This window comes from Saccostrea echinata, unplaced genomic scaffold (assembly GCF_033153115.1).
Source record: "Saccostrea echinata isolate AGI-Se365-2 ecotype Australia unplaced genomic scaffold, CSIRO_AGI_Sech_v1 ptg000060l, whole genome shotgun sequence".
NCBI classification, from domain to species: Eukaryota; Metazoa; Mollusca; class Bivalvia; order Ostreida; family Ostreidae; genus Saccostrea; species Saccostrea echinata.
The window spans coordinates 5,404,349-5,476,437 of record NW_026889809.1 but is presented as its reverse complement, the minus strand read 5'-3'; the positions used below and the strand labels follow the sequence as shown (position 1 = coordinate 5,476,437).

Below are 72,089 nucleotides of genomic sequence, written 5' to 3'. Positions count from 1 at the left end.
TGTACGACATTTCCTGTTTACATGTTCTTTGAAATTTAGGTTTTCATCTAAAAACGCACTCAAGTTTTGTATACATTTTACGGATTTGATTTCATTTTCATTAGTTTTTATACGGTATATTATAATATATTTATTATAAATTAAATATATATCCGTATTTTCAAGGTAGTAACAAAGTACTTAGCTACTGCGAAGTAGCTTCTTGATTCAACTCCAAGGAGATAACTCTTCAAGAACAGGTTAAGGTCATTCATTAGGACACATTCTATTCTTACATTCTAATAGTAAAATATTGAATTTATTTCTAAATATATTGAGTATACAATCCATATATATCCTTACATATCTGTTGTTCATTCAATTTTATTGAATCTGAGCTCAAGGCTGTTACGGGTGGAATACATTAATTAACTATGAAACTTTACCCCAAAAGTTTATTCGAAAAAAATCCATACCAATTATGTAAATTTTGGAAACTCAATGGGAATACACATTTTATATTTCCTTTAAATATCAGACGTAAGCGTGAAAGAATATGAATGAGAAAATGAAAATTAACAATTTGAATTTCGTTGGAAAATACTTTGATTTAGTACAGTTAAAACTATATAAGGATATCATAGCTAACTATAGTAAACTTTTGTTTACTAAAGTATTTTGTTAGGGTATGTTCTTACTATTCTAGTGGTAACTGTTCATTCAAATCTTGAAGCTTTTTTTTTTTATTTCAATTTTTTTAAGCTTAAGGTCCTTATAACCACGTAAAGAAATACTTGGGCTTTCTTCCCAGTTACAGCTCCTTATGTTCAGTAGATCACAAGATAGCATTTACAATATCATTTGTTTCATTATGTTCTTATATGATAAATTTAGTATGTAATTACTAACTTAATATAATAATGAGTTTTGTTAACAAGAATTACCAATAAAGATTTGCTTAAAAGCCAGATTTATTGTACATGCTGCTATATAGTTCAACTGAGTAGTGGGAAATTGTGAGATCTTTTATATAATCAATCAAGAATATTTAAATCAAGAGTTTGAAGGATTTGTAAATTAATGACATTTTGAATGTTCATGTCATGTTTTCAATTCCAAATATGAAGAAAAACATTGAAAAGGAAGATGAGACTTGCAGAGAAATACAAGCAGTTCACTCCTTCATGTCATGTTTAGTTTTATAACATCAATCATCTTAGCATGTGTTTATCATAAACATATCATGTCGGGGAAAGTGGCTATACTAAAAACTACCAATGAAAAACACTTAACATGAACTTCTCTTTGCTTAACACTTAATCGAGGACAATCTGAGAACAAATAAGTAAAAAGTTTTCTCGCCTAAAGTGATAAAATCTATATAAACAATTTTGTATTCAATTGATAATTCACACAAAAATTCACCTATTTCATTGGAAGTAACGGAACAAGACGCTATGACATGCTGAAAACTTTTTGTAAACGGATTCGAACGTATAATGAACTGATACGTATCTTTCTTCGATACTAGAGTCCACATGTTTGCAATGTACTCTACTTGCATTTCTTTTGTTGAGAGTAATTATGTCCATAGTGAGACCTTATGTACAGTTGTATGAAGTAACTTGAAGTCATCGAAATCTGGATCAGAATGACTTAAATCTTTCCATGAAGAATTGTAGTAGGAATTTAATGGCTTGTTTTACAACTCCTAACCCTAACCCCTATCCCTGACTTTTACTTTCACCTAATCCTTTAATCCCCATTGACCTAAATGTTCACTTAAATCCATGTTCATTTTTGTTTTTATCCTGTACCCTACTCCTAACCCTAACCCAAACACTTGTTATACAATGTTCTTCAAAATATATTTGGGTGGAAACTGGCATTAGCTATGTTAGTGTGAAGGAATCTTCTTAAGGAGTATTTCCGAATAATGAATACGAATTTTGATGTTTGGTTGTAGTTAAAGTATTTGAACATCTGTATGGTAAAAACTGGTTTCGAAAGGTGATCACAATCAATGCAGCAAAACTCTCCAAAGAAATAAAGTTTTTTTTTTTGCCAATTTCAGTCTGTATTGGTTTTATTCCGAGCATACGTTCGCAAATAGCCGACCTAGTTGATATTTGGAATTTTTTTTATGTCTTTTACAATAAAATATTGAAATCTATTCAAAATATTCCAGTTAGTCTTTTGTTTTCAATTTTTTCCATAATTCACAACTGAATAATACTGAAGGCAAGACAATTTTCTTATAAAATATTTACTAACATTCTGGGGTTATTTGAGCATATTTACATTTATTCCAAAGTAGGATTTCCTTTCTTTTTCAAAGGTACGGGTAGTGTTTGGTAAAGACTAACTCGATTCTGGTATGATTTTGTCACCAACATGCAATATTTTTTTGCAATATATCTAAATATTAGAATATTTGATTTTTCTGCACTAAAAGAGAAACGCCATTTACAAGAATATTCATAGGTAACACTAAGTAACATCTGAAGACCTGCAGGTGTCAAACAAAGCTTAGCAGGTCATTTATAAAAACAGAATACAAAAAACCTGATAACTGCCCCTCCCCCTTGTTGTACTCCTTGTTCTACACAAAACCTTTGACACATATCCATTAATAATAGCACTATGTGTATCTATACGACAAACTTCTATGATGGACCATAATTTACAGTTGATCCCTAATTTATACAACTTAACCATCTAACCCTTTCTCTACAAGGAGTCGAAACTTTCAATAGACTGTCCAAAAAAAGCAGTATATACATTGTTTTTGCTTTCTATATTGTAGTATATATTTTCTTGCAATGCAAATGATGCTGTAGTGCAACTTAAACTTTTTTGGTAGCCATCCTGTTGAACATTGGGAAAATGTTAATTACAAAGAATAAATGATTGTTTTCGATCGTGGATATTTATTTTTTCAAACACCTTGAAAATTTTACATAACAGTTCACATATCGTTCTATAACTATGAGGGCTGTTTTTGTTTGTTGTCACCTTTATGCATAGTTACAGTGATATTCTCCACACTATTACGGTACGTATTTAAGCTCTAAAACAGCATTGAATATATTGCAAATAATTGTGCTGCTTGCTTCCAACGGTTTTAATATGCTCTGCTTGAATGAAGTCTACTACTGGGGTTTTCTGTGTTTTTTTTTTTAGCGATGAGACGGTTTCTCAGACTTCAGAACTCAATATAGGGCCTCCTGGTACGATGCCATTTGCGATGAATGCTTTCATTTGTTCATATTCATGTTGTGTAGTTCTGCAGAAAATTTCGTCAAATTGATTGTTGATAGATCTCCTAAAGATAGTTAGCAAAAACTTCCTACGGGGTTTCTGTGTCTAATTACAGGGTATATTTTATCTTTCTTTGGTCTTTGCTGATTAATTAAGTACCAGAATAATCATACGACACATGCTGCAGCATCGTCATTGTCTTTATTTCCACCATCAATGTTTCATACGCGCTGTTGAGGGTATTTTTGATTTCACGCTTAGCTTATTTAGGATGCGTTTTCCTTTTCTCGTAGCCTTCCATAGCGACCTTTCATAATTTCTTATCTGATGTTCTTTCTGATGGGAACCATGTCTTGGTCCAACGAGGATATTTGGAACTCACTTAGCTGTCCAGAAAAGCCTATGACTCCTCCTTTGAAGAATATTTATTTGGAAGATCCAGTGACGATTTGACGTCTGAATAAAGTGAATAAAACGTAGGGTACCAGCATTCACTAAAACGTATGATGGGAATGAAGCATTAAAAATAATGAATATGATTTAGATGCCCTAATGGACACTTTAAATAAGAAATTATTACCATCTTTTCTCGACTTGTGAACTCTGGCGATCTATATTTTTCTGCAACTATTGTAAGGAATTATTCTTATCTGGTTTCTGACTAAATGAAAAGTTTAAAGTATATTTGCTGAAATGCCTTTTATATAAAGTTGTTTGGGAATTCAAAGATTTTCTGACGTTAATGAAATTAATGATTGGAGACTTGTTTTAGAATATGTAAAATAAATATAATTTTCTAAACAAATTACAATGTTTTAGTCCTTAGCTTTTGAAAAGTAACAACATGTACTTAAAACAGATTTTGAATAGTGAGAATCAGCTTAAACTTTTTCTGTCTTATCTAATAGTCAATTTATTTGTATTTGTATCATTTTGCTTCTTTATATTACTACTTTACCATATATAAAAATGAGAAAATTTTCAATACATGTACACATAGCATATACAGTTTAATAACATTCCCAAAAATGAAGGTAAAAAGAGGAAATTCGGATTATAAAATATTTATTTTCAATTAATTATCTGCCTCAGCTTGGTAATGAAATATGGAGATAACAAACAGTATTCAAGCTCGAAGTCCATCAAAACAATACAAATCGGGAGCAGAATAAACACGGACCTAAAAAAACATTATAGGTGGGATCAGGTGCCATGAAGGAGTGAGCATCCCCTGCCGACTGGTTACACCCGCCGTGTGCTCCTTGTCATGATCGGTAAATAACAGAATAATCCATCGATAATTCAGTGTGTAAATAATGATCTAACAATTCGTATGAAAAACGCCGTCAGCAAATGACTTAATGATAGATTGTATTTGCTGACAAGGTCATTGTATCGACCATAGAACTTACAAAATGATAACATTAAACGAGGCTGTTGATATTCTTGTTGATAACATCTGATGGACTTTATGTGGTATTATCTTTTTATGCGAAAAATGAAACATTTCATCTTTTTTGAAATAGAAGTAGGCATTGGATATCTAGCAACAGTAATGTTTAGTTCTTGATAACAATGGAAAAGATAATAACCTTGACCTGACCTTGTTACTAAAATGCGACGATCAAATTAAACTAATTGACACCATGACTTAGTGATATTTCCATCTTGCATCTTTGAGACTTTCATTAATTATGCCCCCGTAATCGAGGATGAATTGAAGAAAAAGGGTATATAATTTTTGCCTTGTCCGTCCGTCTGTCTGTCTGTTTTTCTGCAAAAACTTTAACATTACCCATAACTTTTGATTTGTTGGAGCTATTTCTTTCATATTTCAAATGTGTATTTCTTTTAACTAGACCTTTTTTTGGGTACCATCATATTTGACCTTTTGACCTTGGAGTTGGACCCAGTTTTGCAAAATTTTAACTTTAACCTTGGCCATAACTTTTGACCAATTGGTGCTATGGCTTTCATTCTTCACATGTGTAATCCTTTTGACAAGACCTTACTTTGACCCTCACCTAGGAGTTTGACCTACTTTTGAAAAACTTTAACATTGACAATAACTTTTGATTAGTTGGATATATGGCTTTCATACTTCACACATGTAATTCTTGTGACAAAACCTTCCTTTGGATACCAACAACTTTGACCCTTTGACCTTGACCTTGGAGTTTGACCTACTTTTGAAAAATTTTAACCTTGGCCATTACTTTTGAACGTTGTTCTAGGGCTTTCATATTTCACGTGTATATTTCTTTTGAGAAGGCCTCTTCTGGGGCACCATTAATTTTGACCATTTGACTTGCCTTGATGTTTGACTTACTTTTGAAAAACTTTAACTTTCTCCGTATCTATTCAATGGTTGCTGCGGGGGCTTTCATATTTCACTGGCATATTTCTAGAGACAAGACCTTACTTTGGGTACCAACATATTTGATTTGCATTTGAGAAATTTTAGCCTTCGCTATAAGTTGCCATAACGGGGGTATCAGTGTTTCACAAATACATCTTGTTAATACCTGTAGATAACAGTAATCTTATTTTCCACTCCAACTACATATATCTGAATTCTAGATCTTACAGTGAGAAATATCATTGTACTTAATAATTGGACTATTTCTAATTTGAAAATAACAAAGGGATGCTTACATTTTTCATTGTATATCGATTAATGAAAGATTGTTCGCAATGAGCGAGGGAAATGTACATATACACATACAATGTGTTTGCAATGAAAGATTGAAGGTCATGGTCCTCTGGATTAATATTTACGACAATACTTTGAATCCTTGACTTTTTGATTTTGTTCGCAGAGAGATGATTCCAATTTGTCTCAGTATTCAGAAAACTACCATTGAAATCGTGGATATCTGAATGATTCTTCATTGCTTTAGACTCGCGAGATTTTTAATTATTAAAATTATATCGATTAAATGGAATAGATTAAATAAGTTTTATTTTACAATAACTATTATGCAATCTTTTTACGATATGTGTGATTCTGTGTATTTTATATTTTGCGAGAGCTAGACCTATATTTCTTATTATGAAACTGTTACAAACATTTGATCCCAAAGCCATTGAACTGGGATAAACAGAATTACTAAAAGCACAGTCTCCTTTCAGTTGAAGGCAGTCCCCCTGACTGCCATACATACAAATCCAGAAGAAAGTCTAGGCAAACTATTAGTGTTTTCGTTTTTATTTAAGTAAATGTACAAGGTTTGTTACTTAGATTTCAACAATAACATTAACAAAATACTTTTGATATCTCTCACCATTCGTGGATTTATTTATTTTCTAATATTTAAAAAAGTTGTTTGTTCGCAAATGACACAATCGTCCGCTTAAAATTTTAAATAAATGTTGATTGAGGGAAATTTTGACGGTAAATAGTAAAGAGTATTTAAAATTTAAGGTACAGTGTATTTAATTAAAGTTTCACCAGCATAGTTCTTTTTTTAATGTTGGAATACATCTTAGGTAAATTGTAAAGTAACATCGTCTCTCTAAAACCTTGTGAAAAACATTCATGTTTCATTTGTTATATTTATTTTAAATGTTATGTGCATTTTTGGCTCTGTAAGCACAGTGACGTAGCAGTCAATATATAATGTTTACACTGATTCTTTTTTTTTTCTTTTTAATTTTTCTTTCTTATCGATATACCTGTGACAGTTATTTTCTAAAAATAAAAAACTTTATTACACAGTACTTCACAATTCCCCATACTTTTTCTGAAAGCACATTCTTATTCAATCTGCATTCATTCAATGAAAAAAATATTCAAAGACAAAATATATATATATTTTTTTATGAATACTATTTAATATATATATATATATATATATATATATATATATATATATATATATATATATATATATATATATATATATATATATATATATATATATATATATATATATATATATATATATATATATAAAATGAAAAAAATGATTTATATTAAATGTAATTGCATATTTGATGCATTAAAAAGTAAAAGACTCACCATGGCGGCTATGGTCATCTGCTACAATGACCAGGCATGCGTCATTCTGAATTATATTGAATATGTTTAAAAGGATTGGTACTCTGTTTAACTGTAAACACACAGTGGACTAAATAGGAAGGTTCTGTGCTTTGACAAGAAATTTTAATTATTACTTTAAATGGTTATCAAATCTAAATGTTTAAAAATACGTATTTTCAGAATGTGTCTTTTCCAGATCATTAAGTAATAAGTACAGATATCCTTAAACAGAACAGAGAGGCTCAGCTCTGGTGACGTATGAACATATTCTGGCAAACTTTTTACATACAAATACTTTTATTCAAAACTCTCTATTCGGTTGATTTATTCACAAAAATTAAGTCTTATGACTTTAAAATCAAAAACAATTTTAATGTGTCAAAAGTTAAAGAAAGGAATGGAGCAAAGTAAATTGATACGCTTTGTAAATAATCTTGCGATTTAGACCAATAATGGTAAAAATGAATTTTTGCATTGCTTTTAACAGGAAAAAGTTATATTTGTGCTTACTGATAAAGATAATTATAAATCTAACGTTATATGTATTAATTGAGAATCTTTTACCATATATATGTTTATATTTGGATATTTACAATTTAGTTCATGTATTTGAATATAGTTTGTAAATTTACAGTAATATTATGATATTGCAACTGGCCTAATTTGTAGACGCAACGTTTGACCAGTATTTCATGTTATAAACATTTGGAGTTCCACAAAGAAATAGCAGTCAATGAACGATCAGGTAAACGCATTTAGGAGATATGCTAAATAACTATATCATTTACTTTACATGCGTCAAACATTTAAATGTACATAACATGAATCTTTCACATGAATTTCTGATTTTGTGGTTCCTATCATAAAGATATCATTTATTTTATAATATTGTATTATTCGTTCTCTGCTCGATAGTAACATAAAAGCAATCCTATTTCAAAGAGTACATGTATGTGAAAATGATCACACGGAAATGCAACATGTTTAGGGGGCTTGTTTGCTTTTATACTTAATTAAGATTAAGTAAAAAAAAAAAGATTGAAAATTTACGCACCTTCCTTTAACTACCGCCCCCCCCCCCCCCCCCTCAAAAAAATGTTTAAAAACAGGGTCAGAATTATACGGAAGCCCATTTAGGACCTATCAAAAATATTTTTGAATTCGATAATACAGATTAGCGAATTTGTTATAACGAATTTAATTCATTATAACAATTTCTTTGAATTCGTTGTAACGAATTTAATCTGTTATAACAAATTTGTAAAACAAATTCAAAAATTTGTTGTAACGAATAAAACTCGTTTTAACGAATTCTAAAACTTGTTATAATGAATTAAATTCGTTGAAACGAATTTTTTAATCTGTTATAACGAATTAAATTCGTTAAAACGAATTTGACAATTAGTTATATCGAATTTATATATATATATATATATATATATATATATATATATATATATATATATATATATATATATATATATATATATTTCTTTAAGCTTGGATTATTGAATTTGATTAATCAATTTTAATTCGTTAAAACGAATTTTAACATTTGTTTTAAACAAATTCAATTTATTATAACAAATTTAAGAGTTCGATTAAACGAATTTAATCTGTTTTATCAAATTTTAAAATTCGTTTTAAAGAATTCAATAAATCTGTTATAACAAATTTAATTCGTTATTACGAATTCAAAAAATTTTTATAACGAATATAATTCGTTAGAACAAATTCGACAATTCGTTATATCGAATTCAAAAATATTTTTGATAGGTCCTTAATGGGGTTTCGTAGAATTAACATTTAATTTCATAAACATCAATGTTAGTCCTGTTCTATGATTTTAATTTTGAAGATGATAAATTTAAACTGCAATTTACAATTTTTAGAAACTTATCGTTTTCTTATAATAGTGCCTAATAATAATATTTTTTATTAAATCACTTCACCGCTGATGCATAAAAAGTTTATCCTGCTTTCTGAATTGCACATCGTATGACCTTTTAAATCACAATGTTTGTGAAACCATTCATCGACTAATTCTAGTCGCGAAATTTCATTTAAAACTTTCATTTAATTTTAAATTCACCACACAAAGTATTACTCCTTTTAGAATAATGTGCAGAATTTAACGCTTTTAACCTCATGGAATGAGTTATTTTTTGCTGCTTTGATATATGTATTTCTAAGTTAATTAATTATCATGAATTCTTAAGTATAATTTTCTGAGTATCAACTATGATCTATTAACAACAAGTATAGACATTATCATGATTACATCAATGGAAGATATCGTGTTAAATGTTTCGATATCGATCTTTGAATACTAATAGAGGTCAGACAGACATGAATACTAATAGAGGTCAGACAGACATGAATACGTATGGTGATATCTGTGATTCTTTGAAAACTTATAGTTGTTTGAGAGACACGAAAACATATACTGATATTTGTGATTTCAGTGTCAATGTCTTTGAATACAGATAGATGTCTGGCGCCTTTTTCTTAACCTCTCTTGTGTCATATCTCACACAGTTTTCTTTTTTCATATATTCTTATCACAAAGTTTTGATTCATAAAAATCATTAAAGTTTATCATAAATGCGGCATGCATTAGTTTGATCAGTATAAAATAATGACAGTGTTGCAGGGTTTAATCCAGTGTAAAATACTGTTACCTGTTTAGTTTTCCATTCATACAAAGCTTTGCAAGTTCTAATTTCAGGTCCGTGGGAAGCAATTTCACTTGGATGTGAAACATTTTCAGTTTGAGAGCCCTGGGCACTACCAAGCAAAATTTCCTTGCAAAAAAAGGTCATTACTGAGGGGGTTCAAGCATAAAGTAGAGATGTTTTCTATAGTATACAATATATTTCCGAAAAATTGGGGGGGGGGGGCAACCACGTGCCCTACCGGTTCCTATGGCCACGAATTTTTACAGTTTTTGCCATAAGCCTAGAATAAATGATCCGTAAAAATCTCCTCACAATGCTTTATTATACTTCACATAAATCGAAGTCTTTTTTTAAAAGAAATCTTAAATCAAGTAAAAACTTAAATCATTGTAAACAGTTGATACCAGGTGGGCTTATCAACAGTTTAATCAGTAATTCTTGAGCCATGACTGATGCTTATCTGTAGGTTGACATCATTGAACTTGCTTATAGTTGCATTGAATATAATGAAATATGGAGATAACGAACATCATTTATAGTCCATTTAAACAATACAAACCGGAAGCAGAGCACACACGGACCTCCAAAAACATCAAAGGCGGGATCAGGTGCCAAGGAGGTGTAAGCATCCCCTGTCGATCAGTCACACCCTGCGTGTGTTCCTTGTCATGATCGGGTAAACGGAAAAATTTCAGTGTGTCAATTTGTATGAAAAACGTCAGTCATCATTTGACCTAATTATACTAGTAGATTATATTTGCTGACAATGTCTTTGTGTAGCCCATAGAACTTGCAAAATGATGACTTCAGACGAGACTGTTGTTTCATCATTGTTGGTTAATAATTTACCTGGTTTTAGAAATTAATCATACATAGAGCATAATCTTGCGTATCGAATCAGCTGGGAGAAATAAACCCCACATGCAGGTGATAAGGGTATATTGCTACATAAGTTAGGGAAGTTGACGATAGAAAAGTTGAAGTCAGCACATTTATCATAAAAAATTTGTTGTTAGGTTACCATTAACGTCTTTTTCTAGTAATATAACATAATATTTCATTCGATTATCTTCATTATTCTCATAATTCATACTTAAATTAAAGCATAGTCAATACATAAAATCTAAGATTTGTTCCTAATGGTGTACTTCATTTAACCTTAAAACATCATGAAAAACAATTTGGGCGTCATCTGTTTATTCCATAACCACGAGTATATTTACAAAAATAAAATCCAAGTCAGTGTCATTCCAAGTCTTCAATTCCGTGTTTTCATTTGGTCTCCAGTCTAATGGCTCACTAGTATTTACCTAAAAAATCACAGTGATCATAGGATACGATATTAGGTGAAGTTATCAAGTAATTATTTTTTTTAGTTTTTAATTTACAGTAAAAACTTACCAGATTTGTATCCACCATAGCCTCCGGAAAACCCGTCATTTAGATCATCAAAACCACTCAAACTGGAAGACAAAGTGGAGAAATCAGAAAATCCACCAAGTCCTGATCCTGGAAATCCACCTCCGGTACCTGATAATCCTCCACTTGGGAATCCAGAACTACCAGATGAGAAACTAGACCCACTCCTAGTAAGACTTAGAGACCTGCCACCAGATGGGAATCCACCGATTCCACTGCCCCCAATAGGAAATCCAGATCCTCCAAGAAGGAAGCCTCCGCCAGTTCCCCCTATAGGGAATCCACTTCCAAGACTACCACCTCCAATGGGGAAACCAGCACCACCGGTTGGAAATCCGCTACTTGGGAATCCGGAACTACCAGATGAGAAACTAGAACCACTTCTAGTTAAACTTAAAGAGCTACCACCAGATGGAAATCCACCTAAACCACTGCCACCAATAGGGAATCCAGATCCTCCCATAGGGAAGCCTCCACTTGTTCCCCCGATGGGGAATCCACTTCCGAGACTACCACCTCCAATGGGGAAACCAGCACCACCAGTTGGAAATCCTCCACTAGGAAATCCAGAACCACTAAGAGGGAATCCTCCTCCAAGACTTCCACTGCCAATTGGGAATCCTCCTAGACCTCCACTGCTTAAAGGGAAGCCAGCACCACCGCTCGGGAATCCTCCACTAGGCAATCCGGATCCTCCAAACGGGAGTCCTCCTCCAAGGCTGGAGCTTCCCAAAGGCAACCCTCCAAAGCCACCACCTAATGGAGAACCTGATCCCCCAAGCGGAAAACCACCAGTGAGACTACCTCCACCAATAGGGAACCCAGCACCACCACTTGGGAGTCCACCTGAAGGAAACCCAGAACCTCCAAGTGGGAATCCACCTCCAAGACTGCCGCCTCCTAAAGGAATACCTCCAATACCACTGCCTAGTGGGGAACCAGATCCTCCAAGCGGAAGACCTCCAAATCCAGGGCTTAATGGGAATCCACCAGTTGGACTGCCACCGATAGGGCTAATAGCACTTCCACCACCTAATGGAAGAGCTCCACTACCACCAAATCCTGGATATCCACCTCTGCTAAAGTTAAATCCATCAGGAATGATGTGCAGTCTGACCAAGTATTGGTAATACTGGAGATACTGGACAGAGGCTGGTCCGTATGTTACATACAGATAGTAGAGGTACTGGATGTAGACGATATACCTGTATCCACCAGAAGGATAGTTGCGGTAGATGGAGGACGGGCCAGTCGGAGTAGAAGGGTAACCTGTGATAGACGAAGATGTTGGTCATTTAATTGATATACATGTAGAAAAGTAAAATCAGTAGTTTTTCCAAAATAGAGAAAAGATAAAATTTTACCAGTGTTATATGTGGCAGCCACGTATGTGACTAACAGTAGTAAACACACCTCCTTAAGCATGGTTTCTGTAAATGTTAACAATTTTTTTTACAAAAAATTAAGAATATCAAATTTCTTTGATAATAATAAGAGAAATAAAATATCTTTATACCGTGCTTTTTACGAGATAATTACACTTCATTGAAGTGCATAAATGTTTTACAAAATCAAATTCGAAGAATTTAAAAATAAAATTTTACAGTTTAAAATCATTTGAAAAATACTTCTATTTTTATATCCATTATTCTGAACGCAAAAAAGAGTATTTTTGATAGATTTTTCTTCTCTTCATGTAAATAAAATACCTTTTAAGTGTTTCTAGCTTCTGGAGAGACACTGGACTGAAGATGAACTGTCTTGATGGGTCTTTTATATGTTTTCCTTTCGTTATAAAATTTTGGTGAGTGAAATTTTCAAGATGATCAGCACTAATCAAATTCCGATCAGGAAGTTAATAAAAACATTAAAATAATGCATGTTTAGCATCTGTAGTTTGTTGCATTGACAAAATAAACGGCTCGTTGTACTACCATTGTATTGTTCATCAAATGCTAGTACCGTGTTTGACTATACATAGTCTGTGTTCTAAAGTTTAGAACAGGTGCACGACATTGCAAGCCATTGTCGAGACGATGCGTCAAAAAAACTTTATTTTTGGAATGCTTCTACATGTTAAATTTCATAACTACGTGCTCATCAATGTTACTCTTACTAAATACATCTGTTTAACCTTTCAAATTGTAAAAAAGAAAGAAAGCAGCAGATTTCGAATCATTTTGTTTTCAGCAGAACCCTGGATCGAGTGTTCGCAGCAAAATAGGATTTAAAAAGACAACCAGTCGCTTCAGTGCTTTACAGATAAGTTGAAGTCAATCTTTCATATTCTTTTATGTGTGTCACTATTTTTTTAAATATTAATCCACAAAAATTTTAACTTAAGATGTACACAGCTTGAAAATTAAAAAAGGATAAAGGTCAAGATCTAGTAAATTACTTTAGACTATCTTTTGGTGCTAGACGTAATAATCAGTTCAAACTTTCTTGTTAACGTACTTTACGACTCTATTAGTATTATGTAGAAAATAAAACTATTTTATGGAATTTAATATGAAATCATGTGAAAAGTTATCCCGGTCCCTGTATTTTTAATATTTTTTTAAAGAAGAGGCTAAGAACATAAAAAATTCCGTTTTTTTTTTGTTTTGTTTTTTGTTTTGTTTGTTTGTTTTTTTTTTTTTTGAGTCACTCTAGGCAATCTGAATGTATTTTCTTTGTCTGATATGTTAGAAACTGCTATGTTCATGACTGTTTTTCTTAGTATTTTTATCATTAAAAATTACAGCTTAAAACATGATTGTTTGCTTTGTTAACCTACAAATTATACCCCGATACGCCTTCTATAACTTTAAGAACAGGAAAATCCAAATGAGGATTTTTAAGGTAAAGAATGATAATTTCAAATGTACAGAGCTCATAAGTACATTTTTTTTATTATAAAAAAGTAATGAATCCTCTTAATTCAGAACACCTTCATAAAAATACGTAAACATGAAAAAATTTTACCGAAACATGCAAATGGTTTGTTTGTTCATTTGTTTAACGTCCCATTAAGAAAATTTCACTCATGTTGAGATACTACCAGCACCTACATGTACTGCGACATAGGACTTCGGTTTATACGGTCTCATCCGAAGGACAGATCTCAGTGAATTCGAACCCGCGACGTAACTGCGCCGCGCAGGCGACTATATTAATGTTATGTTTACTGTAAAACAATAAAAAAAAAATGAGAAAAATGTGCTTGAAGAAAGAGGGAGTAAAAGGCGAGGACAATCACCCGTCAATTTTCAAACTTCAGGGAAAAGTTCTATTTTTTTAAAATAATGTTTTCAGTAATGTCATCTTCAACACATTTATTCAATTATTTTATTGAATGACTTATTGATTGATGATTTATTTTCAAAGTTGACAGTAAAGCATATTTAGTGGAAAATGGCCATATTAGAACCACAAAGAATTTTTTTTTAATATGAATGGGTCAAGTCTCCATTCTTCATTTACATTTAATTGACGGAAAAGTAAATGTAAAATCTATTTCATGTTTTAAAAAATGGAGTCTGGACCCATTCTATATGAAAATCGAAAAATTCTTTTAAAATTTATGATTCAAGAAGCTCGTTTATTTAAATCACACTGACAAACAACAAGACAAGTAGACCTTTTGGCGTAGTGGTTAACTCGTTCATATTACATGTATTTGTCAATAATTTATTCAACGAAATACAGGAGGCTTAAAGTGTAAACATTTCTGAAAAATAACTCTTCATGAATTTGACTTTTAGAATTGGAAAATGTCTTCTCTCAGAGCGGGGGATCGTCTTCGCCTTGCATGCCTTTACTCTTTATCTTTTCGGAAAGACAATAAAAGTTAAGTAGAAAGTTAATACTGATTTTTGTAATATGACATAGAATACTTAGTATTTATAAATTCCAGTTTTTGTACCTGCATTATATTTTATAGATGTGCAACAGAGATAAATGTTATTCTGACTCCAGTCCTTTAGTGTAAAAGGTGACGATAACGAACAGTGATCAATCTCATAAATCTAGGGGGGAAAAAAACAAATCGCTAACAGGGCAAAAAACACGGACCCCTGGAAACGCCAGTGCTGGAATCAGGTGCCTAGGAGGAGTAAGCATCCCCTGTCGACCGATCACACTTGTTGTTTCCCTTTCTATTGATCAGGAAAACGGAGTACTCCGTAGTCAAACTAGTGTAAAAGCAACGGTACATGAAACATAGACAAAAAAAACAGTAGGACAAGGTCATTATGAAGACGGCAGAATTCGCCAAAACTGCCAAAAAGAGTTGTTAAATTAATTGTATTCCTTGTATCATATACCTATTTTTCAATAGCCTGTCACTTTTTTAAAAATTGACTGTATCCAGAGCATCCGGTGATCTTGTTTATCGAATCAGTTGGTAGATATAAAAACAATATGTAGTAGATATTTGGCCATTATCGTTAATAGTCAATTTAATCATCCAAATATGAAATATGTGTGGCAGATTCTGTAGTGTATTTTATTTTAAGTTCACTGGAATATATCGAGTCGACTGTTAAAATGTCGTTATTATATCTGAAATGAAACGTCCAACAAAACAGTGACAAGATCTTTATCCTACAGTAATTAACCTTAATTAAAAATCAAGCATTTTGTTTTTAGAGAGTATTCATTTTAGTGATTACTTATACGTTTCATTTTCCTGATACATGTTAAAAAAAGTAAAATGTTTCTAATTGTACAAACACATTAAACTGATATAGCAATGAAACCTTAAAGAGATTAATAGAATAGTACGGATTCAAAAAATAGATAAAATAAAATGTTTTCTTTTATGTTTTTTTTTTCTTGTATTCGTTTGATTTACATTATTTTTCAACTTTTCATTAGTTATAAAGCTTAAGGACATACGCAACGTACCTTACCTACTGATACTTTTTCGAGATATTCTTAATTTAAGATTATAGTGCTATCAGATGTTCGTAGACAAAAAAATCAGCATGCATTACCAGGGGTTTTGAAAAGATATCAATTGATGAAAATTCTTCTATAATTCAAAGAAAAATATACAAAAATTACTAAACATATATTCTAGATGTTTTGTTTATCCAAACTTGTTTTAGAAGAAGTGTACAATAGCATATATAGACATTAAAATTTAGCACACAGTTCCTTTAAGTATTGGAACTCTTCAACTCCAAGGAAAAAGACAAACTATGTTGCGTATGTCCTTAAGTGGATTTTTTTAAGAACAGTGAACAAGGGAAATGAAAATCTGGAGAAATAGTTGGAAGGTGGGCGTGGACGGAGAAAGGGAAAAAAGGCGAGAGAAGATGGAGGGGAGGAGGAAAAAAGAAATGTCAGAGAAAATTTAAATGGAGAAATAGACTAGAGGTAAAAAGAAGGAGAAAGGAAAGAAAATGCCCACAAACGCTTATTTTTTCCCTTTAAAAAATGCAAATATCTTCATAAAACAATATCAACAGTGTACACTTTATCCAAACATTAAGCATTACTTTACAATATCAGCCAATATTCCTTATTACTTTAATAGTCATCTGGTTAGATAACAATCCAGTGCTAAGGCATGCATGGGTCCATAGCGCATTGGACAGGAAAGTCCCATTTGGCAGGTAAATCGAACTGTTCCACGACAAGGAATATCCAGAACTGCACGACAGATGTATCGCTGCCACTGACCCACAAATCAGAACCTGGTCCTGTCTGAAGACAAGCTGCTGCTGACACACGGCGCTGTGGTGCTGAACCGAATTCAACAGGCGGGCGATGGCGCTGTCAGTACACAGAAAATGTACATGTTTTTCGTCGTGTGCTGGAATGTCCATGGCATTGAACCCAACAGATTCTGTACAGTCACTCGCTATCAGTAAGTCCAAGGCTCGCTCTATCACGTCAGTATTGTTCAGGCACTGGTCTCTTGCTCGGTATCTCTCCTTTACAATCGAAATCTTCTCTCTAATCCTGGAGGACACAGAATCGTCTCCCGGTAATTCCAATTTGAACGCACTGGATCGCTTCCGTGCACTACCCGGAGTCCTTGGTGTTTTAGGAGTAGACGGTAAAGTATCCATAATTGAAATTGAAATAACGAGTAAAAGTTTTCACAACAGGTTTGTCAAACAGCTACAGTCCCTGAAACGTTCTACTTTCCCACTTGAACGGTGAGCGAACGCTGAACGAACGGTGAACGAACGCTGAACGAACGCAGAGCGAACGGTGAGTGAACGATGTGTGAACGCTGAACGCAACTTGGTGAACGATGTGTGAACGGTGAACGGTGAGCGAACGCAGAACGCGAACGGAGCGCAAACGCGAACGCAAAGTGAACGGTGAACGAACGGTGAACGCAAGATGAACGATATATTCGGAATGCCTCTGATCTTTTCCTTGCATTGAAACTATTTTATTGTATTATAATGTCAGGTTCCCAAAAAAAAAAAAAATAATAAATAAGTAAACCAATAAATGAATGAATAAATAAGTAAATAAAATAAATTCTCCAAAATTGTCCTAAGAGAGACGATTCATGCACATAGAGTTTTTAATAATACGATTTTTAACGCATTAAAACATTGCAATTGTTGCCGAACGCTGAAGTATAAAAGATATTTTTTTAGTTGGAAAATAAAAATATTTATTCTTATTTGATAACAAATCAGAGAAAACTTCTGACTTATAGAATGAATTAAAGCGATTGTAACACCCATTCATATATCTCCGTGTCAAGGCGATTTCATGTAAAGTAATGAAAAAAAAATAATTACAATGGTCAGTGGACGTTTCGCATTTATACGCTCGTATTTTAAATATTTAATACAATAATATATTATGTGTCATTTCTATTTTTCATGATGATTTATTGAGCAGACTTCTGCATGTATCTGTAGATGGCCGTGATTATACTCGGACAAGATAATACAAAGATACATATTCATATTATTTGTTATAAATTCAATTTTCAGAACTTGATATTTAAGTAATATGCTGTTATAATTTTTATTAAACAGACAAATGAGAGAGAGAGAGAGAGAGATTCCGTTTCAGCCCCACCCCCTTCCTTTCAGGCTTCACTAAATGTTTGTACCTATATCAAACAATAACTCTGAATTTTTTTTCTAAATATATTAGACAGTGAAAGTAACTTCTTTTTTTTTATCAACAAATCATATCTATCTGTTTGACAGTATTACTCGTTTTTATTTTCCTGCTTCAAGTTCACACGAAGTCCACGTGCTTGTCCTGTCAATCAAAATCATTCGACACTGTGCAGGTGTGAAAGTTTCGTCACATCGAAGACGAAGTGCGAGTATTTCCAACAAGTTATAACATTTATTTTTATCATTTCTAGATTTGATACCAACATTTGAATAATAAATGAATAAAATATATTGGGCATTAACACTTGAATTTGAAACATACTCTCTGCCAATTTCAAATACCACCGCCGACACGTGTACATTGTGAACTACTATTGTTTTGTGACTTTTTTAGATGCATGTTTGTTTTGAGACTGAAATTTTTGTTCTAAAAAAGACCTTAACTTTTTTTAACAGGTTAATTAAAATTTTCTGGAAATACAGTACTGACTTAGTAACCGATTTATCGGAAAAGGGGGGGGGGGGGGGTATTAATCATATCGAATGGCAAACATATAAAGTTACGGTGAAGAAAGAATTTTTTTTCTCTATAACTATAGACTTTACATACATGTATTATAGTAGCGAAAATTCTGTAGTGCATTTCATTTTAAATAAATATTTCCTTTAAACACACTATCAATTTAATTCGCTCCAAAGATAATAAATTAACGGGATATCCGCAGTAAGATGTATAACTCTCAGAACTAGTTCTATCATATTTTCTGTAGTAACTGAATAAAAAAACGCGTTAGAAATAAATATTTTCGTAATTTTGCTACGTAATTATTTGACTTGGATAATTATATCTCCATTAACGATTTGTCGTCTTTAACAAAACAAAATGTTGCAATTCTTGAAGTATTTGCACATTGCCCTTAGTTAAATTTAATATTTCAGCATCGTTCTACATAAGTACAGAACAACATTTATTTTCCAGAGTAATTTAATAAATAACCTAATAGCTAAGTTAGAATAATAAAAATATATATCTTAGATATTTTCCCCTATGAAATAATGATTCTTCAAACACGATATGTTAGTTATTAAATTAAAAAATCTGTAACTCCTTACCTACAAAAAGATAAGTCCTTTCACTTGGGAGTTCCGAATGGCAATGAAAACTGAACGATAGGTGAACGCTGAACGCAAGGTGAACGCAAAGTGAACGGAACGAAGAGCGAACGCTGAACGCTATGTGAACGCTGAACGCGAGCGCACGGTGAACGGTGAACGCAAAACTGTGAACGGAGAGCGAACGGTGAACGCACGCTGAACGAACGGTGAACGCACGCTGAACGAACGGTGAACGAACGGTGAGCGAACGGAAAAATGGGAAAGTAGAACGTTTCAGGGACTGTAGAATAGAAGTGAGGATACGTTGGCAACAAATGAAATGGTCCCTAAACAGGTATGTGTACTGGAGGGACACAAGTGTCTAGCCCCTAGATACTTGTGGGAGCTAACCCCTGTCATGACATTTACAGTAGCTGACATTAGCCCCTTGAGTACAATGAAAACTCTCTCTTGTGGGACTAAAATCTGGATACTGTACATGTATTACCAACTGATTACAGTAGCTGACAGATCATTAGAACCCCCCCCCCCCTCCCTATCGCTCGCTCTCTCTCTCTCTCGTGTTTCTAATCCTATCTATTATGAAAACTGATATCTAGAAATATATATACTGAGAAATGTAATTATATAATTATTTAAACATTTTTTTACATATGCTTCCAGAAAGCGTACGTTGCTGTTCATGTTAATATGTACATCTGAGTTACGATTTGTATTGACATCACATGTGTAATGGGAAAGTTTGTCATTGTTAACAAATCTTTCTCTAATTTTTTTTTCTTTCATGTTTCAATTTTATCAATTAAGGAAACTGGTGTCTAGAAAAATACATATTATTAAATATAACTTTTCCTATATTTTGAACATCTGCATCCCGAATACATGTGTACTTTATTGTATATATGTTAATATGTACATTTGAGTTACGATTCGTATTGAAATCGTGTTTGTAATGGGGTCGTTAGCCATTGTTACAAAGAGTGATTCAAATTACAGATTTTATTTTAAACTTTTATCACTCGTTATAACAATGTTTCCAGCTCTAGCCACGTGAAGGCCTCCCCAAAGTAGAGCCATTTGCACCCCCCTTCTTTATTAGGTATACTGTATCAATAAATTAGTCAAGTCAACTTATTTACAGAGTCACTGCCACATATGTCCCATGTAAGGCTGTCCTGTTGTGTTTGGGAACCATTCCCTGACCTGCTGAATGACACAGTTTGGCATAATGTCTCTTTTGGGTCCAACAGACTGCAACACGAATCTCCTTCGCTGCATGTCAAGTTGAATGGCTCGCGCTTTTCGTTCTACATATCGACTGTCCTGCCACACTCCTCGATGACACAACATTGTCCAAAACTTCTTATAAAGTTGTTTTCGGGAATGACTGTTTCTCCGGGATGGTAAACGAGGACTCTCTGGCCACCACAATTGCCGATGATTTTCATGTACGACGCAAGGTCGACAGAGGCAATCCGGACATTCTTCAAATCCAGGCACAGGCTGAATAAGGGGCTCGGATTCGGTCTGACCTGTTACAGGAACTTCTTCTTCCCTCTCAGGGTCCCAGTCCCAGTCATTGAAGGAGAAAAGGGCTCGAATAGCCGCTAGTTTTTCTTCGGAAAGCTCTAGAGTTATCTTTTATCTAGAGTTATTTCTTACAAGTACAAAACAGCAGTGACGAAAAAAAAAAACCCACGTGAAGTCCAGGTTTAATTATCTACTCTCAATTATTTTTTTTTAAATAATTATCACCCAGTATAACAGCGATTGGATTTTTTTACCAGTGTGTGTACAAAGCGACTATTAACGCGGTACATGAAAGGGTTTGACGCGTGACCAGGTAAATTGTTTTCAAAACATACAAACTCAGATTATCAGGTAGCACAGGTAGCTGGCCCGTCAATCAAATCAGTAGCTATTGTTTTTTTTTTTATGATTGATAGGCGGTATATTATTGATCTTGAACTAGGTAGATTTTGGGGGCGTTAACATAAAATTGGGTGTTTAAGTTCATTTTTTTCCTTGAATTTGAATGTTGAACTACTTGACCTTTTGCTGTATCACTTTGTTCTACACGCGCGTCTCTAGTTTAGAAAGGGCTGTCAAAACCATCAAAACTTTAACAGCGCTCGCTTTTCTAAAGCTTAGGAATGGCAAGAATTTTGCAACTGTTGTTTAATAGACAAATCAATGTCATGTAAAGTTTTAAGTGCAATTTGCATTTTTCTTGAATGAAAAGAAATTTCCCACCTAAATTATACTCTTCATAAGCACGCTGTTTTAAGTAGTTTTGATTGTATTCGTTGATATTTTATTTAATTTCCTCGTGTACAAAGTTTGTCATAATAATTCTATAAGAAGTTATATACATGATGTTATTATCTAAATCAATATTCTCACGATATATCTGTTCTCTTCCTATTCCTTTTTTTTTTACAAGGTGACTTTTGGAACATAAGTGAATAAGTCAGAAAAGGTGGATAAAAAAGACAAGAAATAAATAATATTCAATCATTATTAAGTTCTCATTCATTTATCAGCTACTTCAGTACAAACCTACAAACATCTTAAATATTGGAAATATTCGTGTTTGCATCAACTAAAGTATGCAGAATTTATCCTGTACTTTTAACACATTTTTTTTTTCATATGTCTGAAAAGGTCCTCGCTCCTTTTTATAAAATAGTTTTCAATAATGTCAGACGACACGTTCAATAATGCACCCCCAAACAAAAATTGACATTAGAGTATTGCTATTTTAACAAGTTTACTCACAAAAATTAAGGTACCTTACCAGAAAGTACGAGATTTCAGAGGATGGCGATTTTTATATCATCCTTTTAAAAATTACATGAATTGCCAAATCATAATTTTTGACGTAATTCTTTCCACAGACATCATAAAACAATTTAATCAAGAGATGCTGATAATTATTGATATATATTTTTTATTTATTATGAAGAGATAAAAGACAGCTATTTGAAGAACGTATTACCTAACCTTAAGCAAAACAAGGAGTTGGATTTCACTTTGTATTAAAAGTAAATTATATCAATTAAGTCAAGTTACGAGTATTTGATGGAAATAACACAAACTAGATGATTCTTGTGAGCAGCATAGCTCAATTGTTAGGTATCGGTTTGACTGACAAAAATAAAACAGGTTAGATCAAACAAGTAATGATTTTTCTTTCTCCAAAGTATATGATTCTTTTTTTTTTATATAAATCAAAAATGCGTGTCAACATCAATTTACTGTTGAAAGATTTCGAAATATCATTTTCTTTCTTTCATGTTAAAAATACAATTCAAAATCAACATTACCTACACTAGCAAAAAATACCATAGTTAACTATAGTTTACTATAGTATCAAAGTTTTTTTTATTTTTTTATTTTTTACTATAGTAAATCAAAGTATGTTTACTATGGATTTCAGATTGTTTTATTTTTTGTTCTTCGATTCATACATGCACATGTCTTATATTAAATGGAACTATGTTTTGTATATTCACATTTTATCATCACTGTTATCGAATACAAGAGATTTTAAGCTTTGAAATCTCAAAAAGAGTTCCAGAGTAAAGTTTCGAAGTAAATCAAAGTATCAAAGTTTTTACTATAGTTAACTATAGTACTATAGTTAACTATAGTAAATTTTCGTTAGGGTAAGTAGATGTATATTTCTACATCAACATTATTCTTCTTTTTTGACTTTAATGAATTATAAAAAATACTCATTCATGAAATATGGAGATTACGAGTATTCAAGCTCAAAAGTCCATTAAACAATACAAAATAGGAGCAGAGCAAATACGGACCTCTAAACATCAGAGGTGGGATCAGGTGTCATAGAGGGGTAAGCATACTCCGTGGACCGGTCACACCCGCCGTGTGCTCCTTGTTATGATCAGGCAAACAGAAAAAAATTGGTAGACGATTCAATGTGTAAAAAAAATCCCCTAACGATTAGTATGAAAAATATCAGCATTTGATAAATGTGAATTATATACGGTACCAATTTGATGCACCAATTGCGCATTTCGACAAATTATGTCTCTTTATTGATGCTCAAGCTGAAACGTTGGAAATCCAAAATATTTAAATAAAAAAGACTTGGAAGAGCTGAAAAAAGGTGCCAAAGACTGGAGCCAAATACGTCGAAGGATCAGAGCTATGCATGAGTGAGATAATCCTTAATTTTGAAATAAATTTCTAAATTCTACAACAGCAATTAAATATATATCAATATAACAGTATAATATTAATATAGTATTTTATATATATATATATATATATATATATATATATATATATATATATATATATATATATATATATATATATATATATATATATATATAAAGCACTAAAAATGACCAACCATCTTGGATTATGGTCAATAACCACTACTGTCATGTCCTCCCATTTGTGACCTTCAAGGTTGAAATGTTCCCCCACGGGTTCATTGAGTTTTTTGGTCCTAATGGTAGAACGGTGATTATTGACTCTCCTGCGGAGATCTCCTGTTTCACCAACATACTGTTTGGAGCAAACTTTGCAGCTGATGAGATAAATGCAGTTGTCTGTTTGACAGGACAAATTCCCTAGTATTTTGTAGCTGCGGCCTGTAACGGGGCTGTTAAAACTGTCTGTGTCAGAGCTGTACTTACAGAGAAGACATCTTCTGTCAGAGCAAGTTTTAAAGCCCCCGTTAGATAATGGATTGTCCAATCTGGTTCTTACTACCATGTCCTTCAGGTTCCTCGGGCGCCTGTATGCAGCCAATGGGGGCTCCTTAAAGACCTCTGCCATTCGTTTATTTGAGTGGAGAATTGGCTGATTCTTTTGAAGGATACCGCTGAGGTTCTTAAGGACGGGATGGTATGTGGTTATCAGAGGGACCCTGCCTCTATTGTCTTTTTCCTTGTATCGTAATAGGTTTTGCCTGTCATGTCCCGCCATCTCATCAATAGCAGTTTGTACGGTGCGGGCATTGTAGCCTCTCTTGCATAAGTGGGACTTAAGGAGACCGCTTTGTTCTTGATATAAGGCAGGGGATGAACAGATGCGCCGAATTCTGGTGGCTAGACCCGTAGGCACACCCTTAAATGTGTGCGGGGGATGACAGCTAGTTGGCATAAGATACAGATGGGAATCTGTGGGTTTCGTGTGGAGACTGAACTCGACTTCACCATCAGTCAGGGTAGATATAGTATCTAGGAATATGTTTTTCGAATTAGATACGTCTACTGTAAATTTGATAGACTGATGAAAGGTGTTGGCGAACGAAATGAATGCCTCGAGGCTCTCGCGACATTCCACCCACTTCATCTCTATATCGTCAATGAAACGCAACCAGCTAAGGGGCCTAAATGGTGCTTGAAGTAGCAAGTTGCGTTCCAGTCTGCCCATGAAAATATTGGCATAAGATGGTGCCATTTTCGTACCCATAGCAGTGCCATTAACCTGCAGGTAATGTTCTCCATTAAACATGAAGTTGTTATACTTGAGAACATGTTCAAGGAGCTTGGCAAGGGACTCGGTAGAAGGAATTTGTATGGATCTACTATCCCAGACTTCTCTACAGGCTTCGATACCCTCATCGTGCGGAATATTGGTGTACAAAGATGTGACGTCCATAGTCACGAGAAGGGTATGATCTGGAAGGCCAGTAGAGGGCGTCTTGTTAATGTAGTCCGTGGTGCCCTTGAGATAGGATGGCAAATTCTCTACGTGTGGACGGAGATGTAAATCGATGTATTCAGAAATTTTCTCCGTGGGGTGTCCAATAGCGCTAACTATAGGGCGACCTGGCATACCTTCTTTGTGTATCTTAGGAAGCAGATAAAATTGTCCTGGTCTACAGTCAATAGGGTTGAGTGTCTCATAGACGTTGATACCAATCTCGTTTTTCTCAAACATTTCGTCAAGAGTTTTGGTGATGGCGGTGGAGAATTCTTTAGTGGGGTCAGAGTCCAATTTCTTATAGAAACGTTCGTCTGAGAGTTGTCTATGGGGCTCCGCCATGTACGTCTCTTTGTCAAGCACTACTACTGTAGAGCCTTTGTCTGCTTTCTTGATTACAATGTCATCCCGATTCTTTAATGATTGTAAGGCGGATCTCTCTTCCTTACTCAAATTGTCGGGAGCCTTGTCTGGCATTGAAAGGAGTTTCTCTATGTCTGACTCAACGGCGTCAATATACGACTCAAGGGCTCCGCATTTGCCCGGTGCAGGTTCCCAGTCACTTTTTGGCCGATAGAGTTTGTGTTCCTCTAGGTCGTGCAATTGTGGCTGAGAAGAGTCATATGAGTCAACTTCGGAGGTTTTTCTAGAAAAATGCTCCTTCAACCGAAGTCTCCGAAAGAAAGCTCGGGTGTCCTCTCTGAGGACACCCGAGCTTTCTTTCGGAGACCACGGACTACATTAACAAGACGCCCTCTACTGGCCTTCCAGATCATACCCTTCTCGTGACTATGGACGTCACATCTTTGTACACCAATATTCCGCACGATGAGGGTATCGAAGCCTGTAGAGAAGTCTGGGATAGTAGATCCATACAAATTCCTTCTACCGAGTCCCTTGCCAAGCTCCTTGAACATGTTCTCAAGTATAACAACTTCATGTTTAATGGAGAACATTACCTGCAGGTTAATGGCACTGCTATGGGTACGAAAATGGCACCATCTTATGCCAATATTTTCATGGGCAGACTGGAACGCAACTTGCTACTTCAAGCACCATTTAGGCCCCTTAGCTGGTTGCGTTTCATTGACGATATAGAGATGAAGTGGGTGGAATGTCGCGAGAGCCTCGAGGCATTCATTTCGTTCGCCAACACCTTTCATCAGTCTATCAAATTTACAGTAGACGTATCTAATTCGAAAAACATATTCCTAGATACTATATCTACCCTGACTGATGGTGAAGTCGAGTTCAGTCTCCACACGAAACCCACAGATTCCCATCTGTATCTTATGCCAACTAGCTGTCATCCCCCGCACACATTTAAGGGTGTGCCTACGGGTCTAGCCACCAGAATTCGGCGCATCTGTTCATCCCCTGCCTTATATCAAGAACAAAGCGGTCTCCTTAAGTCCCACTTATGCAAGAGAGGCTACAATGCCCGCACCGTACAAACTGCTATTGATGAGATGGCGGGACATGACAGGCAAAACCTATTACGATACAAGGAAAAAGACAATAGAGGCAGGGTCCCTCTGATAACCACATACCATCCCGTCCTTAAGAACCTCAGCGGTATCCTTCAAAAGAATCAGCCAATTCTCCACTCAAATAAACGAATGGCAGAGGTCTTTAAGGAGCCCCCATTGGCTGCATACAGGCGCCCGAGGAACCTGAAGGACATGGTAGTAAGAACCAGATTGGACAATCCATTATCTAACGGGGGCTTTAAAACTTGCTCTGACAGAAGATGTCTTCTCTGTAAGTACAGCTCTGACACAGACAGTTTTAACAGCCCCGTTACAGGCCGCAGCTACAAAATACTAGGGAATTTGTCCTGTCAAACAGACAACTGCATTTATCTCATCAGCTGCAAAGTTTGCTCCAAACAGTATGTTGGTGAAACAGGAGATCTCCGCAGGAGAGTCAATAATCACCGTTCTACCATTAGGACCAAAAAACTCAATGAACCCGTGGGGGAACATTTCAACCTTGAAGGTCACAAATGGGAGGACATGACAGTAGTGGTTATTGACCATAATCCAAGATGGACAGACGCGCAGAGAAAAGGCAAGGAAAAGTTCTGGATGCACAGGCTGAAGTCATTCCGCCCTAATGGTATTAACAAACTTAATGACTTCACCAGGATGAACGTGAACTAGACCCAATCCCGAATTGTAACAAACAAGTTCATTCTCTCTATATAGTGTAAACTTTACCGTTAATTCGTATTAGTAATCCTGGAACAACCTACCCAAATATTTACAGCTCACATTTTTGTTTATTTCTTTTTTCCGATTTCCAAATTTATAATATATCCAAATTCATACTTCAAAATTGTCCTTCCATATTATCTTTCTTTAATTTCTTTTTATCATGTAGAGTTACGCTATTTTGAGAGAATAAGATAATGTACGATTTACTGTTGGCCGTAATTATTTAGCGATAATTAATTCGTTCAATTATGTAAATCACACTTCACCAGAGTACACCCGATAGACCGGACGCAATTCATAGCGCTCCGGATTTCTTTGTTCACAACTGTTTATAAACTCCAAATTAAACATGTAACATTGTAAATATTTAGTGTTTGGTAGTTTAGTAGTAGTGCTAGTTGTTTTTGCTTCTCTATTTCCTTTGTTTTTATGACTTCTTAACTTTTTTCTTTGTCCTGAGGAAGGGACAGGTTGTCCCAAAAATTTGACAATTATTATTGTTCGTGTCGTTGGTCATATTTAGTGCTTTATATATATATATATATATATATATATATATATATATATATATATATATATATATATATATATATATATATATATATATATATATATATATATATAAAATACTATATTAATATTATACTGTTATTGGGTCGAGGCCTCTGCTAGTGGACTGCTAGTCCCGGAGGATCTCTACAGCCCAGTAACCTAGTACTTCGGTACTTGCTTAAAAATACTGATATATATTTAATTGCTGTGGTAGAATTTAGAAATTTATTTCAAAATTAAGGATTATCTCACTCATGCATAGCTCTGATCCTTCGACTCCTTCGACCAGTCTTTGGCACCTTTTTTCAGCTCTTCCAAGTCTTTTTTATTTAAATATTTTGGATTTCCAACGTTTCAGCTTGAGCATCAATAAAGAGACATAATTTGTCGAAATGCGCAATTGGTGCATCAAATTGGTACCGTATATAATTCACATTTATCAAATGCTGATATTTTTCATACTAATCGTTAGGGGATTTTTTTTTACACATTGAATCGTCTACCAATTTTTTTCTGTTTGCCTGATCATAACAAGGAGCACACGGCGGGTGTGACCGGTCCACAGAGTATGCTTACTCCTCTATGACACCTGATCCCACCTCTGATGTTTAGAGGTCCGTGTTTGCTCTGCTCCTATTTTGTATTGTTTAATGGACTTTTGAGCTTGAATACTCGTAATCTCCATATTTCATGAATGAGTATTTTTTATAATTCATTAAAGTCAAAAAAGAAGAATAATGTTGATGTAGAAATATACATCTACTTACCCTAACGAAAATTTACTATAGTTAACTATAGTACTATAGTTAACTATAGTAAAAACTTTGATACTTTGATTTACTTCGAAACTTTACTCTGGAACTCTTTTTGAGATTTCAAAGCTTAAAATCTCTTGTATTCGATAACAGTGATGATAAAATGTGAATATACAAAACATAGTTCCATTTAATATAAGACATGTGCATGTATGAATCGAAGAACAAAAAATAAAACAATCTGAAATCCATAGTAAACATACTTTGATTTACTATAGTAAAAAATAAAAAAAACTTTGATACTATAGTAAACTATAGTTAACTATGGTATTTTTTGCTAGTGTAGGTAATGTTGATTTTGAATTGTATTTTTAACATGAAAGAAAGAAAATGATATTTCGAAATCTTTCAACAGTAAATTGATGTTGACACGCATTTTTGATTTATATAAAAAAAAAAGAATCATATACTTTGGAGAAAGAAAAATCATTACTTGTTTGATCTAACCTGTTTTATTTTTGTCAGTCAAACCGATACCTAACAATTGAGCTATGCTGCTCACAAGAATCATCTAGTTTGTGTTATTTCCATCAAATACTCGTAACTTGACTTAATTGATATAATTTACTTTTAATACAAAGTGAAATCCAACTCCTTGTTTTGCTTAAGGTGAGGTAATACGTTCTTCAAATAGCCGTCTTTTATCTCTTCATAATAAATAAAAAATATATATCAATAATTATCAGCATCTCTTGATTAAATTGTTTTATGATGTCTGTGGAAAGAATTACGTCAAAAATTATGATTTGGCAATTCATGTAATTTTTAAAAGGATGATATAAAAATCGCCATCCTCTGGAATCTCGTACTTTCTGGTAAGGTACCTTAATTTTTGTGAGTAAACTTGTTAAAATAGCAATACTCTAATGTCAATTTTTGTTTGGGGGGTGCATTATTGAACGTGTCGTCTGACATTATTGAAAACTATTTTATAAAAAGGAGCGAGGACCTTTTCATATGAAAAAAAATGTGTTAAAAGTACAGGATAAATTCTGCATACTTTAGTTGGTGCAAACACGAATATTTCCAATATTTAAGATGTTTGTAGGTTTGTACTGAAGTAGCTGATAAATGAATGAGAACTTAATAATGATTGAATATTATTTTTATCCACCTTTTCTGACTTATTCACTTATGTTCCAAAAGTCACCTTGTAAAAAAAAAAAGGAATAGGAAGAGAACAGATATATCGTGAGAATATTGATTTAGATAATAACATCATGTATATAACTTCTTATAGAATTATTTTGACAAACTTTGTACACGAGGAAATTAAATAAAATATCAACGAATACAATCAAAACTACTTAAAACAGCGTGCTTATGAAGAGTATAATTTAGGTGGGAAATTTCTTTTCATTCAAGAAAACTGCAAATTGCACTTAAAACTTTACATGACATTGATTTGTCTATTAAACAACAGTTGCAAAATTCTTGCCATTCCTAAGCTTTAGAAAAGCGAGCGCTGTTAAAGTTTTGATGGTTTTGACAGCCCTTTCTAAACTAGAGACGCGCGTGTAGAACAAAGTGATACAGCAAAAGGTCAAGTAGTTCAACATTCAAATTCAAGGAAAAAAATGAACTTAAACACCCAATTTTATGTTAACGCCCCCAAAATCTACCTAGTTCAAGATCAATAATATACCGCCTATCAATCATAAAAAAAAACAATAGCTACTGATTTGATTGACGGGCCAGCTACCTGTGCTACCTGATAATCTGAGTTTGTATGTTTTGAAAACAATTTACCTGGTCACGCGTCAAACCCTTTCATGTACCGCGTTAATAGTCGCTTTGTACACACACTGGTAAAAAAATCCAATCGCTGTTATACTGGGTGATAATTATTTAAAAAAAAATAATTGAGAGTAGATAATTAAACCTGGACTTCACGTGGGTTTTTTTTTTCGTCACTGCTGTTTTGTACTTGTAAGAAATAACTCTAGATAAAAGATAACTCTAGAGCTTTCCGAAGAGAAACTAGCGGCTATTCGAGCCCTTTTCTCCTTCAATGACTGGGACTGGGACCCTGAGAGGGAAGAAGAAGTTCCTGTAACAGGTCAGACCGAATCCGAGCCCCTTATTCAGCCTGTGCCTGGATTTGAAGAATGTCCGGATTGCCTCTGTCGACCTTGCGTCGTACATGAAAATCATCGGCAATTGTGGTGGCCAGAGAGTCCTCGTTTACCATCCCGGAGAAACAGTCATTCCCGAAAACAACTTTATAAGAAGTTTTGGACAATGTTGTGTCATCGAGGAGTGTGGCAGGTGTCGCATAATTTACGTTCCGGGTAACTTAGCGTTCCGGCCGGAACGCTAAATACCTATAATATTGGTTCCGGGCTATAATAAACGTTCCGGCCCGCGTAAGTTTGGTTCCGGCCATAATAAACGTTCCGGGCATCCAAGCACCCTTTTAAAAACTTTATATATAATTAATATTTACAAATAATTTGGGTTTTTTTTTCTTTCTTTTAACGGGTTGTACGATGCAGCAGGATTTTAAACGTATATCGCTTTAGAAGAAGCCCCAATATAGGGTCTTAATACATGTACATGTACCAATACTATAATCCATTCCATGGAATTATATGTAATTATGTTGTTTCTTTGTAAACAAAAGAACGCGAAGGTGTGAAACTTGTTTACATTGACCTACCCAATCATGTTGTTTTATGACACCCTTCCATCCATACAATATGAGGTCATGCGAATCGCTGTGTCATTTCCGAAATTTTAAATGAGTTTTCGGCAAAGGGCAGCCTGATCAGTTGGTAATGCTAATAGATGAATTATATTTACGATTAAAAAAATTATTGGATAATATTTTAATATCTTTATATATATTTTTTCAAACACCCATTGCGTTTTTGTAAAGCCAAGTATATAATTAAATCACAATACATGAATGAACATAATAGGAGATGTGTGGGCGAAGGACCTGCAAAAGTGTGAATAGACATTAATTTCAGCGGAAAAATTATAAAGCATTTAATGTGAAGAAAAACAAATTCCTGTTATAATTCAATAAAAAAAAAATTGTGGATTTTTTTTTCTCGGTTAAAATTTATTTTTTTAAACAATCAATGTAATGCCAGCAAAATATGACGAACTTTAAAATTTCTAAGTTCCCGACTCTAGCAAAGGTTTCGACGACACAGCAAAAACTATTGAATAAAACTCAACTCATTTTTATTTATACAGGTAAGTGCAGGTATCAGCATTGGTAATAATAACCCTGAAGAGGAAATGTAATACAGATACAGATTTGTATTTTACAATCCTGAGAAATGAATAGTATTGTTAAGTCTGCGCAAAATCCTACCCCCTCCCCCCGCAGGGGGCAGAAAACTTAGCCCGACTGGCTAACGGAAGAGGCATAGATATAATTATATTTTACTTAACAATTTGTTGAATGTCCATATGTATTTTAATTTCCGCTTAAATGTCACATTTTTCACTATAAAACGTCCATTTTCCCCCGCTAAAATGTCAAACGCCGAGATTTATATACCATGTATTCAGAACTGTTTTGTCACCTACCTCAATTTTCAAAAGGCATATCTGAATGATATATATAAATAAACGAAGTTTCAAAACAATAATTATTTGGAAAAAAAGAGACTACTCTGTAATTCTGTTAAAACATGTTTTCCGCTATAGAATGCAGTGGAAAATGGAAAATATCCCCCTCCCCCCGTGAAACGAAAAATGCGGCGTGTAGTTTTCGTCAGTTGAAAACTGCACAGCTCCATTTCAAGTGAGTCGAATTAGGTTTTCATCTTATAATCTTGATTATGAGACAGGACGACATAATAAGATACTTAGGGAGAGTGGAATGTGTAGAATGTGTTTAAGTGAACATGGTGGATCTAGAAATATTTCAAAAGGGGGGGAGGGGGGTTGACGACCTGCATTTTGAAAAGCTTCTTTAAAAATATGTCAAGAAGTATTACTGACAGAAGTCGTTTAATACAAATTTGTACAATTATTAAGTGCTCACAACGTCCATGATCTCTGTAACTTTGGGACATATATCCATTATGCTTTTAAGTTGAGAGAAAGTTTTTTCGTATATGATATGGTAATTCTCCATGAAATCATGATACAATGTATATGACGATTGTGTAATCTATAAAAACTACCATACAATGCCATAATTATTACATGTATTTGGTATTGTTTGTTATTGTTGAAATGCGATAAGATATATGTCTAAAGCAATTAATAAATAATAATAAACTTTTTAAAAGACTTAAAATTGAAAGATTATGTGTCAAAGACAGGGTTACATGCTCACATTAAATACTGGAATTGTTTTAGATTAATAGTTAAAAAAAAGTTCAAACGCTTTAACGTAAACACATTAGGTAAAGTGAGAAGTAATAAAAAACAAAATGCGTTTGTGAAACACCGATGCTCCCGTACGGCAGTCTTTTGTGAAGAGTAAAGTTTCTAAAGTGCAAGTTAAACTCTAAGGTCAAGGTCAAGAGATCAAAATGTTGGTTTCCAAAAAAGGACTTGTATCAATGAAAATACCTGTGAAATATGAAAGCCCCAAAACCAACCGTTCAAAAGTCATATATGGCTAAGGTTAGAGTTTTTAAAAAGTGGGTCAAACTCAAAGGCCGGGTACAGATACAGATCAAAATCAATGATACCCAGGGAAAGGACCCGTCACATGAAATATACATGTGAAATATAAAAGCCCTAGCATCAAATGTCAAAAGTTATGGCCAAGGTTAAAGTTAATTTTTTTCAATAGTTCAACCCCAAGGTGAAGGTCAAAATTGTTGGTATTCTAGAGAAAGTCTTGTCACTTCACAAGAAATACACCTTCAGCGGGTAATCGTGTTTTTTTAACAAATGTTTCTAGACGAATCAATTTCAACTAATTTACATGAAAGTATAATATCAGAAATTGTAACCGGGAACATTATTTATGGTTCCGGGCTACTTTATCTTCGTAATAAAGTGGAAAAGAAACAACCTAGTAACAAAAATATTTGAAAATACTCTCAGCAGTTGTAACCCGGAACGTTAATTATGACCATAATTTTAGTTCCGGGCTACTTTATCTTCGTAATAAAGTGGAAAAGAAACAACCTAGTAACAAAAATATTTGAAAATACTCTCAGCAATTGTAACCCGGAACGTTAATTATGACCATAATTTTGGTTCCGGGCTACTTTATCTTTGTAATAAAGTGGAAAAGAAACAACCTAGTGACAAAAATATTTGAAAATACTCTCAGCAATTGTAACCCGGAACGTTAATTATGACCATAATTTTGGTTCCGGGCTACTTTATCTTTGTAATAAAGTGGAAAAGAAACAACCTAGTAACAAAAATATCTGAAAATACTCTCAGCAATTGTAACCCGGAACGTTAATTATGACCATAATTTTAGTTCCGGGCTACTTTATCTTTGTAAAAAAGTGGAAAAGAAACAATCTAGTAACAAAAATATTTGAAAATACTCTCAGCAATTGTAACCCGGAACGTTAATTATGACCATAATTTTGGTTCCGGGCTACTTTATCTTTGTAATAAAGTGGAAAAGAAACAACCTAGTAACAAAAATATTTGAAAATACTCTCAGCAATTGTAACCCGGAACGTTAATTATGACCATAATTTTAGTTCCGGGCTTCTTTATCTTCGTAATAAAGTGGAAAAGAAACAACCTAGTAACAAAACTATTTGAAAATACTCTCAGCAATTGTAACCCGGAACGTTAATTATGACCATAATTTTGGTTCCGGGCTACTTTATCTTCGTAATAAAGTGGAAAAGAAACAACCTAGTAACAAAACTATTTGAAAATACTCCCAGCAATTGTAACCCGGAACGTTAATTATGACCATAATTTTAGTTCCGGGCTACTTTATCTTTGTAATAAAGTGGAAGAGAAACAGCCTAGTAACAAAAGATGTTTGAAAATACACAGCAATTGTAACCCAGAACGTTAATTATGACTATAATTTTGGCACAGGCACTCGGGGTATGAACCCCCTTTTTCCATTTTTTTTCTTTTTAAATCTGGGGTCGAGTCACCTTTTACCTATTTTTGTATTCTAATATGCACTATATGTTATCAATAATGTAACTCGTTTGTCTCTATATGCTGTTTTTAAATATACCGTTTTCGACTGATACATAAAAATATGTATCCGTCGAAAACGACCCCAGATTTAAAAAGAAAAAAAATGGAAAAGGGGGGGGGGGGGAGTCCATACTCCAAGTGCCTTTGAATTTTGGTTCCGGGCTACTTTATCTTCGTAATAAAGTTAAAAAAAAAAAACAGCCTAGTAACAAAAGATGTTTGAAAATACACAGCAATTGTAAACTGGAACGTTAATTATGACCATAATTTTGGTTCCGGGCTACTTTATCTTTTATTTGTAATAAAGTGGAAAAGAAACAACTTAGTAACAAAAATATTTGAAAATACTCTCAGCAATTGTAACCCGGAACGTTAATTATGACCATAATTTTGGTTCCGGACTACTTTAACTTCGTAATAAAGTGGAAAAGAAACAACCTAGTAACAATGATATTTGAAAATACTCTCAGCAATTGTAACCCGGAACGTTAATTATGACCATAATTTTAGTTCCGGGCTACTTTATCTTTGTAATAAAGTGAAAAAGAAACAGCCTAGTAACAAAAGATGTTTGAAAATACACAGCAATTGTAACCCGAAACGTTATCTAATTTTTATTCGTATTAAATTAATTAATTTTCCTTCGTATGCGTAATAAAGTGGAAAAGAAACAACCTAGTACATGTAACAAATATGTTTGAAAATACTCTCCGTGGGTAGGACTTGCATCGAAGTTACCAAAAAGTGCATTTCAAGGCCTTTAAAACATAAAAAAAAATCATTTAAAATTTTCTAAAACCTCGATTTAACTAAAATATTTGTCAAGAGCTAATTCAGTTTACCGCACTGCTTTTTTCACAATCAACATTGCTGGTCTTTACTTTTCATATTTCAACCTTGTTTTTTTTTTCTTCCTACGGTCTTTAAAAACAGCAACAACATAATTTTCATTAATTACTTGTGTTTGTTTATTCTAAGGGAATAAACCATATCGGTATGTTTTCATGTTTGTTTCATTGCAGAATAAACCACATATTCATGAAATATCCATTGTTAATTTATCACAAAAACTATATAACTATCTTCATCAGTGAATTATATTTTTTATGTTTGTTTATTTCTAATGGAATATAAATCATATTTTCATGCCAAGTGATAATATCTATGAGGAATGGAAGCCATGTATTCGAGGCTCAACATTGTGGAATTTGCAACACTTGTAATATCATTTAAACAGAGAATGCATCTCTCAGTCGTATACAATTATACCATTTTGTATTTAATTCTTTACTTTATCAGATTATAAAATTAAAATCTACTGATCAAATTTATCTTTGACATTGTGCTTCTTTTTAGGCTTTTGTAATCTCAGTCTAGTTTATCTTCTATCCTCTTTACCCGGGTCTGCGTTTATTTATCGAGAAATTCACACCTGACATGCACTAAATAAACAAAGGGACTTAATTTGTATGCATTAGATAAACAAAGCCTTTCATGCGACCAAATTTTATTCGGTGTATATGTATCAGAAAGCATATTTTACGATCTTTACTTGGGCTATTTATTCATCAGTTGTTCATTTATTTTTAAAAATGGCTGTACAAAAAGGGCATGACGCCTTATAAAAAGAACATTGCGCCACATGAAAATGGCATACCGCTACGCCATGCTTAATCCTCAAGGTAAAAACTACTTCTATGGTTCAGTGTTGAATGAAAACTGGCACATGTGGCAGATAATAATTGAGAGATACCGCGATTCGAAGATTGCAGCCATGGCCGGAACCAAACTTACAGTAAAATCCGGAACCAATATTATGATTTTAAGGTTCCGGCCGGAACGCGAAGTATCCGGAACGTAAATTATGCGACACCGGCGCCGTCTGTCTGTCTGTCCGACTTTTCACATCTTCTAAAGAACCACTGTGCCAATTTCAACCAAACTTGCCAAGAAGTATCCTTGGGTACTGGGGATTTAAGTTTGTTCAAATGGGCCACACCTTCTTCAAAATTAGTGAAAAATTAATGGCATCTTTTAAAAATCTTCTCCTCAAAAACCAACGGGACAAAAAATGCGGAACTTTTATGGAAGCATCTTCTGGTAGTGTAGATTTAAGTTTGTTCAAAACATGACCCCTGGGGGTAAGGTGGGGCCATAATGGCCGATCAAAGTTTTACATCTATACTTATAAACTAATAAATTACCAGAGTTCTTACTTATTCCTCTTAGAATACACTAGATACAAAATGATGTCCGTAAACTATATTTAGATTTCATTCGCATGGTACATGTAAGTATCGTACATTAAATTAAAAGTCTACTTTCATTTTCTATAAACAGCCATGAAATAGCAAAAACGTGAGTACGGTAGCGGTTCCGGTTGGCGGATCTACATGTAAGTTACTGGCTATTTTTTAATGAAACTGACAACAAGCAATCGTTTATGTATTTCATAAAACGTCATCAGTGAATTATTCAATCAAAACTTGATATAATTTATATAAAAGAAATAAGTTGTGATAACCGATTAAAAAGGGAAATGTGCAAATTATTTTCGTCATTCACCGATCTTAATATTGACGGAAGCTTCTAGAACATCGTCTGGCATCAAGCCCAATGTTAAAAAGAAAAACGAGGCGATTATAGCTGCATGAACATAAAAAAACTGGTGTGAATGGTCATTGAAATAATGGTAAATCATTAATAACACTATTAGTTGTGAATATATTTATACATCGAAAGACTATATAAATATATTTGAAATAATGGTAAATCATTATTAACACTATTAATTGTGAATATATTTATATATCGAAAGACTATTACATATATGTAGTAGGTTTTCCTAATAAATTTATCGGTAAAATTTGTATATATTCCTCACTGAGAGCATCTTGGCAACGAACCCGAAATACAATCTGTACTTCGTAATAAACCTGCTTACATGAAAAGAGAAAATTAATGAATAAGGTATTGCTCAAATATAATTGAAGCTGTAAAATTTTGTGCTTTAATCAATACATTTTAGTTTTTTCTGAATACAGTGACCAGGCCTATTCATAGCGCGTTATAAGCTAATTTTTAAATCGTTAAAAAGTCTTGATTAGTCATATTATTATGGAAGCATCATCAGATAGTGTAGATTCATGTTTGTTCAAATCATGACCCCTGGAGGTAGAGTGACGCCACAATGGCCGATCAAAGTTTAGATTCAAGTTTGTTCATACCCCCCCCCCCCCCTTGCACTACTTTTATATTATTTTAAACATTTCAATACTGTACTGATTTCTGCTTATTCTTGGCCAAAGTGCTCAGGTAAGCGATGTGGCCCATGGGCCTCTTGTTTTTAATTTCATATAAATTTCAGGAATAATTGTCTAGTTTTTTTTAGTTTTATGATGTGATCAAGGTGATAATTTAAATCGACGCCAAAGGCGTTTAAAAGTAAAGATATCACTTTAAGATTCTATTGACCAACAGCATAAAACCAAATAAAAAGTTTTTCCTTATATTTACATTTTTAGCTGATGTTTGATTCGATAATAAATGTCTTGAGATATTTACTTTTTTTTCAAGAACTAGAAATTTAAGTCTGCAAGCTCCATCCAGTCTATTACTATGCCACAAACAGCAAGAAGGCAGTTTCACCACGTAAAGATCAAATAACTGTATCAAGTTAATAAAAACTATTTCTTTATTTATAGTTTCATCTACAGAGACATTTGAAAATGTAAATAAATATATATATAAACTCAATTTCATTTTGTTTGTGATATCACACAGAGACATTTGAAAATGTAAATAAATATATATAAACTCAATTTCATTTTGTTTGCGATATCACACAGAGACATTTGGATATGATGTGTATATATAAATAATGATCACAACTTTTGTAAATATTTCATTTTTCTATAAATTTACACATGCATTTCACTTTCTCTTGAGTACGAATATGATATGTATTTTGAACTTGTATGTTATTCTTTTTGCATATTTTTTGTATAATGTTCATTAATCACTGTAAAGTGAAAATAAAGTATGAATGAATGAATTTCTCAGGCAAATAGTTTCTTCTGAAATCGCAAACACATTTTTTCCCTCAAATTTGAACAATCCCTTCCTTTTTCAAAATTAATTCAGTGCCTTGTATATGGAACAAAAAAATTGGAAGAAGAAGGACAACCAAAGCGTGCAAAATGCCTATAGCTTCGAATGTATTAAAATCAAATTCAGTTTGTGAATTAAGTAGTCAGAGCTAAGTTCTAATTTTGAAAGTATAAATTAAAAACAAAATTTTTTCTGCGGAAAAAATCCTACAGCAAAAATTATTTTACGTTGAAAAAAACAAGTATTTCTTGAGATTTGAATCCAACGATTAAAATCCTGAGATTTGAGGGGTTTTTTTTACAGAGACTCACACGCTAATCTCTACACCAGACAACTCATAACAAGATCATTTACATCTTGTCTACAGGCACTTGGGGTATGGACCCCCTTTTTCCATTTTTTTTCCTTATTAAATCTGAGATTAAGTCACCTTTTTCCTAATTTTGTATTCTAATATGCACTTTATGTTATTGAAAATGTAACCCTTTTTTTCTCTATAAGCTGTTTTTAAATATATCGTTTTCGACTGATACATAAAAAGAGAGTACTTAAAAGAGTTGCAAGCGTAAGCGGGTTATGTAATTTTTTCTGCAATAGCTGCCACAATAATTCCTGTACTAACAAAGAAAGACATTTTATTCTCTGTAAAATAATCAGTTTAAATAGGACTAAGATTAAATATTGTACAGGCCCGTAGGAAGCAATTTCACTTTGAGGGGGCACTATCAACTACCAAAATTCCTTGACAAGCAAAAAAAAAAAAAAAAAAAAAAAAAATTGAGGGAGCATAAGCATATAGTAGCTATATTTTCTATAGTATGCTATATATCGGCAAAATCCCCCCCCCCCCCCCCCCCGTGCCCGCGGTTCCTACGGCCATGTTGTATTATTGATATACATTTCATTGATGGAAGAGCCGCTGCTCAAGAAATCTGTAGAGGTGATATGCTTAGCGGTGTTTATTGACTGAAAAACAGCAATGGTTTTCTTAAGAAATAAAGGAAATAATATTCAGTGGATGTAAATATTTAAATATATATGAAACATGGAAAATAAACGGATATTCCTTTAAAAATTAAGAAAATTAGAGGAAATTCGGATTAACTAATATTTATCTTAGTTAATTTATTTCACTTTGATATTAGTACCCGATAGAAATCATGTATTATTATCTTTCATGCAAAAAGACGAACAAAAATACTTTAAAATAGAAGTAGCCATACATGTATCCTTTTAAATAGAAGTAGCCATACATGTATCTTGTAACGTGATAAACAATGGTAATTTTGAATCCTTTATGTCGAGGAAAACAAAGAGCTTGACCTGGCCTTGCTACTAAAATAAGACTATCAATTTTAACTGAAATCATACCATCACTTAGAGATATTGTCCTCTTGAATGCGTGAAACTTTCATGATTTTTTGAATAAAATAAATATGATAAGAATCCCTCATTTAGCAAATATGTACATTTTTAAACATGCTTTGAAGACCTACTTCCAAAGAAATTGAGTGAAGAATCACTTATATAGAAAAATTGAGTTTAAGTATGGAAGAATGATCATTTTTGCCCTTTTTTGGTTTGTGCATACTATTTCATAGACGAATAATTTTAACACTTGTAAGATTGTTGCAAATTGTGGAGATTTTACATAACATAATTATACATTAATGTTAACTGAAATCAGAGGCATTATCTCAGCTTGTTCATCTTCTTCAGCAACTTCTTCCCTAATGATGCTTCTATAAATCCTCCTTGTTGACTGTTTATCAGACGTAAGGAGTTGTCTTCATAACAAATATCTGCGACCATTGAAAGTCCAGTTTGTAAATTGCTAAAAAACAGTCGATGTATTATAAAAATGACTTTCTGAAGATGTGCATGTATAATTCATTTCTTAGATTTATATTCCAATCGATCTGTATACGAAATTTGATCAATAACCCCTTCCTTTTTAAATTCATTCAGTGCTTTGTATCGGAAAAAATTTTGGAATTTCGCAATTTCTTCTCTACTGATGCTTCTATCAATTTCCTCTTTGTCGACTGTTGACCAGACGTAAAGTCCCCAAAGAATGGCATTTTCTTTAATTACTAATTTTGGAGACAAACGAAAGTCCAGTTTGTAAATTGCCAACATACAATCGACGTATTTTCCATCTGCCGATTTCGCGAACCCAACGATCCCAAATCGAGCTCCCTGGACACCTGATGAATCTGCTGAGTCTGCATTAAATTTCCACTCAACAATTTTCGTCGTCCATTCCTCTGCATAGTTTACGCCATTCCATTTATGTCTATCTGCCTCTGTGATGCCTTTTAAAGCAAAAGTAAACTTTAAACTATACTAGCATTAGAATATAGTGCCAGTCTCCCGCGTGGGGCAGATGTTTTCGAGTCGAGAAGTAAGGAGTTAACCCTTACATCGCGGGCTCGAATCCCACTGCAGGACGTGGAGACCGGTCCTTCAGATGCCGTATTACAGTAGATGCTGTACGAGAAAGATCCCTCTCTGCTCAATAGCCATAAGTGAGGAGTACAGTTCCAAATTTGCAGCTCGTGGCATCCCAACATATGTAAAACATTCTCGAAGGGATGTCAAGCAAACAAATCCTTCAAGTCTTTTTGAATTGAAATACAAATATACAGATAGAAGATTGAGAAAGTTGACCAAGGAAAGAAGATTTTTGATTTGTAAATCTAATTTTGCAAAAAGAAAAAAAATGTCTAAGGGAGGTAAAGTCCTTACCACTGTCTCTATAAGTGTCCAGAAGATGATCTAGGAAATCCGATAATTTCTTAATCGGGATTCTTTTTGCATGAGTTACCTCAGCGCCCTCCTCCCATTTTGCGAATTTGTCTAGTTCTTGTTCTACTTTTGATGCATCGAGCTTGTTTACCTGAAAGATACAACTACTTTCTACATTGTCAAACTTAGATTAATTTTTTCTGACGCTAGAGGTCACTCTTACTGAAGTGAAGATTACTCTAACCAATTTATCATAATGACTTTTCAATTCTCATATTGCCACTTTAACAATTCTAAATCCATCGCAACACGGGGTCTTGGTTTTAAAGCTGTAGTTGGGAAGACATTCAAAAAATTCATTTTTAAATGCACAATTAGAAATTTTATGTCAATTTTGATATCCAGATGAAAAGATGTAATAGTCAGTTTATTGGGCAAACTAAGCCATATGGAAATGTTCGGGAATAGCAAAAGAATCTCACAACTTTCTTAAAATATATTTGGAGATGACAAACAAAACATGATTATTCTACAAATACTAATAAATTCATTACGATCATCCAGCCTTAAGGACAACATCTGGAATATCAGTCGAGAGCATCCTTTTTTAGCTCACCTGAGCCGAAGGCTCAAGTGAGCTTTTCTGATCAGAGTGTCCGGCGTCCGTCTGTTGTCTAAAAACTTTTCACATTTTCGACTTCTTCTCAAGAGCAAAGTAGCCAATTTCAAACAAACTTACAAAGCATCCTTGGGTGAAGGGGATTTAAGTTTGTTCACAGGGGAGATAATTAAGAATTCGTGAAATTTGGTGGTATCTTTTAAAAATCTTCTCAAGAACCATTGGACAAGAAAAGATAAAAACTATGTGAAAGCTTCATTACATACTCTAGCTTCAATTTTATTCATATCAAAACTCCAAGGAGAAGAGCGGGGCCACAAGAGGGGGTCGAAGGTTTACATAGGAATATTTAGGAAATGTCTTTAAAAATCTTCTTCTCGAGAATAGCCAAACCATGATTAGTCACATTATTATAGATGTATCATCAGGTCCTGTATATTCAAGTTTGTTCCAATCATGACTCGGGGGTGGGGGTAGGGCAGGGCCACAACAGGCGGTCAAAGTTTACCATATAGGAATATATAGGAAGCATCTTTAAAATTCTTCTTCTCAAGAACAGCTAAGCCATTTTTAGTCATATCAATATAGAAGTTTCCTGAGGTAGTGTATATTAAAGTTTGTTCAAATCATCAAGCCTGGGGGTTGGGTGCAGACACAACAGGGGGCCAAAGTTTAACATAGGAATATATAGGAAATATCTTTAAAAATTTTCTTCTCAAGAACAGCTGAGCCATTATTAGTCATATTTATACAAAAGTATCCTCAGGTAGTGTAGATTCAAGTTTGTTCAAATCATGACCCCGGGGCCAAGAGGGGGGGGGGGCACAACAGTGGGTCACAGTTTTACGTAGGAATATATAGGTGTAATGGTAAAGAGGCATTTGTGTAAAACGCATTGAAGACTTCAAATAGTGAAATGCATGATCTGACAACCTTTGGAATGGACCAGCCAAAATGTATTTAAGACAAAGCTTTCGAAAAGTCGGGCATTCAGAAGCTAGCTGAAGAAGTTGGACGTTAAATCAATAATGAAGAACTTCAGGGTAAGAGCAAAATAAAAATAGGAACCTAGGAGAGAAACAGGGTGCAAGTAGTACTTTACCAAGTCTGCGTTTCTAGATAAGAGGAAATTTAAGTACTGTGTGATTTACCCTCAGACAAAGCTGTCTTAATCACCATTCCAATCATTAACTTAGAGTGAGTAAAAGGAAAACCTATGTATGTCTTGAACTGAGCATACATGTTACATAGGAAATATCTTTAAAAAATTTCAACTCAAGAACAACCAAGCCATTATTAGTCATATTTATACAGAAGCAACCTTAGGTATTATATAATCAAATATATATACAACGGAGGGTCAAAGTTTTGCATAAGAATATATAGGAATCATCGTGAAAAAAATTCTGCTCAAGAACAGCAAAGACATGATTAGTAATACTGATATGGAAGCATTCTGAAGTAGTGTAAATGTAAGTTTGCCCCCCCCCCCCCCCCCTTGCAGAAACTTTTCAATGCTGCTCTGATTTGTACTTCCTAGCCAATGTGTTCAGGTGAGCGATGTGGCCCATGGGCCTCTTGTTAAATATATTTTCACGATATAATACGTGTTGTATATGTCAAAATAACAACTCTAAATCACAAAAAAGATTTTGACGTACGACTTTGAACCCACCCTAGCTTCTTTTCAAAGATTGATGTAATCTCAAATCAATATATTGATATAATTTAAGGAATAACTGTCTATTTTTTGGATTCATGATGTGATCAATCGAGTGGCTTGCATAATAATTTGCATAAACGCCGAAGGCGTTTATGCATAAAATTATCACGCAAGCCAATCAATTGATCATCGTCATGAATCCAAAAAATCTGACAGTTATTCCTTATATTTACATGCTCCTGATTCTGCAAATTCTTGTGCTAATAGCCCCGCTTCTGTCTCTATTTGTCCCGCCCCGCACGTGATTTTTTTTAACCGGGCCTATCGATGAACCAGTAAATTTATGTAGAAATAAAGTATTTTCACAATTTGTTATTTTATCTCGGACAAAGACATTGGAAATGTAAATATATATAACATCAATATGCATTCTACATCTATTCATGCCATGGACTCCTGAGGGTTAAAATCATATAGAAATAGCCTTAGACTTTGTCAATATGCAGGTTATGTCACACATAAAGTAAATGTAAATATTTAAGAAATGTTTTAAGTTTTGTGCACGTGTGAGTTATTGGTGTGTAAATCAAAAGACTTGTCACGTAGGCATAACTCACGTAGCGCGCTAGCGCTGGCGTGAGTATACACGAAAATGGCATTCAAATTAATTTCATAGTTGGTTAATTTCATAGAAAAACACAGCAATGTAAATATTTGAAAATATAATCTTTGGCTGATTTTAGATCAACAGTGAGGTATCTTTATTTATCAGCACAAATTAGAGTAATGCCACTTAAGTGGCTCATGGCCTTTTTAGCTCACCTGAGCCGAAGTCTCAAGTGAGCTTTTCTGATCGAAATTTGTCCGTTGTCTGCTGTCGTCCTTGTCGTTGTTATTGTTATCGTTGTAAACTTATCACATTTTAATCTTCTTCTCAAGACCCACTAAGCCAATTTCAACCAAACTTGCCACAAAGTATCCTTGGGTAAAGGGGATTCAAGTTTGTTCGAATGAAGGGCCACACCTTATTCAAAGGGGAGATAATTACAAATTTGTGAAAAATTTATGGCATCATTAAAAAAAATCTTAGCTAGAGAATATGAAACTTATATTTATACAGAAGCATCCTCAGGTAGTGTAGATTCAAGTTTGTTCAAATTATGACCCCCGGGGGTAGGGTGGGGCCACAATGGGCGATCAAAGTTTTACATAGGAAATATAAAAAAAAAATCTTTAAAATCTTCTCAAGAACAGCAAAGCCATGATTGGTCATATTTATTTGGAAGCATCCTCAGGTAATGTGGAATATAGTTTTATTCAAATCTTGACCCCCAGGGGTAGGGTGGGGCCACAATAGGTGATCAAAGTTTTGCATAGGAATTACATATAAAAAAATCTTGAAAAATCTTCTTCTCAAGATCAGCAAAGCCATGATTGGTCATATTTACATGAAAACATCCTCAAGTAGTGTGAAATATAGTTTTGTTCAAAACTTGACCCCTGGGGGTAGGGTGGGGCCACAATAGGTGATCAAAGTTTTACCATGTTTACATAGGAATACATAGGAAAAATTATTAAAAATTCTTCTCAAGAACAGCAAAGGCATGATTGGTCATAATAAGACAAATGTAAGAGCATCCCCACGTAATGTAGATTCAAATTTGTTCAAATCATGACCTCCCCCCCCCCCTCCCCCCCAGGAGTATAGAAGGGCCATAACAGGGATCATAGTTATACAGAGGAATGAGAAGGATTTATCAATAAAAAAAAATCTTCTTAAGAACAGCTAATACATTGTGTGTCATAATAATTCAAAAGCATCTTTAGGAAGTGTAGATTCAAGTTTGTTCAAATCATACCCCCCACCCCCACCCACCTGAACCACTTTCATGTTTAAACTTTTCAATACTGAATTGATTTCTGCTTTTTCCTAGCCAAAGTGCTCAGGTGAGCGATGTGGCACCTGGGCCTCTTGTTTTTCTATGGACAGTAATTCTGAATTTTTACAAACTTTTGTTTTCTTACCTTCACATTGTAGAGTCCGTTCTTTATCTTAGATACAACCGAATCTTCTCCTCCAAATTTCTCAGCGATTTGGTCTATTGAATATTATCATTAGAAATACATTTTCGAAAAAGATTTTAGTATAACAATGACTACATTGCATATCATTTAAAAAAAGAAAATAATTTGTATCATATCTCAATTGATAAATATTACTCAGCTAAGTTTGAATCTTTTACATAATATCCTTCTAAAAGTTAAAGTGTTTTGGTTGATTGTATGATGTTTCACTGTCCCATTTGAGAATTACTGATGAAGGGTTTCAAATTTAAAGCAATACTCGGCACTCAGGGCCACTGAGCAGTGACGTTTCTTTATCGTGACAACGTCTACCGTGATATGGGACCTCGGTTTTTAAAGGTGTCATCCGACTTTCACTTGACTTTCACTTCAATGCTGGGCGCTTGGCGAAGGACCAGTCACTACCTATGTGAACGTCTTAGGTTTGGCGCGGCACGGCGAACGAGAAACGAACCCTTGCCTCCCAATCACGAAGCGAACGCCCGACCACTAGGGCAACTGTGACCGGTTTAAATGTAAAATGTGAAGATAACGAACAGTGATCAATCTCAGAAATCCAGTTAACAAAACGAATCGTGAACGGGGCATAACGCAAACCCCTGGAAAACACCAGAGGTGGGATCAGGTGCTAGGAGGAGTACACATCTCCTGTCGACCGGTCACACCCGCTGTGAGCCCTATACATTGATCAGGCTTACAGAGGTGGGATCAGGTGATAGGAGGAGTACACATCTCCTGTTGACCGGTCACACCCGCTGTGAGCCCTATACATTGATCAGGCTAACAGAGGTGGGATCAGGTGCTAGGAGGAGTACACATCTCCTGTTGACCGGTCACACCCGCTGTGAGCCCTATACATTGATCAGGCTTACAGAGTACTCCGTAGTCAAAATTTGTATAGTAGCAATGGCCTAACAAAATTCGACTCAACGATAGGTTATATTTACAAATAAGGTCATTATAACGATTGTAGAATTTTCAAAAAGTCGACTTTACACCGGATTGTTTGAAATCCTTTTAACATTAACTTATTTGCCAGTAGCTTGCCTTGGTTTAAAAATTGATCGTAGTTAGAACATGCTTTTGCGTATCGAATATGTTTGGAGACATAAACAACATATGCAGATGATGTTGGAATATTGCTACATAATGTTGGAATATTGCTACATATATAAGGGAAGTTGACGATGGAAAAGCTGAAATCATCCCATTTGTCATACAGTTTAGTTATTAGTTGGCCATTATCGTATTAATTTAGTAAAACACCCATATACGAAAAAGGTGTGGCAGACTCTGTAGTGTACTTAATTTCTAGTTCACTGGGTTTTGAAGGGCCAAATCAGTGTATTAAAAGTTTTGCAAATGCCTCTCTTGTAATATTTTTTCCAATGAATGACATGTTTAATTGTTCATATCTTTCAGTTATTTGAAGATGGGTGGAAACTTGTTGTTTAATCAAAGATAGGTAAAGATATATTGAATTACGATGAATTATAAATACAGGTACATGTAATTCAAACATCTGCCTAATTGATATGTTACGTAAAAAACTCTATTGGCGTATTCATTAGCTCAAAATGTTCTATCATCATGTGTTCGTCATGCTGTGTGTGGAAAAACAGAAAGCCACACACACACTTACACAACCTCCGAAAAAGTTAACAAGCCAATAAAAAGTAAACTGTCTAAACTCTAAAATCCTATGGAGGATGGGGGCGGCTTTCTCTAACTTTTTTGTACATTTTTTCTTTCAAATGCTGGGTTTTATGTATGCTTGACCCTACAACAACAAAAAAAGTGAGGGAGGGGACAAGCAGCATCTGAATTGAATTTACATATTAAAACTACGGCAAAGGACTATTCTCAGAAAAAAAGTGATGAGATGGGGACTCCCTGCTTCATTTCCTCTGAGAGAGAATTGTATTAATTAAATAATTGATTTGGATTTCGCCTACATTCCCCGTCTTCAAATTAGTTTTGATGTTATTTTTAAGTCACTTATATATACCATTTACATAATTTAAAAAGTAAGTGCAATTGAACTGAATCAATCCATTATTATGGAACGCTATATCAAAATAACGTTCAGTTGTTTGCACCTACACCTATCTTCAAAGAAACCTATCCTCAATTAATTTAAATGTAACTATGAATAAATGAAAGATAGGTTCGAATAATTAAATTTTTCTTAATATTATACTTTCATGTAAATTAGTTGAATCTGATTCGTCGAGAAACATTTGTTAAAAAACACTATTACCCGCTGAATAATGAAACCACGCCCATCAGCGTAGCAACAGTTAACATTGCTTGACGACGGGTGTTATTCCAAAAAAATATTGACTGCGCAGAATTCAACCTTGCTCAAGCTTGCGAGATGAGTCTAGACTGTTCGTTTGATGCTAGATCCATTATGAAGTCATATTTGATACAAACTTAATTCTTCCCCTACTTTATGGCTGTAATAGAATTATGTAGAAAATGATACATTTTCATGGAATTCAATTTGAAATCGTCAAAAGTAACCCCGATGCCTACATTCAATTTAATTTCAATTTAAAGTAGAGGTCAAGAAGATACTAAAACCTTTTTCTGAGAGACTGTGGGCAATATTGATGCATTTCCTTTTTCTGAGATGAAAAAAAAACCTCCAAAATTTATACAAATAAATGTTTAAATATGTTTTTTCGTTGAGTTTACTTAAAAATTATGTCCCGATACACCTGATTTTATCAAGGTATTTGTTAAGGATCATTAAACAAACCCATTTCTCAAATTTGAAAAAATCTGTAGGTACCTTTCATTTACTAGATCCTGACCTTAAAAATTAATTACAAAAAAACTTTTCAGATGAATTGCAAATACTTTTCCAGTTACCTTTCCAAGTCCAGTATACTCCAATGGATAAGGATACAATCAAGACACTGACACTTAACAGTACATAAATCTTACCACACATTGTATATGCTCACAATATTCGGAAGAAAAATTACAATGTGCAACGTCACAGTTTTCTTGTAACTTAGAGATAGTTTCACTTTCGATTTAGGATAATAATGCAACAGTGGCTGTCAGCTATCATCCGCAACTGTACTGGTAGCTAAACACAGTTTCGTATAAAATCCGGGGGTTTTCCCAGAGAGAAGGATGATGGGTAGGGATTTTCCTGCTATTTATAGGAAGCGTACTTGAAAATTGCAACTTTTTTGTTTTTGTTTGCATAAAGTAGAGTCTTATCTTAATATTAAATGAAAAAAAAATGCATAAATTTTTTTAGAATAATTTTTTGTGTGACATTTTAATAGTGGGAGGTAACTCTCAAAACATCCGGTTTTCACACTTGCAGAATTGCATGACTTGAATAGCAGGTAATGTAGCTCTTTCAAAAGCTGGAAAATGTACCCTAAAAGTACATAAAAAAGAAACCTGAGGACTTGTTCTGTCAAATGCATAGAACTTATATTTTCTGATTTCTGCGCTGTTTGTTGATAAAGGGAGGTAAAAAATGCATATATGTACTAGGATTAGACACATAAATTACCCCATTTCCCTCATGTTTTGTGTGTTAAATACATGTTTTTAGTAAGTGATGAATGGATTATACTTTGATATTTATAAATTCATCATTTTATCTTTCCATTGATATATAGAAGTCTATGTAACAAGCCTTCATATTATTTTTTTATAGGGGTCAGTTTTGCTTGTCCCTCACATGGTAACGTCGCAATAACGTCATACATAAAACTGTGTTTTGCACCCACTCGGCAATGCTGGTACCGGACATCCGCTCACTAATATCAAAAACGGAATGTGAGAGCAAGACTTTCCGGATTGTTCAACGTATTTTAAAACTGTATTTTGTTAATTAAGTATGGATTGTTTTTTTTAATGAAATATACGAAATGTGTTAATAATTAATCTACTTTATGGAAGGCTGTAATCGCCAAAACGGTAACGATAACTAGCTTAGTGAATATATCGCGGAAAATATATTTGTAAGCTTGACTATGCCTAAATCCATTGCATAGATCGCTATTATCTCTAAAAAGTAACATTTACTACAGCGTACATTTTGTATATCTATGACTGTATACCTGTGCCTGATATACAACATCTGCGACTGTACCTGTGCCGTACATACACACTACCACTGACTCAACCCGCGCTTGATTAACTTAACCCGCGCTTGATTAATAACATCCACAACAAAAAATTCTATTGATTTTCTCCGATTTAGATTTAGACTGAATTCAATCAAAGCGCAATTAACGCTAATCTTTATATTACCCATGACAGTGATACCGAGACAAACGATGTCAGCAGTGATTAGGGAAGGATCCAAAACTTTTACAGATTTGAATTTAAAGCTTTATGTTCAGAGTACAATATGAGCCAGGTCTTTAATTTTTTTTTGGGGGGGGGGGGGCGGGGGGGGGGGTGCTGGGGGCATGATTTCAATATCCTACATGCTCAATAACAATGATGAATTTAAAATGAAACATGCTAGTATAATTATAGAAAATATACGAGTAAACAATAAACAAAGTAGAATAAAAAAGGAAATTAAAGTAAATATTGGAATTAATTTGTAATCCTTAATTTTATGTTAGAAAGTATAAGTACGTCACAATATTATTAATTTCACCCATTTCATTGATCACGCAAGAGGTGTCAATGAAAAGCACAGGTTTTTTCCCATAAATATATGTCTTACGATATATACGTGTGGAATGGGCTGATCCACCCGTTTTCAATGTGTTATATATAAACATCTCAAGTGCATCCCAGGAAGTAACCTCCTATGTCCTGAAAAAGAATAGTTCCTAACAAAAAAAAATTATTTATTTACAAAGTACATCAAATTTACTAGGCACAGGTAACAAAGTTGTAAAAATAGGCTGGAAGACCCCCCTCCCCCCCCCCCCCCCCCAAAAAAAAGGAAAAAAAATTCTCAAAAGAAATAAAAATTAATTTCATATGCATGAAACAATTAACATCTTGACTGGTCGATAACCGTGGTGTGATACCTGGAATATGTAGGGTATGGTATTAAAATAATTGCTCATATTAAAGGAAATTAATCCTATAATTATCGATAACATCCAAAGAAAATATTTGTATAAGTAAATATTTTTATTAATGCTGCTGTACTGTCCAGACAACTCTAGAAATTTTACACCATGACTGTACCGGTGCCTGATTGACAACATCCATGACTGTACCTGTCCAGTACACACACTTTATTCTACATCCATGACTGTACCAGTGCTTATAAACAACATCCATGACTGTACCCATGCCTTATAAACAACATCCCTGACTGTACCTGTGTCTTATAAACAACATCCCTGACTGTACCTGTGCCTTATAAACAACATCCATGACTGTACCTGTGCCTTATAAACAACATCCATGACTGTACCTGTCCAGTACACACACTTTATTTTACATCCATGACTGTACCTGTGCCTTATAAACAACATCCACGACTGTACCTGTACCTTATAAACAACATCCATGACTGTACCTGTGCCTTATAAACAACGTCCATGATTGAACCTGTCCAGTACACACACTTTATTCTACATCCATGACTGTACCTGTGCCTTATAAACAACATCCATGACTGTACCTGTGCAGTATACACATCTTACTCTACATCAATGACTGTACCTGTGCCTTATAAACAACATCCACGACTGTACCTGTCCAGTACACACACTTTATTCTACATCCCTGTCTCTACCTGTGCTTATAAACAACATCCATGACTGTACCTGTCCAATTCACACACTTTATTCTACATACATGACTGTATCTGTGCCTTATAAACAACATCCACGACTGTACCTGTACCTTGTAAACAACATCCATGACTGTACCTGTGCCTTGTAAGCAACATCCATGACTGTACCTGTCCAGTACACACACTTTATTCTAGATCCATGACTGTACCTGTGCCTTATAAACAACATCCAAGACTGTGCCTGTGCAGTATACACATCTTACTCTACATCCATGACTGTACCTGTGCCTTATAAACAACATCCAAGACTGTACCTGTCCAGTACACACATCTTACTATACATCCATGACTTTACCTGTGCTTATAAACAACATCCATGACTGTACCTGTCCAGTACACACACTTTATTCTACATCGCTGACTGTACCTGTGTCTTATAAACAACATCCACGGCTGTACCTGTCCAGTACACACACTTTATTCTACATCCATGACTGTACCTGTGCTTATAAACAATATCCATGACTGTACCTGTCCAAGCGGAAAACCAAGTGGGACAGAGTGACAGAGGGACAGCTAAGCGGACAGTTTGACAGACAGACGGACGAACAGACTCAGAGGAAACCTATCGTCCCCTTCGGTTTCAATTTATTTTATTAGTCCCCTACCGGTGAAGCCGGAGGGGACTATAGGTTTCCTCTGAGTCTGTCCGTCCGTCTGTCTGTCCCACTTGGTTTTCCGCACTTTTTTCTAAACGCTTGCAGATATTGATGAGCTGATTTTTGGCATGTGAGTGTATCTTGATGAGTTACAGATCAAGTTTGCATTTCGTTCCGCCTCAGTGCTTTTTGACGGAATTACGACCTTTTCATTTTTTCAGGGTTTTCCGCATTTTTTTCTAAACGTTTGCAGATATTGAGCTGATTTTTTGGTATGTGACTTTACCTTGATGAGTTATAGATGAAGTTTGCATTTCGTTCCGCTTCATTGATTTTTGACGGAATTATGGCATTTTCAATTTTTAACGGGAACCAGATTACACTTGCCGGTAGGGGACTAGTATTGCTAATGCAATACTCTCAGAATGCTTGTTCTTGTTGAAAGGGCAGATTACTCTATTTGCATAAATGTACCACAAAATTAGAACTCTTTAGTATGCAGTGTATAGAGGGCTCTTAATGAGGTTCGCTCCTGAGCTTTTAAGCAGATTTATATCTTAACCTATATTTCAAAAATTCTGCATAAAGTATTAATTCTTTCAATAAATTTGGATTATACAATGCCAATTAAACTATATTCAATTAAAACTCCATGATTAATTTCCATACCAAAAGCATTAAGTGAGGAACGATATTTTGTGGCGGAAGGTTTTTTTTTATAGAAGAAAATGTTCATTTTTTCTCTTTCAAAGTATGTTAATTTTGGATTCCTATTTTTCCATACAGCCTGCACACAGAGTTATTTTGTACAATGAACTCTTTTATACTGGTCCTAAATTATTTATCAAATAAACTGTCATGAATTCTATCATCATATTTCATAAATATAGCAAATATATTGTGAAAATCAAGAAAAAAATATCCCTATTTTAAGCTTAAAATTCGCACTATTTTAGTAATATCTAAAAATTAACATCACAGACCCCCACTTTTTCTTTATATTTTCTGAATATATAAGATACTTTTAACCATTCTTCTTAAATTCAGTAAAATGTCATTACTTTCAAATTATTTTTTTTGCTTGTTAAATTTTTAATGCCAGAAAAATGAAATTTTTGAGTGCAAAAAGGTCAAATAATTGAACGTGTGGAGTAATTTGAAAATTTTTTCGTTGTCACAAATTTTAATGTGTCTATTCAAGATGAAATAAGGCTGTGTTTGTTCCCATAATTTACTTGAATAAAAAATATTGGAGGAAAAACTTTAAAAATTGATTGATGTGTAAGACGTATTTACAGTGCAAAAAGGTCAAACTAAATGCTCTGTAGCGCCAAAAGAAGCGCATTGACCCCCATTTTTTGTTTTGATTTTTAATTAAGCTATGTGTGTAAATTCTAAAAATATACTTGGTAAAAATTCTCATTACTTTTGATGGCAGGATCCAACCTCCTTAAGCACATGAAAAAAAGTCCAACTTTTTCCTCATTTTCCCCTCCTGTTTATGTCATGTTTCATCATTGGGTTATTATACCCCCGCTCCGAAGGAGAGGAGGGTATACTGTTTTACCCTTGTGTGTCTGTCTGTCTGTCCGTCTGTCTGTGTGTCAGTCTGTCTGCCTGTCCGTAACAAAATTTTCGTCACAGTTTTCTCAGCAACTACTCATCGCAGATGCTTGAAATTTTAGCACACTCTTTGTTTAGGCATGCCATATTGTGGGATTCATTTTTGTACGAATCTGATGTCAACTTCTTCTTCATTCTTGTCTCTGTCCATAACTGAACTTGTGTACATTCACGTCAAAGCGGGGGTATTACTAGTGAGCATTGGCTCACAGAGTTCTTGTTTTTTTAATTCTTTTGAATGCCATTTAAACATTGAATTGTGAAGTGTAGATACATGTAGTATTACATGTACTGCAATAATTATTTTCGATAGGTCTTTCTTTGTTAACACGATAAAATGCACTATTCCATCCTAAAATGTTTTCAACTATGAAAACATTTTTACACCTTCTTCTGTGCCAACCCCAAAGTTGCGGGGTATTATTATCATAGTTTGCAACTGATTATACGTCAAACGTATACGACAAATGTTTATTAAAATTAATTAAAATTAATAATAGTAATTGGCTATATGTTGACTTATAGTTTTGAGTTTTCCACCTGTACATTGATGATTAATTGTGTCTCGAACTTGAATCTAATTGATTTTCATGGTCAAATTTTAAGAGTCAAGTACACACTTAAAGATCAAAATTTGTGAGTGAAATAAAATTGTTTAAATATTGTTGTTTTTTATGGTAGGATGGTCCAAATACAGTGTACCTCTTAAACCCTGAGAAGTTTATTGTGTGTAAATCTTGATTATAAGGCATAGGTACAGTCATAGATGTAGTGTGTGTCATACGCAGGTACAGTTGTGGATGTTGTTTATAAGGCACAGGTACAGTCATGGATGTAGAATAAAGTGTGTGTACTGCACAGGTACAGTCGTGAATGTTGTTTATAAGGCACAGGTACAGTCATGGATGTATAGTAAGATGTGTGTACTGGACAGGTACAGTCGTGGATGTTGTTTATAAGGCACAGGTACAGTCAGGGATGTAGATTAAAGTGTGTGTACTGCACAGGAACAGTCATGAATGTTGTTTATAAGGCACAGGTACAGTCAGGGATGTAGATTAAAGTGTGTGTACTGCGCAGGTACAGTCGTGGATGTTGTTTATAAGGCACAGGTACAGTCAGGGATGTAGAATAAAGTGTGTGTACTGCACAGGTACAGTCGTGAATGTTGTTTATAAGGCACAGGTACAGTCATGGATGTATAGTAAGATGTGTGTACTGGACAGGTACAGTCGTGGATGTTGTTTATAAGGCACAGGTACAGTCAGGGATGTAGATTAAAGTGTGTGTACTGCACAGGAACAGTCATGAATGTTGTTTATAAGGCACAGGTACAGTCAGGGATGTAGATTAAAGTGTGTGTACTGCGCAGGTACAGTCGTGGATGTTGTTTATAAGGCACAGGTACAGTCAGGGATGTAGATTAAAGTGTGTGTACTGCACAGGTACAGTCGTGGATGTTGTTTATAAGGCACAGGTACAGTCAGGGATGTAGAATAAAATGTGTTTACTGCACAGGTACAGTCGTGGATGTTGTTTATAAGGCACAGGTACAGTCAGGGATGTAGAATAAAGTGTGTATACTGCACAGGTACAGTCGTGGATGTTGTTTATAAGGCACAGGTACAGTCAGGGATGTAGAATAAAGTGTGTATACTGCACAGGTACAGTCATGGATGTTGTTTATAAGCACAGGTACAGTCATGGATGTAGAATAAAGTATGTGTACTGGACAGGTACAGTCATGGATGTTGTTTATAAGCACAGGTACAGTCATAGATGTAGAATAAAGTGTGTGTACTGGACAGGTACAGTCATGGATGTTGTTTATAAGCACAGGCAGAGTCATGGATGTAGAATAAAGTGTGTGTACTGGACAGGTACAGTCGTGGATGTTGTCAATCAGACACCGGTACAGTCATGGTGTAAAATTTCTAGAGTTGTCAGGACAGGTACAGTTGTGGATGTTGCATCCCAAGAAATTCCTTACGATTTTCTTTGAGCTGAACACAATAAAGGTACTATTAACGCTATTCACCGATATTCCCTATAGATTGATTCCAGACAATTGATTGCAGAATCTTAGAGAGGCGGATCTAATAAGAATATTTACTTATACAAATATTTTCTTCGGATGTTATCGATAATTATAGCATTAATTTCCTTTAATATGAGCAATTATTTTAATACCATACCCTGCATATTTCAGGTATCACGCCACGGTTATCGACCAGTCAAGATGTTAATTGTTCCATGCATATAAAATTAATTTTTATTTCTTTTGAGAATTTTTTTTTCGGGGGGGGGGGGGGGGGTTCTTTCAGCCTATTTTTACAACTTTGATACCTTTGCCTAGAAAATTTTATGTACTTTGTAAATAAATAATTTTTTTTGTCAGGAACTATTCTTTTTCAGGGCATAGGAGGCTACTTCCTGGGGTGCACTTGAGATGTTTACATATAACACATTGAAAACAGGTGGATCAGCCCATTCCACACGTATATATCGTAAGATATACAAATGTATATTTATGGGGAAAAAACCTGTGCTTTTCATTGACACCACTTGCGTGATCAATGAAATGGGTGAAATTATTAATATTCTGACGTACTTATACTCTCTAACATAAAATTAAGGATTACAAATTAATTCCAATATTTATTTTAATTTCCTTTTTTATTTTACTTTGTTTATTGTTTACTCGTATATTCTCTACAATTATACTAGCATGTTTCATTTTAAATTCATCATTATTACTGAGCACGTAGGATATTAAAATCATGCCCCCAGCCCCCCCCCCCCCCCCCCAAAAAAAAAAAAAGATAAAGGCCTGGCTCATATTGTACTCTGAACATAAAGCTTTAAATTCAAATCTGTAAAAGTTTTGGATCCTTCCCTAATCACTGCTGACATCGTTTGTCTCGGTATCACTGTCATGGGTAATATAAAGATTAGCGTTAATTGCGCTTTGATTGAATTCAGTCTAAATTTAAATCGGAGAAAATCCACAGAATTTTTTGTCGTGGATGTTATTAATCAAGCGCGGGTTGAGTCAGTGGTAGTGCGTATGTACGGCACAAGTACAGTCGCAGATGGTGTATATCAGGTACAGGTATACAGTCATAGATATACAAAATTTAGGCATAGTCAAGTTACATATATTTTCCGCGATATATTCACTAAGCCAGTTATCGTTACCGTTTTGGCGATTACAGCCTTCCATAAAGTAGATTTATTTAAAATCAGAAATTTTCTTTCCTCCATATTAACACATTTCGTATTTTTCATTAAAAAACAATCCATACTTAATTAAAAACATATAGTTTAATATGTTGAACAATCCGGAAAATCTTGCTCTGACATTCCGTTTTCGATATTAGTGAGCAGGTACAGTCATGGATGTCCGGTACCAGCACTGCCGAGTACAGTTTCGGATGTTAGCTGACAGACCCCACTCTAATAATGTCCTATAAGTATTTTTAAAGCTACTTGCCTCGTTTGAATTTTTCAGAAATAAAAAAAATTCTAGAAATGGAACCCAAATATAAGAGTTCCTTTAGGTATGATGAGCTCCTGTCCCCTAATCTGAGATTCCTCTGACTAACCCCTTCTTTTATATTTTGACATGTGCAGGGGAGAGCCAGAGCGGAGGCCATATTGAAAAGTGGGAATTCAGCGACACCAGCTGGTGTCGCGACTCTGCCTACCTTTTACAACTTTATTTCGCGGAGCTAACTTCCGAGACGCGAGAACTCAGTAAAGGGATGATTCTTCTACAACTAAATCATCACTAATACGATGCTATCGCCATTTAAACGGCCCTATCACCGACAAATGAAGCATCACTTGAATTAGGTCGCCTCCTCGCCATTCAATTTCTTTGCGCATGACGTCAGCACACAAATACACACACAAACTATCACATGAACAAATCATGTGTGGTGATGCTGCCAATTTTTTCCTCATATGAGCATAAAGGCCACTTTCTACAGTTGTTTTCCTTATCAGTAAATAAATGTAACATTCTGTTGTTTTCTGTGCTTTTTCACCGCACCCTCATGTTGTTGCGAAAACTCCACACGTGTTTTGACTACGTGTTACATGTAGTTTGTAACCGATTGGAATTTTGTGTATTTGTGTGCTGACGTCATGCGCAAAGAAATTGAATGGCGAGGAGGCGACCTAATTCAAGTGATGCTTCATTTGTCGGTGATAGGGCCGTTTAAATGGCGATAGCATCGTATTAGTGATGATTAAGTTGTAGAAGAATCATCCCTTTACTGAGTTCTCGCGTCTCGGAAGTTAGCTCCGCGAAATAAAGTTGTAAAAGGTAGGCAGAGTCGCGACACCAGCTGGTGTCGCTGAATTCCCACTTTTCAATATGGCTTCCGCTCTGACTCGATCTCCCTGTACATGTCAAAATATAAAAGCAGGGGTTAGATTCAGAAGAATCTCGGATTACTGTCCCCCTGAGACAGCAGGAAACGTCGACCTTTCGAAATTTCTCGTGACTGAGAAGGGTATACTGGTTTAGATGTTTTACTAGAAAGAAGTATTGGTTGCATAATGCAAATTAACAAAAAGACTTCATAATTAACGTGATGACTTCAAGTTTTTTTTCCTTAACTTCCCTTATTTATGCATACACTATTATCATCTACATATTTGGTGTCTATGTTATGCAAACGCACCTGATTACGCCTCTGATGTTTCCAGCGTTCCAATTTGTGATGTATTATTGGATGTTTGAGCTTGAAGACTCTTCCTTATATACACATTTCATGCAAGAATTTTGTCTAAGTTTTAATTGTTTCCTTGAAAAAATCTTCTTGAATTGTAATTTTGACAATATTATCATTTGGATTTGATTCAATGAGGTGTACCGGAGAAACCTAACGGTCTTATTTTTGAGACATTTGCCTATTGTTTATTTTTAAGATCTGCCTTATTCAATTGATACACACTGTTAAGACAGTTATGGCAAGCAACACTTTTTCGACTTCTCCATCTTTGCTTCCTTCCAAATCTCTCTCTCAATATCCTATGTAACACCCGTGTATCTTTTTAAAATTTTCCTTTAAAGAAGATAGTTCTTCCTCAGAATAAACAGGTTATGATTGATGGATCCGAAGTAATCATTATATTCCCTACTTTGAGTAGTCGATTAAACTGTGTTTAAAGTTGGTATTTGAGATAAACTGAACTTTATAAAGGACAGCTGTTTATGATCGATACAAACTCATTTACAGTCATCATTTGGTAAGTTCTATGGTCGATACAATGATTTTGTCAACAAATACAATCTATCACGAAGTCATAAGCTGACTGACGTTTTTCATACTAATTGTTAGGCATTTATTTACACACTGAATTGTCGACGGCATTTTCTGTCATTTACCGATCATGACAAGGAGTACATGGCGGTTGTGACCTGTCAGCATGGGAAGCTCACTCCTCCATGGCACCTGAACCCACCTCAGATGTATTTGGAGATCCGTGTTTGCTCTGCTCCTGATTTCTATTGTTTTAATGGACTTTGAGCTTGAATATTGTTCGTTATCTCCATATTTCATACATAAAAATCTACAAACAAATATAATTTTCTGAACAGGGCTTGAAAGACAGACTTCGAAAATTCAAGAGGTGGCATCAGGTGCCTATTAGGAGTAAGCCTCCACCCTCGACCAGTAAAACCTGGCTTGAGCCCTATGTATTGATCGGTTAGAGGGAATATTCCGTAGTCAAATTTAGTATAAAAAGAAAGGCCTACCAATTGGTATATCAGTCAAAAACAAACCAGTGATAGGGTTAATTTACACATTAGAACGACAACGAAATTAACAGAATGCTGCGCATGTGAGTTAAGGCTAGGTATAGGCGTTTCTATGCAAATGAGCTATTAAAAACGCATAAGATGTATAATTATTATTTAGAGAAAGTTTTGATTTATTTTCTTATGCGTACTTATTAGTATCCACGATATGTTATAACCATTCCACATTATGACGTCATATTATGACATCATTGTTCTTACCTACTGAAGGTAATAAAACTCACCAACAAAACAGTTTCGGAGCAAGGGATTACCCTATTTAATTTTACATGAAAATTGTATGATGCTAAGAAAAATATTCTATAGATTAATAAACTGATGCACAAATCCTAGGCATTTTCTCATTTGATCGGAATTTGAGGAAACTTATACCGGACTGTACATTTTTACCTTGATTCAACTTAAAACTTTACAAATAGAAATTATACAACTGAGCTGTTGATATTTGTGCAGCAATACCAGCAATCTGTGAAATATTTTGCTTCTAAATATACCTTGTTTCAGTTAAATAAAATAGAGCATGCCCTTGCGCCGTAGCATTTTTGTTGATGTCCATTATAATTTTGTGTAGTAAAGGACGATGACGTCATAATGTGTACTGGCTATCTCACGTCGTGGGTACCAAGTATGTATTTTAGGAATGACTCTAATTCTTGGCCAAATTATTCGAGTATAACCTGGTTTCGGTCAGTTTACGCTTTATAATCTGCGAAGCAGATTATAAAACAGCGTACACTGACCCAAACCAGGTTATACTCGAATAATTTGGCCAAGAATTAGAGTCATTCCTTATAATTTAATTTTAAAATCATTAAATAACTATGGGTGTAAAATTTCGTTGCTTTTTATTAGTTCAAATTTGCCGCTCAATAATACAACCGTAGTAACGGAAGTAACGGAAGTGATGGGAAGCGAGGGGAGGTAAAAAGTGATACATAGGCCTAGCAGCCTTGTTGTTTGTTTACATGTGGTAAGATCCGAGTTACTGTTTGAAGTTAAAGGTACATTTATTAAATCTGGAATTTTCCATGAAACCCGAGGACTGGAAATGAGAGGATTGCATGGATACAGACAATTCAGCTGGTTGTCAGGGGGGTGTGTCCCCATACCAAACCAGGTTATACAGAAATAATTTGTGTTCCTTTTTGGATATTAACCAATCAGAGGCTAGAATACAAACAAAATTAAATTATTAGACAATAAGTTTTAACTTTCTCTGTATAATAGATAAAGTCCTTAGGCATTTTAATTAGCTTATTTGCATAGAAATGCCTATACCTAGCCTTAACTCACCTGCGTGAGCTTTAAACGAAGTTGTTGAAATCCCTGTAACATCAACTTATCTGTTTGTAGCATGCCTAGGTTTGACTTGAATGATTATTTTTTCTTCAACGTTCCCAGCTATTTTGTTTGTTCAAACTAGCTCACATGATCCAGTATAAAGCAGCTAGAGACCGGGTGATATTGGGTTTGTGTTTAACAAATTTGCACTCTCTCGTGAGGTATTAATCTATACTAAAATTTTAACCAAACCTGACACGAAGCATCTTTAAGTTATTAGGACTTAAAAAGACTATTTCCTTTCTCTGGGTTGGCTAACAATAGTGCAGATCGGAATTCCAACATGCAGATTGTTGGAAGACCTGAACTCCAAAAACTACATTGATGAGGAAATCCAGCGTATTTTTAATATCAACTGCAGAGTACTTGTGTAGAGAATCAGAAAAATATTTAACAAAGTAACTGTGTAAATGAGCAAAAATAACCAATCACAAGAATTCCACTTTTATCAAAGAAGCAAATAGAAAAATATGGTCTTTAATAGTTGTATAGTTGTAATAGTTGTGAGGAATAGTTGAATAAAGCATAGAACAGTCATGCTTTGTGATCTTAATTTCGACCCTGGGGCAGCGATGCCCCTAAAAAAATCCTATTTAAAATTATTCCTTTCATCACACCCTATCAAATGAAATGTATGGAGATAACGAACAGTATTCAAGCTAAAGAGTTCATTAATCAAACAATACAAATTTTCGAGCAGAGCAAACTTCTAAAACACCAGAGGTGGAATCAAGTGCCATGGAGGAGTGAATATTCCCTGCCGACCCCGGTCACACCCGCCGTGTGCTCCTTGTCATGATCGTCAATTTCCCTTACTTATGCAGCAATATACCCTTATCACCTGCATACGGGGTTTATATCTCTCAGTTGATTCGATACGCCAGAGCATGCTCTACGTATGAACAATTTCTAAAACGAGGCAAGTTATTGACAAACAAGTTGATGAAACAAGAATATCAGCAATCTTGTTTAAAGTCATCATTTCGTAAGTCCTATGGCCTTGTAGGCAAATACAATCTATCATTAAGTCAAATGTTGACTGACTTTTTTCATACTAATTGTTAGGCCATTACTTACACACTGAATTGTCGACGGATTTTTCCGTTATTTCCCGATCATGACAAGGAGCACACGGCGGGTGTGATCGGTCGGCAGGGGATGGTCACTCCTCCATGGCACCTGATCCCACCTCTGATGTTTTAGAGGCCCGTGTTTGCTCTGCTCCTATTCTGTAATGTTTAATGGACTTTTGAGCTCGAATACTGTTCGTTATCTCCAAATATTGCATACAATGCAAATGGAAAATTATACAATTGCAATACAAATGGAAAAGATCGAATATTGCAATTTTGACATGCCATATATAACAATCATTTAGACGTAGTATTAAGCAAGTTTTTAAAAACTTTTATTTATATCTTTATGCATGTTTTCAGTTAGGAATTATTCTATAGCAGCAATGAAAAAAACAACGTCTCATTTCCCATGTTTCCCCATGTGCTTTTTATACAAATAGATCGGCCGCTGCTGCGGTTGATAATTAAATTACTAATCAAGGGGCTCACCATAGGAAAATATACCACTATTTGTTATCAAACGTTAGGGGTTTCTTAAGGGATATATTTAGTTTGTTACAAATTTTGATTCGATTTTCCAAGTTCCACTGAAAAAATATTTCATTTAGAATTGATAAATCAAATAGAGATATTATAACTTCAATCTCTTTAAGTTTAGTACTATTCCCACTATCAACTACATGTACCAATACTACTATTATAATTAAAACAAAATTGACCCCTCCCCCCCCCCCCCCAAAAAAAAAAAAAAACAAACAAACAAACAAACCAAAAAAAAAAAAAAACGAAACAAAAACAAAAGCAAACAAAAAAAAACATAAAAAAAAACAAAAAAAAAACAAAACAAAAAACAAACAAACAAACAAACAAACAAACAAACAAAACAAAACAAAAAAAATCCCAAACAAATAATAATAATAATAAAAAAACCGGGACAGGACACTTTGAGAGGGTTGGGCGGGGCCAAATGGGGTAATGGTATAAAATTTCATTGCTAAAGTTCAGAAGCTTCTTGAGATACCGCTCGGGAACGAAGGTATTACACACAGACAGAATGTATGAATTTACAACCTTGACCTTTGACCATTTTGCCCTCAAAATCAATAGGGGTTTTGACCTTAGGCCTCAGCAATTGCTATGTAAAGTTTCATTGCAAAAGCTCAAAGGCTTTTTGAGTTATCGCGCAGAAACGAAAGTGTTACAGACAGAAAGAAATACAGACGGACGGACGGACAGACCCAAATTAATATCCCCCACTTTCATTGAAAGCGGGGGACAATAAAGATTTAGATCTCAATTAAGTTTTGATACCTTTAATGTCTGTTTGTTTTTAGATAAACTTTTTAGAGGGTAGCAAAATTGGAGCAGTCGGCATCTTGATGTTCTTTGTTTTCATTGCAGTCTGAGAGGGATAAATTCAGACATCAGTATAGTGAGTGTCGACTCAAAATACACATTGGCATTGAATTTCAGGAAAATCCCAGTACGTTTCAATTCCAAGCTTAATTAATATTGTTCTGTGTTTTCACATGATTATACTTGATACAGAATTTATCTTCAAAGAAACACTCTAGTTTGATTTCTAGAGACACTAGACTGAGAAACAATCAACATCACTGATAAAAGTGTTCACAACAACTTTGTAAGGGGGAATTTGATAATAAATCAATTAATTGCAGCTTTTAAACCTTGCGTCAGAATAATCTTTATAACTGCCTTACGCGCCTCTGCCTTGTACGCTTGAGAGTAAGATAGCCTTTGAAGGTTGCCTTTATCGTTCCAAAAATTGTGGCAGCAAATACATCTTATAATGCTGATGAAACCAATTACATATAATTTCGGTTTCTGTACTTGGAATATTGTCTAATACGTACCTGCAAAGCGTACATGAAAATGGCATTTAAATCAATTTCATAATTGGTTTCAGTAAAAAAAAAATTAATTTCAAAATACTTCTTGTCAGGTGTCATCAAATAAAAACCCTGATAAATTCTTATATTTATTTACTTGCATTAATGGACTACTTTCTGAGAAATATACTGAAACGCAAAAGACACAACATCCTATTTTAGGAGGAAAGATTATATCTAGGATATAATTTTGTATCTAAAAAGTAAGGACATCTTCAACTTTGTAAATATCGGTAATTTAACGGTTGAATGATTTTTATACCATTACCGGAAGTTAGCTTGGAGTCCGCTAAGCAGAAATCAAAAATTGCATGTTTAACAAAACATTTGGCAATAATATGGGGTTTTAAGGATTTGTATCTGTTCACCATAAGTAATGCAGCAATGTTCCGAAAAATAAATTCTCCTTTCTTTTCCGAAAGCGATACCAAGGCTTCCTAAAATGATTTAAGTATTACTTAAAGGCATTTCCATCGCTCTATGTGGAAAATCTCAAAATAAAGGTGATGGAGAGTTGCAGATGCAAATATGCACAAAATCACGCCTCAACAGGCTCTTACGTATCAATAGCATGAATGACAGTCCTTGGACCGGAAGTCCAAGGATTGCTACACTGTGCTTGGCTAGAGAAAATTCGACCTCATCATCTGAAAAACAGGCATTTAAAAATGGCAAAGAATTTTTCTTTCGCTCAGATCTCGAGATTGATGAACCTATTGCATCGTAGAAATCAAGCTGCAACTGTTGCACATGGCGGTCTTGCAGTCTGTAATTGAATGGTCAGGTAGGGGGGTGTTTTAACATTTATGTGTTACTTTCTAAAGTTAATTGATAATCATAACATTTCTATCAAATCTTTGATGTTTTTAAATCGAGTTTTACCTAACTGCATTCATTTTTGAAAATCATTAGATAAAAAATTCAAATTTTTGTAGATTACTGCTTGTTAGGTTTCTTTTGCGTTTCAGTATATTACATTTCCCAAGAAGACAAACTGTGATGGGAAATATCATAGTCATAGCCAGGAATCTCTCCTTATTTTGTGACACTGAAATTGTTTATACTACGGTACTAATACCTTTACATTAAAAAGGGTATCTGAAAATATCACAAAAATTAAGCCTTTAGGGATTCACTGATGCTTTCATAAAACTTCAATAAATCAAATCCAAATGATAATCCTGTATAATAATAATTCAAGAAGACGCTATCTAGAAAAAAAGATAAATCATAGATTAAAAGAGGACCCATATATGAAGTGAAATAGATCATTCTGAGTCATGGTATTTGCAGTAACTACTCAGCGAGGATAAATCTTATTAAATTCTCAGTGATCTGGATTTGGTGTCTTGCTTGTGATTAAAAGTAAAACATATCGCGTGTTTGCCGTTTGTAGTCATCAGATGTCTGATTGATTACCAGAATTAATGGAGAAAAAAATCTCACGTAAGACCTTTGAGACTGAGAATTCTTTGGCAATTTGAATTCATTTATGTTTTTTCTTTACATTTACACTGAAAAAAACTTTCATGAACTATTCTTCTTAACTGGTATTCGAGCCAATTCGAGATGTTTTGTCATAGTTTGTCCCACATGAGCGCTTTAACGATATCTAATGAATTTTGTATTGGCTTGAACGAAAATATCATTCATCATTAAAAATTTATCACTTCCAAACCATTTTTAGTCAGATTGGATTCAACAGTTTAGAATAAAACAAGTATGACACGATTTTCAAAAGCTAATGGACATAAACTTACAATTTCAATAAACTCGGCCATTACCGTCAGTCATTATTTACAGATCTAGAGGTACGTATAATGCGAGTGCGACATTCAACTTGATTCCGAAAGCGTGCTAAGTCATTTCATCACTGACTTTGAACATATATCCTTTAAAAAGACCAAATGCCAAAATTGATATTTAAAAACTTCTTTTAAAAAAATATCAGAAGTCACCAGCTGCTTGTAAAGGACTGCAATTTTAGACCTTAAATTTACTCGGCATTTAGGGTCTTTGAGCAGTGAGGGTTATTAAATGTGCCAATTGTCTTGACATGTTTCCACATTTTTTTTTAATGTCTCGTTCGAAAGACCCACAATTTTCACTTTCTTTCTATAGTCAAGCATTACCTATCAACTTCAAAGTTTCTAATTTAATTTCTCTTGGTTAACTTTGCATTTCCTTTCAATTTTTTTGTAAAAAAAACTTAATATCGATGCGTTTGGTTAATCTACTCTGATCAATGCCATTACCAAAGGATTTACAGATTTATAGTTCATTGTACCAACATCAAACTCCAATGTGTTCTATCAACATAATTATAGTTCAAGAAATAAAAGTCTTTATTACATAATGTATTTGTCCAGTCATTGTATTTGTTAATTTAGTACACCATCAATGCTCATCTTGATTTAATAAACTTTTATATAATTTTACCTGTTACTAATTACCCGAAAAGCAGAAATTTTGTCGAGGACTCAATTTTGGCATTTTTATCGAGGGTGTTGAGATTTCCTTCTCTTAAATGAAAACTTAAATTAAATATCGCTAATAATTAATTCCGCATAAGAGGTTACCGTAATCTTTCTATGCACCATAAAATTGCTAAAATTACTTCTCGCTAAAATTAAATATTGATTTTTAAGGACAAATCGCTAAATTTGCGTCTAAAAATTACACTTTTACTTCTATGAGTGAAACAATGGACCTACACCTTAGAAACACTTATATGACTAGTACTAATGGAATATTCCGAGATCCTGTTTACCCCTGCATGGATTGGTAGGGATCTTTATCGTGCCAACGCCTGGTGTAGATTTAAGGCAAAAGACTTATGTAGACAGCATAGAGAGTTGATGGGTAAAGTTGACATAAACCCTACCACAAGTGCAAGTAATATAAAAGGTGTTAAGGGTGAATACATGGAACAATAAGACCAAAGGCTATGATTTCCATGTTCCTGGAAACAAAGATGTTTGGGGAAGAAGCGATGTTCATAACACACAAAAGTCAATTTACTCAGGGGCACACTGGCTCAATCTGAATATACCTTATACACCAATCTCAACTCTCCATGTACACTGGAGTACGTTAGGTGGTAGGTCAATGTCAACATCCACCAGTGTGACATGGGGTCTTGCAAAGGACAGAGACCCTATGCCTACTGCGCCAAGTACGTCATTCAGTGCGGCGTTCCCAGTGAATTAAAGCAGTGCAAATTGTCCTATTGGTAACACGTTTGATGAAACTGCGATGATGTCTGCGATATTTGATGGTGCTTGGTCCTGGATCGATAACAAAGTACATTTTGAGGCATGGAGTAGCACAAATATGTGGAATGATAGACAAAAAAGACTTGTGCCTGGCAGCATTAAGAGGCCAAGAACAAACAGTTCTAGGTAACATGAAAACATGAGATCTGTGTGAGGTGTTAGCGGCAAGATTTCCACCGACAAAACAGACAAAACTTGACTGAGCCATGTTAAAGGAAAATCAACAGAGGCCAAAGGAGACATTGCCAGAATTATGTAGAGGAAAGTACACAACGACAGCACATTAAGCGGATCCGACGGCACCACTTGAGGTCCCGGAGATGATGTTTAAAAACCAGTTCGTCGACGCCTTAACTGACTTTGATATGCGCCTAAGAATCCAGCAGTCGCGGCCCAAATCCTTAAATTACGCAGTTCGGTTTGCCGTGGAGATGGAAGCCTTCTGTAGAGCTGAATGCCAGAGAAGACATGATGTAAGTTTTGCCATAACAGTACATTTTGAATAGAAAGGCCATCAGAAGCTGATATCAATACGGGGAGATTTAAAACAATTACGAGATAAACTTCGATCGTTACTACGAACCCTTGAGAACAAAATAGCTACTTTGTCAGAATGCATAGATACCAGATAACTAAAAACAGATGAGTCGAGTTCGATACAAAGTTTTGTGTCAACAAAGCCCCCCCCCCCCTTTTCTTTTTATTAATGTTTATTTCAACTTTTACATTTATATCAAATAAACATATTTATACATATATCTTCACTCATGTGCATATTAAGAATACCATATACAAGGTACATTTACATACATAGATATACATTTACACACATACACGTATGTGAAAGTTGGTTTAATAAGGAAGAAGAGAAAAGAAGAAAAGAGAAATAGAGGAAAAGGAGGGAGAAAAAAATAAAGAGGGGGGCATAGTATTTTTTTTTTTAAATTAAGGTGGTAATGAGCCACATTCATTCCTTAAAAAATTATATGCATACAAATTACAACATTTCACATATTCTCTTCCAGTTATTTTCAAACTCTGTAAATTTACATTGTTTCAATAGTAAAAATTTCTCAATCAAGATTCTTTCTAATTTTTAATTATCAGAGTAATCAAATTTTGCACTTAATGTGTATCCTGTACTTATATTTACCAAATAATATTGTTGTTCTGTCAAAAACTGCAGATATGTTAAACTTAGAGAAAAAACCACTCTTCAATATCATTCCAAAGCTCTTTTACTAAATATCATTCAACAGAAAGATGTTCAATTGACTCAATGTCAGTCTTACAGAAACTGCAAGCTGGGGACTCCTTTATCTTAAGTTTAAAAAGATAAGAATTTGTTGGAACTATTCTATGTAAAATTTGAAATTGTAACCACTGAAGTTTTGATTCTTGTGTGACTTTAAATGGGAGTTCAAAACTTTTACTTCATTCAGGCAAAGGGAATAAATATCCATCTTCATTCCATTTTAAAATTGAAGTACTTGTTTCTTTCTTTCTATTAATAAGAATGTTATACATATCTTTACATCCTTTCATATTAATATAAAACATCTTCACAGAACTGGTTATATTTGGATCATAAGAAATCGCCACATTCATTTGGTTTTTGTTCACAAATCTGTCTAACACTGCCTGTTTCAGAATATTCAACGTAATTTGTTTTAACACCAAGATCTTTAAGGGTGTCGAGGCTTAAGAAATTATTATCAAGTCACTAATGAAAACATATGTGTTCTTGGAATAAATTTGTATCTTTCTGTTGTTCTACAAGACATATCTTAAGCCAACTTTTAAAGACTTCTATCCAAAAAGTGTTTGTTATTTTCTTACATAATTTAGCAGTAAAATCTGGACCCATTAACCAAAGATTTTTAATCTCTGTATGTAGTTGTGCTTGAAAGTAATTTTACCCATTTGGAATCTGAATGGGTGAATCTTCTTATCCAACTTGATTTTAATGCTATCATAAACTCTGAATAATCTACCATTCTAAGGCCACCATCTCTATAGTCTTGAATGATAGTATTTCTTTTTATTTATGGACTTTTCTTCCCCAAAGAAAAGAATAAATTTCATCCTCGAACACTTTTACAATTTCTAATGATGGATTAGGTAAAGTAAGTATCAAGTGATTTAATTTAGGGATAATCAATTACAGTTAACCTACCAATAGGGGTTAATTTTCTTAGTTTCCACTGATTTAATGTTTTTATAATCTCACTTAACTTTGATGTATAATTGAGATTAATCATATTATATAAGTCTACTGAAAATTTAATCCCTAAAAGATCAAAATTTCTGCTACTCCAGTCTAACTTCCATCTAGAATGTTGAAATACATCCTTTGATTTTTTTTTACTTCCAATCCATATCATTTTTGTTTTTTGAAAATTTATTTTGAGCCCTGACACCTTTGCAAAGTAGTCTAATTCTCTAAGAATTCCATCCATAGATTCAGGTGAACCGAAGTCGAATACGGGTTCAATTACTCAAACACGAGTTGTTTTTCAGTCTTTTTTTTTTCCACACAGGTCAATGTAAATAAAGTGCCTTGTACGTTGTTAGTGGATACTGGTGCTACACTGACAATTTTGTCAAGTAAATTATTTGAAAACATGTATGCTTAATACTAAAATTGTTGAGCTAATGCCTGAAACCCAGAAAATAAAACTAGGTGATGGATTGCCATTGCAAGTGCAAGGTAAGTGCACATTCGATTTTATGTTGGGAAATCATGAATTCACTTTTGAAGTAGTTGTACCAGACATCAGTACAGATGGAATCCTTGGTCTAGATTTCCTGAAACATAATAAATGTTTGGTACATGCGTTACGGATGGATACAGGGAACGTAAGACTCAAGGCTATGATTTCCATGTTCCTGGAAACAAAGATGTTTGGGGAAGAAGCGATGTTCATAACACACAAAAGTCAATTTACTCAGGGGCACACTGGCTTAATCGGGAGCAGAGCAAACGCGGGCCTCTAAAACATCAGAGGTGGGATCAGGTGCCATGGAGGAGTGAGCATCCCCTGCCGACCGATCACATCCGCATTGTGCTCCTTGTCATGATCAGGAAAATGAAAAATTCCGTAGACAATTTAGTGTGTAATAATGGCCTAACAATTGGTATGAAAAACGTTAGTCAGCATTTTGACTTAATTATAGATTGTATTTGCTGAAAATGTCATTGTATCGACCATAGAACTTTCGATACGATGACTTTAAACGAGACTGTTGATATTCTTGTTTCTTCAACTTGTTTGTTGTAACGTTTTTGGTATTCTTCAAGACTCGAACTACGACCCTCTACCCGAAATCAGATTAAATGGTCGAACGATTTAAAAAAAAAAAAACCTTAGCCATCATGTTAACTGCATATGTTTCGGACCACCAAATGATTAGGACAAACATTTACCATATGTGCTGATGGCCTACGGGTTTGCATATCATGTGAGTCCAGGATACACCCTTTATAGGCTTATGCTTGGGAGGGAAGTTTCTTCCTTTTTAGATATTATGTATCAACTCCCTATAAATCATGAAAGGACTACATGTACTGTACAGAAATATGCAAGGAATTTACGAGATACCATGCAAAATGATCATCGAAATACACGACTGTTTACCAATCAGACGATGCTACGACGGAAGAGATACCATTATAGGAATGCGACTGAGAAACAGTTTGAAATTGGTGTCCACATTGACAGGTTAAGATACTATGCATCCCAAAGACCTAGTTTTGAAACAGATGTACTAGGTGATGATGAACCTGGTGAATCAGAAGAAATAGTAAGAGAAGATTTGGACATTGTAAACTATGATGCAAATGAAAATGGTATAAGTGCAAAAGAATTAGATATTGAACGGGGATGCGTTAGGTATATCAACCAACACAAATTTTAATGAGATGGAAGTTGAAAACACGAGTAGAAGGCAGTGTAGGAGGCCTAAATGACACTCCAATTATCAGTTTGATTATACTCTATAATATGTATAGTAAATGTACTTTGCAAAATAAGCAATATTCTTTGTTTTTATTACAGATCATGGCTTTGACTAAAGTTACCTATAGGAAGCCGGGCCTTCTATGTTCCATTTGCCTTTGTCGCCTCTCTTCACAAGAGGAATAGTAAGAACATCCAGCGTGTGCCACTGATGACATGAATAAACGAAGATCCGAGTTTAACCGTGCGACAAGGCATTTGCTAAACACTCCTTTCTAATGAGACACCAGAAACGATTACAATCAACTACTAGTTTGCAAGATGGAGAAAGAAATGAACTCCAAGTAGGTAGCTGTAGATGACAATTATTGTGAATCTGATTGGCAAGTGATCCAGGTGATCTAATTTATGAGACAGACCTTGAAATTGGTAGAACCATCAGGAAGAAAACTTCGCCAAGTCCTGCAGTCAAACGCAAAGCAG

General features: G+C 34.4%; 3 protein-coding genes across 3 annotated transcripts in view; all 3 read right to left on the bottom strand.

The window, feature by feature from the left end:
• Window positions 1–3,436, bottom strand: part of LOC133174967 (chitotriosidase-1-like) — a 6,855-nt gene extending 3,419 nt beyond the window's left edge. The window contains exon 1 of the mRNA XM_061310058.1: window positions 3,400–3,436. Within this exon, the coding sequence (XP_061166042.1) occupies window positions 3,400–3,436 (37 nt within the window). The remainder of the gene's footprint in view (window positions 1–3,399) is intronic.
• A 7,704-nt stretch (window positions 3,437–11,140) lies between these two features.
• LOC133174986 (uncharacterized) lies at window positions 11,141–12,810 on the bottom strand. The gene is made up of 3 exons (XM_061310077.1): window positions 12,744–12,810; window positions 11,362–12,648; window positions 11,141–11,270 (listed from the first exon to the last, which is right to left on the bottom strand). Exons 1-3 carry the CDS (start codon window positions 12,802–12,804, stop codon window positions 11,260–11,262), a joined length of 1,359 nt encoding a protein of 452 aa, XP_061166061.1. The 5' UTR covers window positions 12,805–12,810; the 3' UTR covers window positions 11,141–11,259.
• A 28,144-nt stretch (window positions 12,811–40,954) lies between these two features.
• Window positions 40,955–67,855, bottom strand: LOC133174966 (uncharacterized). Its single transcript, XM_061310057.1, has 3 exons — window positions 67,766–67,855; window positions 41,818–41,968; window positions 40,955–41,384 (listed from the first exon to the last, which is right to left on the bottom strand). The coding sequence occupies exons 1-3, from the start codon at window positions 67,853–67,855 to the stop codon at window positions 40,960–40,962; spliced, it is 666 nt and encodes a 221-aa protein (XP_061166041.1). The 3' UTR covers window positions 40,955–40,959.
• Window positions 67,856–72,089: the final 4,234 nt, after the last annotated feature.

Bases quoted from the DNA above. Each gene is read 5' to 3' on its own strand.
- LOC133174966 (XM_061310057.1), bottom strand. From the start codon at position 67,855: ATGGCTCAGTCAAGTTTTGTCTGTTTTGTCGGTGGAAATCTTGCCGCT. The intron at 41,969-67,765 runs GTTTGTTCTTGG...TGTATCTTTCAG, and splicing joins TTTTCATGTTACCTAGAACT to GTAAACAAGCTCGATGCATC. The intron at 41,385-41,817 runs GTAAGGACTTTA...TTGCTTTAAAAG, and splicing joins GGACACTTATAGAGACAGTG to GCATCACAGAGGCAGATAGA.
- LOC133174986 (XM_061310077.1), bottom strand. From the start codon at position 12,804: ATGCTTAAGGAGGTGTGTTTACTACTGTTAGTCACATACGTGGCTGCC. The intron at 12,649-12,743 runs GTAAAATTTTAT...CGTCTATCACAG, and splicing joins GGCTGCCACATATAACACTG to GTTACCCTTCTACTCCGACT.